The sequence below is a fragment of the Callospermophilus lateralis genome, chromosome 1, assembly GCF_048772815.1.
Source record: "Callospermophilus lateralis isolate mCalLat2 chromosome 1, mCalLat2.hap1, whole genome shotgun sequence".
Taxonomy (NCBI): domain Eukaryota; kingdom Metazoa; phylum Chordata; class Mammalia; order Rodentia; family Sciuridae; genus Callospermophilus; species Callospermophilus lateralis.
In genome coordinates, this window is record NC_135305.1 from 19,885,629 (window position 1) to 19,957,717 (window position 72,089).

The 72,089-nt window shown below is 40.4% G+C and overlaps 1 protein-coding gene and 1 pseudogene across 1 annotated transcript; both read right to left on the minus strand.

Moving 5' to 3' along the window:
• Positions 1–20,315: 20,315 nt before the first annotated feature.
• Akr1b10 (aldo-keto reductase family 1 member B10) lies at positions 20,316–32,186 on the minus strand. The gene is made up of 10 exons (XM_076860287.2): positions 32,045–32,186; positions 30,546–30,713; positions 29,218–29,334; positions 28,013–28,090; positions 24,947–25,069; positions 24,600–24,706; positions 24,101–24,182; positions 23,115–23,198; positions 22,216–22,298; positions 20,316–20,793 (listed from the first exon to the last, which is right to left on the minus strand). Exons 1-10 carry the CDS (start codon positions 32,108–32,110, stop codon positions 20,751–20,753), a joined length of 951 nt encoding a protein of 316 aa, XP_076716402.2. The 5' UTR covers positions 32,111–32,186; the 3' UTR covers positions 20,316–20,750.
• Positions 32,187–33,307: 1,121 nt separating this feature from the next.
• LOC143642218 (eukaryotic translation initiation factor 1b pseudogene) lies at positions 33,308–34,058 on the minus strand (annotated as a pseudogene).
• Positions 34,059–72,089: the final 38,031 nt, after the last annotated feature.

Below are 72,089 nucleotides of genomic sequence, written 5' to 3' on the forward strand. Positions count from 1 at the left end.
TTTTATTTTTATTTTTTTATTTTTTTTTATTGGTTATTCAAAACATTACAAAGATTGCAGAACCACATCAGTTACACATCCACATTTTTACATAATGCCATAATAGTAACTGTTGTATTCTGCTACCTTTCCTATCCTCTACTATCCCCCCTCCCCTCCCCTCCCATCTTCTCTCTCTACCCCATCTACTGTAATTCATTTCTCTCCTTATTTTTTCCCATTCCCCTCACAACCTCTTATATGTAATTTTTGAATAACAATGAGGGTCTCCTTCCGTTTCCATGCAATTTCCCTTTTCTCTCCCTTTCCCTCTGACCTCATGACTCTGTTTAATGTTAATCTTTTCCTCCTGTTCTTCCTCCCTGCTCTGTTCTTAGTTGCTCTCATTATATCAAAGAAGACATTTGGCATTTGTTTTTTAGGGATTGGCTAGCTTCACTTAGCATAATCTGCTCTAATGCCATCCATTTCCCTGCAAATTCCATGATTTTGTCATTTCTTAGTGCTGCGTAGTACTCCATTGTGTATAAATACCACATTTTTTTAATCCATTCATCTATTGAGGGGCATCGGGGTTGGTTCAACAGTCTAGCTATTGTGAATTGTGCTGCTATGAACATTGATGTGGCAGTATCCCTGTAGTACGCTCTTTTAAGGTCTTCAGGGAATAGTCCGAGAAAGGAAATAGCTGGGTCCAATGGTGGTTTCATTCCCAGCTTTCCCAGGAATCTCCATACTGCTTTCCATATTGGCCGCACCAATTTTCAGTCCCACCAGCAATGTACAAGAGTACCCTTTTCCCCACATCCTCGCCAGCACTTGTTATTGCTTGACTTCATAATGGCTGCCAATCTTACTGGAGTGAGATGGTATCTTAGGGTGGTTTTGATTTGCATTTCTCTGACTGCTAGAGATGGTGAGCATTTTTTCATGTACTTGTTGATTGATTGTATGTCCTCCTCTGAGAAGTGTCTGTTCAGGTCTTTGGCCCATTTGTTGATTGGGTTATTTGTTTTCTTATTGTTTAATTTTTTGAGTTCTTTGTATATTCTGGATATTAGGGCTCTGTCTGAAGTGTGAGGAGTAAAGATTTGTTCCCAGGATGTAGGCTCCCTATTTACCTCTCTTATTGTTTCTCTTGCTGAGAAAAAACTTTTTAGTTTAAGTAAGTCCCATTTGTTGATTCTTGTTATTAACTCTTGTGCTATGGGTGTCCTATTAAGGAATTTGGAGCCCGACCCCACAATATGTAGATCGGAGCCAACTTTTTCTTCTATCAGACGCAGAGTCTCTGATTTGATATCAAGGTCCTTGATCCATTTTGAGTTAACTTTTGTGCATGGCGAGGGGAGGGGATTCAGTTTCATTTTGTTGCATATGGATTTCCAGTTTTCCCAGCACCATTTGTTGAAGAGGCTATCCTTCCTCCATTGCATGCTTTTAGCCCCTTTATCAAATATAAGATAGTTGTAATTTTGTGGATTGGTTTCTGTGTTCTCTATTCTATACCATTGGTCCACCCGCCTGTTTTGGTACCAGTACCATGCTGTTTTTGTTACTATTGCTTTGTAGTACAGTTTGAAATCTGGTATCGCTACACCTCCTGATTCACACTTCCTGCTTAGAATTGCTTTTGATATTCTGGGTCTTTTATTTTTCCATATGAATTTCATGATTGCTTTATCTATTTCCACAAGAAATGCTGTTGGGATTTTGATTGGCATTGCATTGAACCTATAGAGAACTTTTGGTAATATCGCCATTTTGATGATGTTAGTTCTGCCTATCCATGAACAGGGTATATTTTTCCATCTTCTAAGATCTTCTTCTATTTCTCTCTTTAGGGTTCTGTAGTTTTCATTGTATAAATCTTTCACCTTGTTTAATCTCCATGTGATGTAGGATTTTTCCTTTCTCATTTTATTATTGATTTCCAATTTTATTCCATTATGATCAGATAAAATGCATGGTAGTATCTCAACTCCTTTGTAATTGCTAAGATTTGCCCTGTGACATAATATATGGTCTATTTTTGAGAAGGATTCATGTGCTGCTGAGAAGAAAGTATACGCTTGATGTTGGGTGGTATATTCTGTATATATCAATTAAGTCTAAGTTATTAATTGTATTATTGAGCTCTATGGTTTCTTTATTCAACTTTTGTTTGGAAGATCTGTCCAGTGGTGAGAGAAGTGTGTTAAAATCTCCCATGATTATTGTGTTGTGGTCTATTAGACTCTTGAACTTGAGAAGAGTTTGTTTGATGAACGTAGCTGCACCATTGTTTGGGGCATATATATTAATGATCGTCAAGTCTTGTTGGTGTATGGTTCCCTTGAGCAGTATGTAGTGTCCTTGTTTATCCCTTTTGATTAACTTTGGCTTGAAGTCTATTTTATTTGATACAAGTATGGACACCCCTGCTTGCTTCCGGGGTCCGTATGAGTGATATGATTTTTCCCAACCTTTCACCTTCAGTCTGTGTATGTCTTTTCCTATCAGATGTGTCTCCTGTAGGCAGCATATTGTTGGATCTTTTTTTTTTAATCCAGTCTATAGCCTGTGTCTTTTGATTGGTGCATTTAAGCCATTAACATTTAGGGTTACTATTGAGATATGGTTTGTATTTAAAGCCATATTTGGTTATGTACGATACTTAACATGATTTGTTTTTCCTCTATGCTTAGTTTTTCCTTTACAGTACTACCTCCCGCTGTTGGTTTTCATTGTTATTTTTCATTTCCTCTTCCTGTAATGTTTTGCCAAGGATGTTTTGAAGAGCTGGTTTTCTAGCTGCAAATTCTTTTAACTTTTGTTTATCGTGGAAGATTTTTATTTCATCTTCAATCCTGAAGCTTAATTTCACTGGATACATGATTCTTGGTGGAACCCTTTTTCTTTCAGCATTTGAAATATGTTGTTCCAGGATCTTCTAGCTTTCAGAGTCTGTGTTGAAAGATCAGCAGTTATCCTGATTGGTTTACCCCTATATGTAATCTGCTTCCTCTCTCTTGTGGCTTTTAAGATTCTCTCCTTATTCTGTATGTTGGGCATCTTCATTATTATGTGTCTTGGTGTGGATCTCTTATGATTTTGTATATTCGGTGTCCTGTAGGCTTCTAGTATTTGGATTTCTTTTTCATTCTTTAAGTCTGGGAAGTTTTCTAGTATTATTTCATTGAATAGATTGCTCATTCCCTTGGTTTGGACCTCTGTACCCTCTTGTATCCCAATAACTCTTAGGTTTTGTTTCTTGATGTTATCCCATAATTCTTGGATGTTCTGCTCATGGTTTCTTAACATTCTCGCTGAGCTGTCTATGTTCTTTTCAAGTTGAAAAACTTTGTCTTCGTTGTCTGAAGTTGTATCTTCTAAGTGTTCTACTCTGCTGCTAATACTCTCATTTGAGCTTTTAATTTGGTTTATTGTTTCCTGCATTTCCAGGATTTCTGTTTGTTTTTTATGTCCTCTATCTCCCTATAGAGTTGATCTTTTGCTTCTTGGATTTGTTTATGTAATTCATTGTCAAAGTGATTTTTCATTATCAAATACTCTTAACTCCTTAAATTTCATAAGGTAAAATGCTTAAATATTGTTGGCGTTTTCATATATTGGTAAATTAAAAAATTTAAAATTACTTTATGTTATCACGAGAACAAGGTTACTATAAATTAAAAGTTCCAACAGGTATAATTCTACATAAGGAGTCAAGAGGTTTCAACTGCATTTCAATTAAAGTACTGTAAATAACAAAATATTTTATCTTATTAAAATTGATTAATTTATCTAAATTCAGAAATTTATAAGAGTTGTTTTAAAGTACAAACCGAAAGAAGGTTCAATGGATTAAAAATTATTAAAAGGTTCTAAATATAAAAATATATTTAGTAAAAAAATATTTCCAGGTTAAAAAGTCTTTATGTGGTAAACTATAATACATCTAAGTAAATAATCAAAGGGTCTAATTAAGTAATATAAAGGTCTATAAATAAAAGATAAATATTAAAATGTTTATATGTAACTAAGTTGGTTATGTATGTAACCCAAACAGTTAAAAATATTCAAGATTGTTCCCTAAGGACAAATATTAATGTACTGATATATTTATATATTAAAATGACAAAAACTTCTAAAAATATTAATTACACTGTGTCTGTTAAGTTTTATTCTCTAGAGCAACTAATCTTGGAGAAATTAAGGTTTGTACATCTGTGGTTAAACAGCATTATTTTAAAGTATTGTCCTACATTACAGAGTCTAGATTTTTCTTTAAAAGCTAACCTTGGTTAATATAAAAACATGAATAAAAGTGTGGTACATTACTCTTCTTTACAGATTCAATGTATTCATATCTTTCAGGTATACAAGTCTTTAAGGTAAAAGATTTAAAATAACATTTTATCAAGCTGGTGTTCTCCAAACTAAAGTTGTCTGTAATTGTAATTTTAAACTTATAAGGATAATAGATGTATTGAGGATTTATTTATAATATTTGATGTTTTGTAACCAAACCGTATGTTACCTTTTACATTGGGATATAAAAATTTAAAGGTATTTTAAAAAGTAATGAGAGAGCCTGATCTATTTACAAGTTAATATTGTAAAACATTTTTTTTGCTACTTTTCCACACAAAAGGAAAGTTAAGAACTCCCAGCCTTTTCTTGATTCATGTTTCAGATATATGTCATATTGTGTTAGCTAACATTCATACAGACTCAAAAAACAATATATGTAAATTTTATAAAATGAAATCTAAAAAGAGAGATAAAGATCAGCTTCAGAACTAGAACACTTTGCCTAAGATTTGTAAAAAGCCCTGCCTGACTTGAGATAAGGCTCTGCCTCCTACCTTACAGCATGTCAGAATGACTTCAAAGTAGGCCAGACTTCAGTTGATTTAAAGTTATATTCAAAAGATTGATTTTATTATAAAGATTACTGTTTCTCAAATAGGAAATATAGTGTATAACTCAGCCAAGTTTCAAAATTATATACAAGCTAAATATGTTTTGACTATTGTTAATTTCACTTGTATTTTCATTACAACTGAAAGGAAAGTGACCACGACACTTGGAGTGACCAAGAGATCTTTATTGTGGCAGTGTCTGATTAACAGGAAAGGAGGAGAAGAAAAAAGAGAGAGAAAAAATAGAGGGGGGTCCAGCGGAAGAGAGTTTTTATAGCCAAAATCAAATGGGGTCTCTGGGTCTGCAAGCTGCCTTGTTGATATACAGTAATTGGATCATAGAGTAGTTGCTAAGGATGTCATCTTCTGCTTTCAGGCTGACCGGACAGAGGTCAGATGCAGGATTCCATTGCCCCAGACAGATGAAAGTCAAGTGTTCAACCTTGAGTAGGGTTGAGTGTTCAGCCTTGAGTGGGATTGAGTGTTCAACCTCGAGTGGGGTTGAGTGTTCAGACTTGAGGTAAACAAGCAATAAGGAACCAAACAGGTGAGGGTCAAGTGTCCAGGCTACCCTGAAGCTAACATTTGTTCAGCCTGCTCTGCAACTAACAATAACTGATGCCTGTTAATGTTTTACAGAGGTAATACTTCATAAACACACCTAAATTAATTTGAGATATTAAGCCATCATTATGTAGACAGATAATAATTAAAAGGGATTAAATTAACTGTAAAGGGGTTAAAGTTATGGCTCAGCAGTAGAGTGCTTGCCTTGCATGTGTGAGACACTGGGTTCAATCCTCAGCATTACATAAATTAATAAATAAAGATATTGTTATATAAAAAAATTAATTGTAAAGTTATAATCATTAAAGTTAAAGTCCAGCATTCTTAGTTTAAGACTGGTAAAACTGACTTGCTGGATGTTTAAGGCCAAGGTTTAACCATTTAGGTTAAAATAAAGGGGCCAAGAAAACCAATATTTGGCTCTTACCCTCTGAGTCAGCCAGAACCCAGGAAAAGGGGAAGAGCTTTGCAACTCCGGGCCACATAACCTCCCGATAAGGGAGATTAATGAGACTGTGGAGAACAGAAAGCCAATAGTGTGCATGCTGCAAAAGAGGAAGGTCATTGAAAAGGGGATACATGCCTGATGCTTCCAAGGGAAGCCACATGGTCAGCAAGACCTTGACCCATCCTAATGCAGATGACATTAACAGAGCTAAAATGCTGCTCACAAGTTTCCCAAGAATGTCCTCCAAGGAAACTCAGCTGACTCTTACAATAGATAGAAACAAGGTCAGTTTGACCAGCTTGGTCTTAAACCAAAGCACAGCAATTCCTGGGCATTTAACTTAAAATGTACACTTGTGTTAGCAGCCCTCAAAATAAGTAAGACTGGAGGCAAGAGAGATTCTTAGGCAAAAATGCCTGATAACTATCAATAAAAACTGCCAGAAGTTTTTAGTCAGCTTAATGCCTACAGATATTTCTAACCTCCTACACAGATAGATGTAATCAGTGTTTATTAATATAATCATCTAGCTCTAAGTAACAAAGGGATCTTTACATTAACTAACTTAACTAATTTTTGTGTCTACATTCCTGATAACTCTGACAATGTTAAAGATTTATGTTCCCTAAAAAAGGGCCTTATTAGGCTTTGTTAGGCCTTGTTATGGGGACAATTTCTCAGGTCTTCCACCTCCTGGTAAACAATTATTAATTTCTATCATTTTCATAATATTCATGGACAGGTTTTCAGATGCTACAAACTGCTATTTTTTATTAATCTTATTTCAGTACTCATGTCTTTTTGCTTCTCTCATAGAAGTGCCCACCCCCAGGTGAATTTACAACCTGTTCTTCCTGAACCAGATTTTTACCATGGACTCCTTAACCCACTCAGTTTCTAAAGAGGGACTCAAAACTGCTTGCCCACTGCACATAGCCCCCTCTCAGTTTGAAGCAGCAAGAACAGTCATTGTCCTTTTTTCTTACAGCAGTAGGAGGTCCCTAACATTAGAGGGGAAATTATGGTCAGTATAGATGTTTGCCAATATGTCTAGCTCAGGAAGATATACCTGGGGAACTACTCCCAAGATCACTCTGGGTGATCTCCAGCTTTCACAACCCAAATTATAAATGGGACAACTCCTTGTTCACCAAAAATTTTGCTTCTCAGGTCATACTTCAACTATGTATCACAATTCATCTATTTCTTCAAACCTACTATTTTGATGGAGTGAAAGGAAAAGAACACCTGAACTTATTAGAAGGCCAGGGCCCACTGATTTACTGACACAAATGGGCTGCCCCCATTTTAGTTCCCCTCCTGGTTGGTTTGGGAATAATTGGATCTACTGCTTTAGGAACTACAGCTCTTATTACAAGCTCTAAAAGTTTTAAGTCCCTCAGCTGCCTAATAGATATAGACTTAAAAAAAAAAAAAAACTAAAAAGGTCAATCTCCAAACTAGAGGTTTCACTAGGCTCTCTGGCAAAATGACCTGATGGGATCTAGATCTTCTCTTTCTAAAACAAGGAGGATTTTGGGCCTAGGAGAAACTTGTTTCTATGCAAACCATTCTGGGATAATAAAAGACAGTTTGGCACTAGTGTTAAACAGGTTAAAGGAAAGAGAGAAAACATGAGAAGCTTCAGGTAATTGGTTCCAAAACCTATTCTCATGATCCCCTTGGTTGAATACCATGATCTTAGCCATGGGCCCCTAGTCCTTCTCCTGATTGGGATCACTGTAGGAACCTGCCTCTTAAAAACCCTCCTAAACCATATATACGTAAGTGTAGGGAAGGTCAAACTTATGGTCTTGTGAATCCAGTATGGTCCCTTAGAAGAATGGGAAGAAACTGAGGCCTAATGATGTGGGGAATGTGATAGTCAAGCCACAGTGACTCCATTTTGTAAAACAACCATTCCAAGTAAAAGGGTCATGACCAGGGCAAGATGTTCTTTTCCTTTTGCTATAGAAACCATTAAGAACATGGGACTACCTAATGGGACATTGTTTCTGAAACTAGGGTAATGGGGCTTGTTTATGTAACTGGGGTGACTTGGCTAATTGTGATTGGCTAAGCATCCTGCTGCCTGACTCTCTGCACTCTCCTGCTTCTGTAACCTGGCTTGCTTGCATTGGCTGGACCCCCAAATGTCCCTTTTGCAGTTTTCAGGCTTATAAGGAACGCCCTTGCAATTGTTCGGGGATGATCAGGGTAATAGCTTTATGTTCTGGTCAGTTGCCACCAGTATGCTTCAATAAAGGCTTGATTCGATATTATGTGAGTGGTCTGGAAGCCAATTTATGACCCCTGGACAAAGCTTTAACTATAACAGATCTATCTCCTCAGGAGGCTACTATGTGAAACAGTCCACACACAGCCCATGGACAGCTAGTGACATCTAACTCTGAAAGTCTTTTAGGCCATAAACTCTTACTATTCTGTATTTCTTATGCCTAATTGTTTTTTTTTTTTTTTTCTTTACCACATCATGATCTCTCCAGACCTTTTGAATGCTTGATATCTAAATCTTTTGCTTTGTCCTTCCTAGCATACACGCAATGGACGAGCAAGGTGACCAAGGACCACTAGGTGGCAACAGAGCCCTAACTAAGCTGTCAGACACTTACACTGGGTCAGGTAAAATAACATTTATAATGGAAGCCTCATGTTTGAAGGGGCAAGATAAACAAGTGGAATTAAACTGAGAATTAAAAAGCCAGGTTTAGTACTGAGTGCCTGTAGTTCCAGCACTCAGGAGGCAAAAGTGGAAGACCAGCCCAGACATCATAGGAAAACCCTATCTTAAAACGAAAACAAAAAAGGTTTCAGCAGGACATGGTGGCACAGGCCTATAATCCCAGGAGGCTGAAGCAGGAGGATCACGAGTCAGAGCCAGCCTCAGCAATTTAGAGAGGCCCTAAGCAACTCAGCGAGACCCTGTCTCTAAATAAAATACAAAAAAGGGCTGGAGATGTGGCTCAGTGGTTAAGTGCACCTGGGTTCAATCCTGGAACCAAAAATATAAAACAAAGGATTCAGAATACTGGTAGATCAGTCCACCAAGGACAAGCTGAGCTTGAGCCCCATGCAAGTGTAAACCAGAGAAGTGGCTGTACCTCAGCTGTGGGGGAGATGATATGTGCTCAAGTTCATTGTCTATTACCATTTTAGACCTATTCATGAGGTTAGTCTTCCCCAAGATCCTGTCTCAAAATAAAATAAAAAGGACGGTGATATATCTCAGTGGTAGAATTCCCCCAGGTTCAATTCCCAGTACCAAAAATTTTAAAAATAATAAAATATAAAGGGATGGAGATGTAGTTCAGTGATAGAGCATCCCTGGATTCAATTCCCAGTACTAGGGACAGGGGGGTGCTGCAGGAGGAGAAGGTGCAGTTTCTTAATGGCAGCAAGCTTCCAGGAATGCTTTGTTCTTAACTCTTTACTAATACCACTGCTTAAAGTCAGTCTTCTTGTCTCCATTTTTAGGCAGCCAGGTGCCCCAGCAGAAAATTACAAAAGTCCGCACATTGACTGAGCTCTAAATTCATAATATCTTACTTCAGTGGTGACCACAAGGCTATTCAGCTTTCCTTCTTTTCATCTTTAGTTAACTCCTTGGGGTATTTCCCATAGAAAGCAGTTCTGAACTTTTCCAGTCCCTATAAACCCTTTCTCACATTTTAGCTCCCCCAACCACAGCAGATGGCCTTACATCCTCCCTTCCCTGGAGTGCTGGGACCATCCATCCAGGAGACAGAGCACACTTCTCCACTGTAGACAGAGCACAGAAACTACTCAGTCCTACATGGTACACTCTCAAAAGCTGCATGGGAAAGACATCAGAAATTCATTCCAGCTGGATAGCAAAGAGCTGCAGGCAACATGGATCTCATCATGACTCAGGGTTTTTCAGCTATCAAAATGGGCAGAATTCTCCATTGTCATATTGGTGGTACCTGTCTGTTTTCTTGCACATGCTGTGACACAGTACTAACTGCTCAGAACTCAGCTTGACTCAGTTCACAGACCTTTTGAATGCTTGATACCCAAATCTTTTTCTTTGTCCTTCCTAGCATACACGCAATTAACTAGCAAAGTGACCAAGGACCACTAGGTGGCAACAGAGTCCTAACTAAGCTTACTTACTCAACTTACTCCTCTGAAAGATAAATTACACAGGTGCTACTGCTTTTAAGTGTCTCTTTTTAATAAGGTTAACCTGAAGGACAGTGAAGTTCAAGATTTTTCATGCTCACTGGCCACCACATGGTTCAGGATGTGAGCTGCCAAAACTGCAATAGCAAACTGAGATGGATCTGTGAGTTTGCTACTAAAGACAGCGGCATTATAAGGAAGGCCATGTGATCCTGGGTGGTGCTCTAGTTCAAGAGAGTGAGGGCTTTGAGGGGCATGTGCCATCTGATAACTCTTGAGGAAAGAGATAAATCCATCTTTTCCCAGGTCTCTTTCACTGAAAACAAAATTCTACTTACATACACTGTCACCTTAGCATCAGAATCAGATTCATGTCCTGAAGAACAAGAGGTTGTGAGGATCTATGATGGAATTTTTCCTTCTTTTTAATTTTCCATCAAATAGCAGTGTGTAGAGAGAATATCAGGTCGTTGCTGTTATTTTCTTCCCTTTTTTTTTTTTTATATCTTGAAGCAGAAGAGTCTTCAGCTCTATGGTGGGCTATGTGAGAAAAAAAGTCTTGGCCATTAAAGTGAAGACTATGTTTTTTTTGTAAATTTTGAATGAAGAACAGGTCAAGAGCAGAATTTTAAAAGTATTCAAGCTTCATTTTAAAACTTAAAAAAAAAGTTATTTTGTTGCCAAAAGCTCAGTCCTTGTCCCCAATGCCATCCAATAACAAAGTCATGGTTTTGAGAAAAAGGGAAAAGAAGGTTTATTGCTTTGCAACCAAAGAAGAAACACAGGAGACTCCTGTCCAAGAGGCTGTGATTCTGCCCTTCAGCAGGAACAGGGGGCTTTTAAAGAGGCGATTCAAAGGCTATATTCCACGTGTTCCATGTTGCAGTTGTAATTCACTTGTTAATTTGGGAGATAATTTCTGAGATCTTCTAGTACCATCCGTAAAGTCTGGATTACTTTATTCCTATGGTGAGTGTGTGCTAGGATGGGGGAGAAAGGTAATCCTGTTTCCCCTGAGATTTGGGAGAGGGAGAAATTAGGAAGGAGCAAGGAGAGAGAAGAGAAAAAAAAAAAGTCCATTTTAAAAATAAGTCACAGTGGCAGAGCAGCAAGGGCTATATTCAAAGCATAGAGTGGACCACTGTTACAGTTTCACTTGATTTGCTAAGTTCAGAGAAGAGATCTGAATCTGCCCAGCACTAAAGGCTCAGTGTTAGCCTGGCTTGTGCTGGCTAGTGTGCCATATTCTGGTTGGAGATGAACCATAGAACCAGAGCCCATTCTTTTTTTTCAGTCTTGACCAAAAGATGCCACCATTCCTATTTACTTATCACCACATAACTGGTGTTAATTGGAAACTTTCTGAAATGGGGCAAAATTTTTTGGTTGCCTTTTTTCCATGTAACTTAAGCATAGAAATATAAGTAATAATAGTTGTGTGTGTGTGTGTCGGGGGGAAATTCCACCCTCTTCAATGGAAAGTAATCAAATGGATATTTGATGTCTCCGAATCAACTAACTCCTCTGAAAGATAAATTACACAGGTTAATAATTAGAGTGATTACTAATTCATGGGAATAGGTAGAGTGGTAGCCTTTAGAAACCTCATCTGGAAAGACAGTGATTTCCAACTATTCACTAAGTAATTAACAAATTAACATAAAATATACTTTAGCCCATCTATTCCTTTTAGTTTCAACTATCCAATGATATTCATTTTATCCCAGTGATTCATGATTCATTTATTCAGTCAATTATTTAATAAATACTTAACTTCCTTTAGAACCAGGACTGTGGCTACCACACATACTACCAAATACAGAAATGTGATAGTGGAGGACTCTTATGCCAGGTAACAAATATTGAAGAAAAAGAATCATTTATCCAGAATTTGTCAGAATCTTGCTCCAGGACTACTGGAAGAGAATTCACCAGCCAGCAGGCACATGCCTGTGTGCTCAGTTGGTATGATCAGTTCAGATACTAAGTGATTCAGATTAATTACTATTATCATTATTATTATAATACTTACTGTTCTGATTTTCCAATGGTTTTCAAGAGCTGGAGATTTGCTCAGTAACAAAGTGCTTGTCTAGCATGTGCCAAGCCCTGGGTTCTATTCCCAGTACCACAAAAACAAAACAAAATAACAACAAATAAGTTTCAAAAGCTTTGTTATCTATTGAACAGATAATGAATGACCGGAAAATACATATATATTCTAGTATGCTTGATGGGTTTATCTCTCTGATGATGTAAATTAGTATTCTAACATTTATCATTTTTTCTTTTTTTTTAAGGAGAGAGAGAGAGAGAGAGAGAGAGAGAGAGAGAGAATTTTTTAATATTTATCTTTCAGTTCTCGGCGGACAACATCTTTGTACGTGGTGCTGAGGATCGAACCCGTGCCGCATGCATGCCAGACGAGCACGCTACCTCTTGAGCCACATCCCCAGCCCCATTTATCATTTTTTCATAAACTAGATTATAATGGATTATCTCCAAGATCATTCCTAAGTAGCTGAACAAAAATGAATTTTTAAAAATGAACTTTAAACCAGGCACAGTGGCATACACCTGTAATTGCAGCAACTTGGGAAGCTAAGGCAGGAGGATCACAAGTTCAAAGGCAGTTCCAACAACTTAGCAAAGCCCTAAGCAACTTAGCAAGATGTTGTCTCAAATAAAAAATAAAAAGTTCTGGGGATGTGGCTCAGTGGTTAAGCCTCTCTGGATTCAATCCCTGAAAAAAAAAAGAAAGAAAAGAAAAGAAAAGGAAGAAAAAGAAAAAGAATTTTTAAGAAATTTATAATACTGTACAATGACCTCAAAACAACCCCGCCTATGTGCTGGCATGCTGTAAGATTTAAATTGAGCCTTCTGTCTCTAAAACCTAGCAATATTAACTTAAAGACACATCATCTTTAAATTGTATTGATTGAATTTAATTTACTGAATTGATTTATCAATTTAATATTAATAAGTTAGTTAAGTTTATTAATAAATTAAACCAATAAACCTGAATTTAATCAGTTGAATTAAATTGTATCCATAAACTGAAGATATTTATCCAAATACAATTAAGTACATCATGTACAACCAGAGAAATGAAAAGTTGTGCTCCATTGTGTAGAATGAATCAAAATGCATTCTGATATCATGTATACCTAGTTAGAACTAACTACCTAAATAAATAATACAATTGAGAATAAAACGACATAGAACAGGTAATATTACTATATGGTGGGCTTTCAGGAGGAATAGGATAAAACCTGTATTGTGCTGCCTCCACACACAGAATTGGGATTTACAGGTGGAGAATGCAGCAGGGCATATAAATGCAAGATTTTCCAGAGTTGGAAACTGAATTTCTGCTCACTAAAGGTGTCTGAACATTAGCCAGACCGTGACATTTAAGGTATAGAGAAACTCAGTACTCCTAAGCCCCACCACCATTGACAGTCTGTGACTCCAGTCTGTCCAGCACTGGAGTCTGAAGCTCCTAAATTAGCCATATCCTTTCTAGTGTAGCCTAAAGCCCTCAATTTATATTAGCCTCTGAGTTCTACATTACTACCATTACCTTGGCTGCCAGCCCTAGCTCACCTTGTGCACAGAAGCAGAGCAGGCCTCCAATGAGACCAAATAAACCCATCACTTGTCAGGGCTATCAGGGCTGGTAGAGCTTACAGCTCTGAATGGGCAGCTTTTTTTGCTTTTTGTTTTTGGCAGTACCAGGGGTTGAACGCAGAGCCCTGCATGTACTGGGCAAGCACTGTATCATTGAGCTAATACCCACAGCCCACACAAGCCACCTCCCCTCTAAGATTCCCCAACGCTTTCCTTGATATGAAAGAGAGTGATAAAAATGTGTCTTGTACATTCAGGAAGTGAAAGTCCAAAGACAGAATGCAAAGTCATGGTGTAGGAACTCAGCAGACAAGCACACACTTGATTAAGATTTTATCTGGAAGCGGTAGTGCAAAGTGCAGAGAACTAACTATGCAAAAGTCAATAGAGTTTAGTCCAAAAGTGGAACCAAGCTGGGCCTGGTGGTGCTTGCCTATAATCCCAGCAACTGGGAAGGCTGAGGCAGGAAGACAGCAAGATCAAGATCAGTCTGAGCAATTTAGCAAGACCCAAACTCAAAATAAAAATATTTTTTAAATGTTGGGGGCAAGTTGTAGCTCAGTAGTAGAGCACTTCTAGGTTCAATCCCCAGTACAGAAAGAAAAAAAAAGTGGAACCTCACAAATGTCTCAAATAATATATAGAGATTAAAGTTTATAATGTTAACCTACACAATAAAAAATAAACAAGTAATTGCTATATAAAGGAAGGTCATTGTCTTTCTTTTTTATCTGTACTGGGGATTGATACAGGGGTGCTTTAACACTGAGCTATATCCCCAGGACTTTTTATTTTTTTTATTTTAAGATAGGATCTCCCTAACTTGAACTTGTGATCCTCCTGCCTCAGCTTCCTGAATCCCTGGGGTTACAGGTGTGTGCCACAGGCATCAAGTTTCCCTCTGTATACTTTTGAAAACATTAGCTGTCTTCTTCTTCTTCTCCTTCTCCTTCTCCTTTTAATTTTTAGTTGTAGATGGACGCAATTTTTATTTTATTTATTTATGTGGTGCTGAAGATTGAACCCAGTGCTCCATGCAAGCGCTCTACCACTGAGTCACAACCCTAGCCCATTAACTATCTTCTTAAAGCATGAGAGAAACCAATACTCTGTTTCTCAGTCCTCTGATTTCTGCTTTGCCATTTTGATATATGAATTGTCTGAGAATCAATTCAAGTTCAGTTACATCTTTCAAATAACATTTTTCCCACTTTTAGAAACCGATAGCATAAAGGAGGAGTCTTTAAATATTTGGTGACTTTTGTTGTTGTTGTTGTTGTTGTTTGGTACTAGGAATCGAACCCTGGGCACTTAACCACTGAACTACATTGCCAGCCCTTTTTTTATATTTTATTTAGAGATAGGCTTTTGCTGAACTCAGAATTCTCTGGCCTCAGCTTCCCAAATCGCTGGGATTATAAGGTCCTTGCTTAACATCTGGACAGCCATCTTAAGTGACAACCAACATTTTAAGGATAAAGTTTCACTTCCCATCCAAAGGCCTATCTGAAAAAGGCTCACCACTCCCTCATACCAACCCAACCCTTAACTGCCAGCATTAAGACCCACTCAGCTCTGACTCCTGAGCCTCCCCCATAACTCAAGCCTGATTTGCCTCTCTCTCCTATTGAGAGATGGCCTTTATTTGTCAATTCTGACAAGTAAACGCTCAAGTGTATCACTGCCTGGTCTCCGTCTTTCATTTCTCACTTACCCGTCTCTTCCCGTGCTTTCCCTTCATTAATATTAATTGATTGCTCAATTAAGGTGGTATGGTAGACAGAATGTTAAGATGGCCCTATGACCTTGGCTAGTATGTGTTACTTCCATGATTATGTTGTTTTATAGTGAAAGGGTAATTACCCATGTGGGACAACTCTAAATAAATCAGTCATTTAAAAGCAGACAGCTGAGTGTAGCTCAGAGGTAGAGCATTTGCCTAGCATGTGCAAGGCCCTAGGTTCAATCCCCAGCACCACACACACACACACAAAAAAAAAGCAGAGAGCTTTCCCTGGTCAACAGTAGAAGAAAAGCCAGAGTGTTAAATGTGGCAGTGACAACATGCCTGTAATCCCAGGGACTTGGGCAGCTGAGGAAGGAGGATTGCAAATTCAAGTTAGTCTCATACACTTAGCTAGACTCTGAGCAACTTAGTGAGACCCTGTCTCAAAATTAAAAAAAAAAAAAAAAAAGTTAAGAAGGGCTGGAGGATGTGGCTCAAGTGGTTAAGCCCCCCAGGCTCAATCCCTGGTACCTAAATAAATAAATGCATAAATACAGTGTGCCAGGGGTTCTCCATCTTGTTGAGATGAAGACCTAAGTCAAGAAACTAATTGCTTCCAGAGTTGGAGCATATCCACCAGCTGACAGCTAGCAAAGTAATGGGCCCTGGGCCCTATAGCCACAGGGAACTGAATTCTGTTAGCCCGAAGGAGGTTGGAAGATGGATTCTTCCCCACAGCTTCCAGATAAGAATCCAGCCCAACCAGCACCTTGATTTCAGCCTTGTGAGACCCTGAGTAGAGAATACAGTTAAACCCACCTGGACTACTGACTTTGAAAACTGTTTTTGTTTGTTTGTTTTCCAGCCTTTTGTTTTTTGTTTTCTGTACTTTATTTATTTATTTATTTATTTGGGGGGGTGGTTACCAGGGATTGAACTCAGGGGCACTCAGCCACTAAGCCACATCCCCAGCCCTATTTTGTATTTTATTTAGAGACAGGGTCTCACTGAGTTGCTGCTTAGTGCCTCACTTTTGCTGATGCTGGCTTTGAATTTTTGATCCTCCTGCCTCAGCCTCCAGAGCTGCTGGGATTACAGGCATGTACCACCATGCCTGACTATATTTTATATTTTTGAGATAGGTCTTATTAAGTTATTTAGGGCCTCGCTAAGTTGCTAGGGCTAGCCTGGAACTTGCAATCCTCTTGTCTCAGCCTCCCAAATCGATAAGACTACAGACATGCACCACTGTGCCCTGTTAGAAAACTGTTTTTAATGGAATCAAATGTTCAGTACTCAGGAAGATAGGTATTGGGAAAGAATCAGGAAAATAGTGGGAAGGAATCAGTTTATTTAAGGCCAGCCCTGAAGGTGATAGAGGAGCTGACTCCTCAAGCTCTAACTTCCCAGGCTCTGGACTCAGGGTTTTTGTGGGGATTAAGGGGAGAGTGAGGCTGCAGGCTGGGACCAGTCTCAGTGAGGGTATATCTTCTCCAACACATCACAATGGATTTGGTGCTATTTACCAAGGCAGTGTCTTACAAATGCCAACTGGGATTTGTGAATAATCTAAGGGATTAAAGAATTAATGTTAATTTCTAAGTGGAACTTCTTCTAAAGGATTAGGGAAGGACAAAAGGAAAAAAGGGAACCAAGAAAAATCTTACCGGGCCCCTGCTTAACACAATGAGATCATGAATGTTTCAAGCTGCTGAGTTTGTGGTAACTTGTTATGCAGCAACAGAAAACTAATACAGTGGTTTAACTTAACTTTCTATCAAGTTTACCCATTGTTGGGTATCTCTTCCTTTTAGTAGCTAATAGGCACTTAGTAAAGACGTACTTTGGATTAAGCAAATACTCTCTTGCTCATCAAATATTTACTAGTTTAAACATCCATTAATCTTTCTTGAATAAATTGAGATTGCCAAAATGATGAATTTCTAATTCCATTAATTTTTCTAGATTTATTAATTGATTGTATACTTGAGCAAAAGTTTTCTGTTTTCCTTATGTATTTATTCATTTTAATGTGGTCTCATGAATTCCTGTTTCAGTCAGTGGGCTATTATCCACTAATGTCATTAATTTTTATGCTCTAATTCACTAATTGAGCTGGCTTCTGTGTCCTTAAGGCAGGACTGCATCATTTATTGAGCACTCCCTCACTTACTCAAGGTCATCTTTTCCTGATTTGCTTCTGTAATAGCTATTTCTCCAAGTAAACTTAGTTTCTCTTTAATGGAGAATGTACATATAAATCTAAAGTTACATGAATCTTTTTTTTTTCTTTTGGCAGTAATGGGGATTGAACCTAGGGACCCCCTACCACTGAGCTATCCCCCTAGCCTTTTTAAAAATTTGAGACGGGGTCACCCTGACTTGCCCAGGCTGGCCTCAAATTGTCTATCCTCCTGCCTCAGACTTCAAAGTCACTGCAGTTATAGGCATGCACCATTATTCCCAGTAAACATGCACTACTTTGGGCTCACTAATGAGTAAAGATGTACCAAAAGGAAAAGGAAATATATTCTGCCCTATATTTCCCTTTCTTCTGCAAACCATTTAACTATCAGTTTAAATGGTTAACTCATAAACATAAGTAACACAAGCAAGGGTTATCTCATGAACAAAGTAACACAATTAAGCCAGACCCACCAGTGATCTCCATAGTTTAAAGTTAACTGATAAGGACATTTATTACAAATATAAACTCCCACTTTTTTATAATTTTTTTTATAATTTCACATAATTGTGTGAGTACAATCTTATCATATTCACAGATTCTGTATACACTCAAGGGAAGGAGGGATGAGGACTATTGAGGTTATTAGATTTCTGCTTATGATGGGATAGAGAATGGCTAGGGATCCCATGAAGGCTGTCATGGCCCACTGGGCTTGGCTATAAAAAGTCAAATGTCTGTGTCAAATGGATAAAGTCCCGGTATACTCCTCCAGGCTTATCAGGCAATTTGGGTTCTTTCATTGGGGCAACAAATGTCAACTGTGTGACTAAACTGCATGGAGCACAAATTCCATGCCAAAGTACAAGGAGCACAGATGCAAGGTCATGGTGATGGGGAAGCTGCCAACACTGTAGACACAACTAAACACACTTCACATTGAATACAACACTTGAATCGAGGGAGCCAAAAGGAATACAGAAACAGACTACTGAGAAAAGTGGGACCTAATTATTTTCAGATAATATCAAGAAATACTATGTTAGCTACTTGGATAATAAATTCAAAAATCAAGTTCTAATTTTTAAAATGTGCATAAAGCTGGGCGCAATGGCACACACCTGTAATCCCAGCAACTCAAGAGACAGAGGCAAGAGGATCATAAGTTCAAGGCCAGCCTTAGCAACTTAATGAGACCCTCAGCAACTTAGTGAGATCCCGTCTCCTAAGAAAAACAGACAAACAAACTGGGGATGTAGCTTAGTGGTAAAGTGCTCCTGGGTACAATCTCCAGTACCAAAAACAACAACAACAAATAGGACTATCACTGGACTCTGGTTTTAAATTGCTTCATATATATAATGTTCATACATCTTTATATACCTCCAAATAATCTCATGAATTATTTGTGGGGTTGTGTGCATAAATAATAATGTGTAAAAATGTGGATGAAAAAATGCATCAGTTAAGGGTCCAGGCAGGACAGAAACTGCACTGATTTTTTTTTTTTTTTTTTTTTTTATAGTACTAGGGATGAAACCAGGCCCTCACACATGCTAGGCAAGCACTCTATCACTGACCTACACCCCAGTCCAACACTGGTTTTTGAACATTGGATATTAATTCAAATTGTCTGCACAAGGGAGGGAAGAACTGGGATGAGAGAGAGGATGAGTTAGCAATAGCAGGAAAAGACACTGCCCCTAGGGATAGAGGACATAGAAGGAAGCAGTGTTTCCTAATCTCTGAAGCTGTGTCATGCGGTAGGAGATAGAATCATGGTGGAGGCTGCCAGGCAAGAGCTGGGACCACAAGAAAAATAGAGGAGATCTGACTTCTAATGGAGAGACCTCTCAAAGAGAAAACACTGGGCCTTTCCCTTCCCCCAGCCCTCTAATCTCCTAACAGTACACCCCATTTAAGCAATCCCAGAGGAAACCATCTGACTAGGAAGTCTGGAAATCCAGGTGTTATTGACCTCCTCTCCCCACCATCCTGCAGAATGGAAGAAGGTAAGATGAGGAAGTTGATCTGTAAGTAAGTAGGCACAGAACCAACAGAGGATGAGATGACTCGGGAACCTGAGGATGGACATTAATTCTGGGGAGTCAAGGAAATGAGAAGAAGTGGTCCTCAACTTCATTAGTAACCACTTATTTCTTTATGCTTTCTTTTCATTTTTAAACTGGAGGCTTGATTCGGTAGTACAGCACTTGCTTAGCATGCATGAGGCCCTGGGTTTGGTCCCCAAAGTCTCAAAAAAAAAAAAAATTTTTTTAATTTGAAGTAAGTCAGATGCTCACTATGTTATCTTCTGTACATTGTATATAACTGGAATATTTCATAAGGAAAAATACTATAGAACCAGGCCTAGCAGCACATGCCTGAAATCCTAGGAACTTAGGAGGCTGAAGCAGGAGGAATGAAAGTTTGAGGTCAGCCTTGGCAACTTAGAGAGATTCAGTCTCAAAACAAAAAGGGCTGGAGATGTAGCTATTTGGTAGAGTGCCCCCTGAGTTCAATCCCCAGTGCTAGGGGTAAAAAGGAAACTCAGGTTCCCAGACCTCCCTGAGCCTCCATTCCCTCTTCTGAAAAACTGGAATGATGAAAGTTGAATTCAGTGAGCTCACAGAGAGGAAAAGCACTTCAAGGTGTATGGGTGCACAGTGAACTTTCAGTACACGTTGATTACTTTCATTATTTTTTTTATTATTTTTATTTTTGCATCCTCAGTGGTAGCAGAGACCCTGTTGTTTAACAAACATTTGTTCAGATCAAATAAGTGGAAGAAACAGTCATTTGCTCATCTGAGTCATACTTCCCTGTAAAAAAAGTCTTTTCCTGGTTTAACTTATGGATCTAAATAAAACCTTGCTTAGCGGGAGGGAGGAGGAGAAGGAAAGAAGGTTCTGGGAAGGAGATTGAGCAACTAATGTTGCATGCATGGACCATTATGTACAATTATAATGCACTAATAATTTTTTTTTTAATTTTGCCTAGATTCTGACAAGATCAAGCACAATATAATTTCATATAAATTTAGTTAAAATGGGCCTCAAGGAGAGCAAATTCCACTTCATGAAGAGAAAGAATTCACCAGGTGTCTCATCAGGAGATTCAGCTTCAGTAATCGGCATTGAAGGGGTAGTCCGGCAAATTAGTCTGGCTGCAGAAACAAGCAGAGAGAATGTGTTCCACAAAAGCAACAACTGTGGTCTAACAATCCATTCTTCTCTGGTGCTCCCTCAGCCACCTTCCCCCAAGACTCTGTGAGGACATAAGCGGGGAGCTCATACCTTGACCTTCCTTCAAATCAGTGGGAGAGGTATTTAAGAAAAGCAGGCAGGCAAGTAAGTAGTGACCAGGGCACCAGAATGAAATCATAATTCAATGGCTTCCACAACGCCTGGCACCTTACAAGTGTTGTCAATTCATTCTCACAACATTGAGAGTTGGGAATAACAGTGGAATTGATGCTTGACTTATCAACACAGGTAAAGGACTTAGGATCCCTGGTACATTCTGAGCCAACATTCCATAGATGTTTGCTGTAATTACTACTACCCTCCGTATTTTGTACATACAGAAGCCAACTTGATGAAGTTACCACACAGCTGGTAAGTAAATGGCGGGGCTGGGATGAGAAGCCGGGTAGGTTTACTCCTGAATCCTCCAGTCCAACTCTGTATTTGACATTCCCTCCTAGATGTCTAATGGCATCATAAACATGTGAAGTCAAATCCTGCCAGCCCTTGGTTCAAAATCCTCCAATGATTTCTCAGCTCAGAGCTAAAATGAAAGTCCCTCTCATGGTTTATGCCCTCTGTGTATGCTCTGAGCCTGGACACCTCTCTCCAGCCTCATCCCTCCTACTCTTCCTGTCATCCATTCCACTCCAGCCTCACTGCCCTCTTTATTCAAATGCTCCAAACACATTCTCACCTCACGGCCCTTGAAATTGCTGCTTTCACTGCCCAAAACGCTCTTCTTCCCAAAATCCACATGGCTTATTTTTTACTTTCTTCAGGTTTCTGCTCAACTGTCACCTTATCAGCAAAACCTTCCCTCACCTACTCAATATTAAGTACCAACCTCCCCAGGACCCACCTCTTCCTATCCCCTTTACCCTTCTTTATTTTCCTGTACAATTTGTTACTATCTGACATATATATTTTGAGTTACTTTTGTTCTCCCTAACTAGAATTTAAGACTGTGGCAGCAGGAACTTTGTACAAAGTGTGATCTCCCAAACACCTAGAAAATGCCTGGCACATTGTAGATGACCAGTAAACTGCTGAGTGAATGAATGAATGGAAACTTCTGCCTCCTACAGAGCAATGACACCTCTTCCCTTGAAATTCTACCTCTACATTCAGAAGTTCAGACAATGAGCAGCAATTAGGAATATGTCTTTCCAGAATGATTCCCCAGGACTCCAATAGTATTCAAAAACAACAAGAAAATAGTACTAAAAGACAAATATAGATGCGGCTGCTTTCCAATCTTTCCAGCTAATCCTCTACCTCTTCAAAACAAGCAACAACAAACAAAACCCCATGATCCTCCTTATTAACCCACTGACACTTACTCAGCTGGGACACAGATCCTCCAGTTTCTGTTGAAGCTGAGTAAGGTCGCCATCTCCTCATCACTCAATTTGAAGTCAAAGACCTGGAAAGGCGAGAATTCCAAAACATCCTTGGCAAGACAATTCCTGGGATTTGAGATCTTCAGTTATTTTAGCAGGGAGTAAGCTCATATCTGTAGCACAAACTGGCCACAAGAGTCCAGATGTCCTTTGTATGTCAAGTGGATATAAATTTTTCTCTAAATTGGGTCCCACACAAAGACTGTAGTATCTAGCTAGATGTGGTGGTACGTGCCATAATTCTAGCCACTTGGGAGACTGAGACAGAGGAAACCAAGTTTAAAGTCAGTTGGGCAATTTAGCAAGACCCCCCTCTTAAAAAAGTGAGGGAGGCTGGTGATATAGCTCAGTGATAAAGTGTCCTTGGCTTAGATCCCCAATATCTTTTCCTGCCCCCCCATTTCTCCCCTCCCTCCCCCACCAGACTCTGCAGTATTTATAGGGTGTAGTGTGCCCAAAGGAGGGATACCAGACTTGTAGGTATTAAACCTCAGCTTCTACAGCATCCTGTTCACATAGGTTCTTCTAGAAGGATAGTTCTTCAAGTACAGTCCATCTCTCATCTGCTGCTAGGTGGTCTCTTGTGTGGCCCATGACCTGACTGCTCAAGGGCAACTAGGAACCTTCTCAGTGGGCTCAGATCCGACAGGGCTTCTCCTGTCACTGCCCTAGCACATCCTGTGATCATTTCTCTCAGCTCTGAGGCCAGATTCCTGACCTAAGAGTGGAGAAGATGGCAGGAGCCACTAATACACAGGGATGAGATGGAAAACCTGGAGAGAGAGTCTCCCTTGCCGCCTCCTCCACTGGGGATACCAGATGATCAGATAGGATCTCACCTGAAAGTTCTCGAGGATACGTTCTGGGGTCACAGACTTGGGGATCACCACCACATTCCTCTGGATATGGAACCGGATCAGAACCTGTGAAGAAAGAGGACTTCATATTTCTATTTGTCCACAAGGACCCCCCTCTCCCAGAAAAAGGAAAAATAAAATATCTCTGTAGCTCACTGAGGCTTTAGCTACAAAAGTGAGTATTGGACCAAGTGCTTAACTATTAGAGACACTGGCCAGTTCTCCCCTTCCCTCCGTAATTAGCAGGCTATGGGAAAACCCTATGGTTTTCCTTGTTTAGAAATGAAGGTGTCCTTGGAGGTCATAAGGCTGAGATGTGGTACAGATGGCATATGCACCCCAAACCATTCTCTGTGGTTCAGCTAGACAACTTGGTAGGAAGCCAATAGACAGAGGCCACACTTGTGTTAGAATTTGGACCTGGAATACCCCCAAAGGCTCATTGAAGGCTTGGTCCCCAGGTGTGGCACTATTTGGAGGTGGTGGAAACTTCAGAGAGCTGTGAACCTAGTTGGAAGAGGTAGGTCACTGGCCTTTGTTTGAAGGGTCTCTCTCACTCCCCCCTCCCTCTCTCTCATTCCCCCCCGCACCTTTCCTCCTTGAGTGCTATGATGTAAGCACCTTTGCTCCACCACACATGGCCCATACATGGCTCACCAAGGCCCAAAGTGATGAGGCCAAATGACCACAGAACTGAAATATTGAAACCCTGAGCCAAAATAAATCTTTTCTCCTTTCCATTGATTTTCTGAACAACAGAAAGCTAACCAATAAACCTTGTTTCATTGATACCCACTGTATTGCCTGGGGGTCCTAACAAGACTTCCAAGAAGGCCCATGAGTGTACTTTACTTCCTGTTTTCCTCCCCTCTAATGAGTCAAATGAAGACAATACAAGGAATAAAACAGAAGACTGTAGAATAAATGGGTTGCTGGATAAAGACAAAAAGCAAACCCCCACATTGTACCTGGGCTGGGGATTTTTTGTGCCTTGCAGCAATCTCCTTGATCTTAGGGTCCTCCAATAGTGAAGGGTCTTCTGGTTTAGCCCTAGAGGCAGAAAGTTAGCTGTTGTGAATGATCACCATGGTTACCAAATGCATAAGCACATCACTCCAATGTCAATCTCGAGGCTGGGCATCAGAGCCTTCTCCATTTGGGACACCAACAGGAGAAACCCAGAAGCTCTGGGTCTTTCCCATGAGCTAGTCCATCCACGGGCTCTGGAGCCTCAGCATTTCACCAAGGCTGGTCTAGCACTGGAGTATTCTCAGAGGGTCAGAAGTGTTGCACTTTCTTTTTAAACTCCCATTCTTTCCCACCATAATCCCATTTGGAGGGGTTGAGCACATTGCCTTAGACACATTTTTCTTTCTGGTGACTTACAGATTCATACCAAACTCAACCAGTTATAAAGTAATATTTTTAAGAGTACTAAGACAAAGACCCACCATTCAGAAGCCTCACCAAGGTCTATCTGGAGAGCCCAGGGGGCTGTAGGCTGTGACAGTGATGCCCTTAGAATGGCAATACTGGATCAGTTTCTCCTGGGTGAGGTATGGGTGACACTCCACCTGCAAACATGAACAATCTCCATCATTAGGAAAGTTTGCTTGCATTTTGAATGGTTCACAGAAAGTTGTACACACAATATATTGACAGACTTACTAAACCAGACCCTGAGATCTGTCTCCCACCACCCTGAAAGCATCATTACCACTGATCCCTGAGACCAGACTCAGTGTATAGCATTGGACTTGCCTCCTAATATTAAGAAGTAATAGGGCAGGACCCTTTCATTGAACAGAATTTACCTGGTTAGTCACTGGTTTATATTTGAGTCCAGGCTTATTCAAGATCTTTTCAATCTGGAAGTGGTTGAAGTTGGAAACACCAAGAGCTTTCACCAACCCCTCATCCACCAGCTCCTCCATGACCTGCAATGAAAAGGAATAGTGAATATATATGACAAAGTTGACCTATCAAATTAATGCACTCAATTTAATGCAAAAACGAATGCTGAAATCTCATGCTATTTTGTGAGTCTTGCCAAAATTTTCATTTTGAGCCCATTTGCATAAACCACTATATTGTTCATTATATCATTAAACCTGAAAACTTCCTCAAACAGAATGTGTCTTGTGGCAAGGAAATAAATATGTTGATATTTTTCTAAGTTAACTAGAATTCAAATTTCTTTTTATGGCCACAATTTTGTCATTAGCAAAGAGAAAATAGTATCTATTCTTGAAGTTTCAGGCTTAATAAGTATATTTTAGTGACTATGTCAAACAAGTATTTATGTGGTTGGATAATGCCTTGAAAGGTCATTAAAGAAAAATACAACACTTATAATCCCAATGACTCCAGAAGCTGAGGCAGGAGGTTTGCAGGTTCAAGGCCAGCCTCAGCAGTTTAGCAGGATCCTGAGCAACTTAGCAAGACCCTGTCTAAAAATAAAAAAATTAAAAGGTCTGGGCATGGTGGCGCATACCTGTAATCCCAGCAGCTCAGGAAGCTGACATAGGAGTATCCCAAATTCAAAACCAGCCTTAGCAACTTAGCAAGGCCCTAGGCAACTTAGCAAGACCCTGTCTCTAAATAAAATGCAGAAAAGAGCTGGTGATGTGGCTCAGTGGTTAAACAACCCTGGGTTGAATCCCCAGTACAATCAATCAATCAATCAATCAATCAATGGCTATGGATGTAGTTAAGTAGTAAAGTGCCCCTGGGTTCCAGCTCATAGCTTGTACATTCATGGTGTTCTTCCACTTGGTACAGAGATTTATATTTAATTATAGAAGAAGGTTTGGATATTATGACAAATTGACATCTTCCTAAGATTTTCCCCAAAGTATTTGATTTACTTCTATATATAGTCTCACGCTTCTTAGATATTATTATATGTTTTTTGGTACTGGGTAAAGCTCAGGAGTACTTAATCACCGAGCAACATCCCCAGCCCTTTTTATTTTATTTGAGACAGAGTCTCACTAAGTTGCTTATGGCCTCACTAAATTGCTAAGGCTGGCTTCCAATTTGCAATCCTCCTTCCTCAACCTCCTGAGTCACGTTATTAACAGACATGTCCAGCCCTGAGATATGAGATTTTCAATAATTTGGTATGGCTCTTAATTATATAAAGCATTGCTTCTTTTATCATTTTGACTTGCAGAAATGAACTATAAATGGCATATCCCTGCTGAGAAAATCCAATGGCAATAATATAGGTGGCAACAACCAATAGTTTTGGGTTTTTTTTTTCTTTTTCTTTTCATGTACAACTTAGAGAGGTTGAGGACAGTCTTTAAAACCCACCCATGGAAATTCAGATAGTTTCGTCCCATACTTCCAAGTAACAAGCTTTCTGCTGTTAGCAGGCAAATTTAATGATTTTCTTGCCAAAGATAATTCCTTTCAAGTGTATTTACAGGATTGCCAAACTTGTCATTAGTTTTCCTGCTTTTTTTTCCTTTTCCTGATATCACATCATTTTTGCTATCTAAATTTCCTTATTGCTGGTTGCTGAGGTTCAAAGCAAGAAAGCTGTGCTCATGGGTAAACATTTCTGAACAAACTTAGTGAGACTCTGTCTCAAAATAAAATAAAAACTTTAAATTTAATTTATCACATCAATTCCAGGCTAGGACAGTTTTAATTTATTTTAAATGGTAAAAAACAACACAAACTAAGGAAATGTGTCCCACACAGATGATAGAACAATATGATCCCTGAAACCCTTTGTCACTATTCATTTATGACTTGTTCATTCACTTGTTCTCTGCTGGCATTTGCAAGAGCACATGATCGTTTTAAAAAAAAAAAAAAAAAAAACTTCAGAAAAACTTTCATGCCTTAATTCAATTTTAGATACAAATTGTGTGAATGAGGTCATTATTGGATCTAGAAAGTGGGCACTCCTTTTCCCTTGTGTTTGAATGATATGTGTTCACTTTTTACCAAGCACTCTGCTAAAGACCAATGCAGTTGAACTTCTTAGACAGACCTGAGTCCTGAATCAACCCCAGCTCTGCCACACACTTGCTCCATGACCCAACAAGTTAACAACTTTTCTAGATCTCAATCATATAATTTATAAGTGGGAAAAGTAACTCTCCCTAGTAACTCTCCCTCTTATGGTTAGATGATTAAATTGACCATGATTAAAGTTCCTAGCATGTTGGCTACCTTAATCTTTACCATATCTTGAGGACATGTATCAGTGTGTACACACACACACACAGAGATTAAACCCAGGGGTGCTTTACCACTGAGCTACATCCCCAGTCCTTTTTATTTTATTTAATTAAGGAATTTATTTATTTATTGGTACTGGGAATTGAACCCAGGGGCACTTGACCACTGATCCACATCCCAAGCTCTGTTTTATTTTTTATTTTGAAACAGGGTCTCTCTAAATTGCTTAGGGTCTTGCTAATTTTCTGAGGCTAGCCTTGAACTTGCCATCATCCTGCCTTAACCCCCTGAGTTGCAGGGATTATTTTTTAAAAATACTATAGTATTTTTAAAAAATAAGAAACTGAATATTTCAGGAGTTAAATAACTGATCCAAGATTACTCAGCTAACACCTACAAACTCAAGTCAAAATGCCTTTTTAAAATTTCCTCCCACGGCTTTGGAATAGCACGTGTAGCCCCCAAATTAGGGTACATTATATCTATAATCTCATTTAGCCTTGAAAATGTAAATCATGTCAGATGGACTCTGAGTCCAAAGGTGATAAGGAAGGAGTGAGAAAAACTGGAGGATAACAGTGGTGGAGTTAGATACAACACAGCAGGGCTCCTTCATGGAGTCTCATCCATGACCGAGGGAAAATTTTTTTCTCCCAACACACTTAGAAGAAACTGGAACCTACCTCCCAGGCATCCAAGAATGTTTCTTTACTGATGAGGTTGTTGCCTTTATCATCTTTGGGGAATAAGTCCTTCCCAGCCTGTAAAAGGAGAATAAAAAGCCTATTGTAATATGCATCTGGATATGTGGTCCTGTTGAACAAGGTTTTCAGATCCTGATTTCTACTTTTTTTGGTGGGGGTGGGGTGGGCAGGGTACTGGAGTACTCAGGGGCCCTCAATCACTGAGCCACATCCCCAGCCCTCTTTTGTATTTTATTTAGAGACAGGGTCTTACTGAGTTGCTTAGCATCTCACTTTTGTGGAGACTGACTTTGAACTCATGATCTTCCCACCTCAGACTCTTGAGCCACTGGGATTACAGGCATGCACCACTGTGCCTGGCTCTGATTCCCATTTTTACACCCACATCTGCACACTATTTTTATCAAGCTCTGGAGGACACACTTGTAGATAGTGAGTTTCAATAAAATCTCCATATCAATCTATTGTGGCATGGAAACTCTTAAATTTTATAAACTACTGGATTGATTTTACAATTCATCATTAGAATATTCTAGAAGCTATCATTATCACCATGGACATTAACTTTATATTATCAGACCCCAGATAAACTTGGAGGTAAACATTAATTTCAAGGTCAATATGCAAGGGTTGGATCTCAAGGTATGGTTTTCCTAGGGAAGATGTTAACTCACTTCTGTCCTCACAGCCTCTAGGAGCCTGGGTGGCATACCACATCATCTAGCTGACCATGAGGGAAGAGGCTGGGAATTCATGTCCCTCTCACCTCCAGGAGAAGGGCAGAAGCAGAGTCTATTTACTTAGTGAGAAATGGCTACCTTTGAGTATCACCATGATTGGGCTTTTCTCCAAGATGCCACTCCCAGGGTGTGCTTGGATTAACAGGAGTGTTGAGCCCTGAGATAATGTTATGCAAGAGTATCCCAAGAGTTCTCCTGGGAGGCACACAATCAAGACAAAGGCCACATGGCAGTTACAACTTATTTGAGTTGCCAGAAATCACTGTCTCTCAGATGCAACTGCAAGAAAACTTAAGCACATGCCTACCTCAGTGGCCACGTGTCATCTAGGCCTCTCTTCCAGACCAGCACCTTCCTGCTCTGCACAAGAACTCCTGTCCACTGGATACCCCCATCCTGGCACAGTTATTTTCTGGCATCTATCTGCTCAGGAGTAGTTCAAACCTGAAATCCCTGGGGCCAATGAATGAGATAGACATCCAGATAGTCCAGTTTCAGATCCTTGAGGGTCTTCCGACAGGCTTCCTTCACAAGCTTCCTCTCAAAGAAGGTGCACCACAACTGCAGGGGGAGACAGCAAGGCCTTAGGACTGGGGGGAGAGGCTGTACCACACTCACTCTCCCTGCTTTGTGATTTGCATGATCCATCCTGAGAACAGGTCGTTTATAACTAAGGTGGTTAAGATAGTGACCCAGCACACAAAGTCCTCAGCCAAGGCTGTATTTCCTGAGATGAGCGCAATTTATTTATTTTTGTTAGTGGGGATTGAACCCAGGGATGCTGTACCACTGAGCTTACCCAGCCCATTTTATACTTTATTTTGAGATAGGATCTGGCTAAACTGATGAGGCTGGCCTTGAATTTGCGATCCTTCTGCTTCAGCCTCCTAAGTCTCTGGAATTTCGGGCCTAGCCACTGTGATATCAGGCCAATTTATTTTTCACACTCTCAACATTCTATCTGTTTCTGACATTGGTTAAAATATCTGGCCACTAATTAAATATTTTTGTACCTGTGTTATTCTCTTCCTTGGCTCTCAGCTCTCTGAGGGTAGGAATTGTGATTAGCTTTTACATTTCTAGCATATGTTCCCTTTTTCTATATACCCGTATATCCGTATCTTCATCTATCAGGCTCCAACTGATGATTTGATAAGGACTTTTTTCAGATGGGGACCTGCCTTCAGCTAATCTATTTATCCTACCAGATGCATTTTCCAAGGACCTGGAACTACAGATTTTTTAGCAAATTGCTTCTGATATGGATCCAGCAGGTTTCAACTCCTTCATGTAACAATTATCCCTTTTTCTTCTTGGTTATACACTTTATAACACAGTTTTTACTGGATTGAAATAAAAAGAAATCTCTAAAAGATAATAAAAAATGCTCCCACCATTTTCCAAAACCCTCTAAGAATCTCAGTGCAATATCCATTGAGACCACAGTGCTGAAGGTCTGGCGTCAGGATCCATCACTGTTGCACCCTTAGCCTCTGATCGTCACTGGGCAGAGGGATCCCATTGATAGAAAACAGGGAAGACGAGGGCACTGGAGCCAGCCCCACTCAGGTGGGTGGGACTGTGGCAGTATCTTTCACATGTCAGTACTCGTGTGGATGTTTGTATTGAGGGACATACTAAAGGCCCACATGAAGAGAGCTGGGGTTAACATGGACATAGAGGAAAGGCTGGGAGGGTCTTGGCACTGACCACATCCACATACTTCTGCCTGCGTTGAAGTCCAGTCCTCCCACCAAATGGGCCATACGTACCTTGCTCACAATAAAGAGGTCCTCCCGCTTCACCACCTTCTCTTGGATCTTCTCTTGGATGGCTTCTCCCACCTCATTCTCATTCTGATAGACGTAGGCACAGTCTATGTGGCGATATCCTGCATCAATGGCCACCTTCACGGCTTCTTTGACTTTGTTGGGGGGAGACTAAAAGGCACAGAAAAGGCCATCAGTTACTTTTCCTTCAAATCTAGGTCCCATTTGCCAGGGGATAACAGGGAATAAAACACACTTTGGAAAACTTTTCAAAAGAAAAAAAAATTAATTAATTTTATGATTGTGACCTGGAGCCCTATCCTACCTAAAAGTCAATTCCTCTGTAATTCAGGTAAGTCCTGGAGTATTTCCAGTTGCTGGAAAATATGGATAGCTTCCACTTCAGTGTTCTCAAAGCCAGGCTGAAAACTAGACCTGAAGTAACTCAGGAGGTCAGGTGTGATGGCGCACACCTGTAATCCCAGTGAGCCAGGAGGTGACCCGGGAGGCAGAGGCAGGAAGATCACAAGTTCAAGGCTAGCCTCAGCAACTTAGCAAGACCTTGTCTCAAAATAAAATGTCAAAATGGCTGGGGATATAGACCAGTGGTAGAACGACCTGAGTATAAAAAAAAAAAAGAGAGAGAGACACACACAGAGGAATGACTCAGCAAGATGAGCCATGAGGAAAGAAAGGTTCCAAAAATGGATCTTGGAAACTAGCTAGGGTGTTGTCAGCATTGAGGGAAATGGTAAAAAAAAAAAAAAAAAAAAAAAAAGGGGGTGGGGTGGGGGGCAGAGTTAGAAGATGATAAAATTCCAAGAGAGGCCAGTGAATCTGCTTCCTGAGGCACTGGGATGTGCTTTTGGCATTTTGCCTGCTGACAATAACACAGCCAGAGTGGGACCTGCGCTCCTGACTCTGTGATGACCGAGGCTGTCTGTGATCCCAGTACTTCTCAGAGTTTAATGAGCATGACAACCACTGGAGATCTCAGTAAAGCAAATATTGATTCTGTAGCCTGGATTGGGTCTGAGTTGTTTTGTTTTGTTAAGTTACTGGGTACTGAACTCAGGGCGCTCTACCACTGTACTACACCCCGAGCTCCCCTTATTAGAGCTCTGGATCCTCTCAATCACTCAGCCATCACCAAACCCAAGGCCAAGAAATGCTGAGCCCCTCTCTCCATGTCCCAGAACTAAGCAGTGTTTTAGAAGAAAAAGACTGCTGAGAGTAGCTGCCCTGTTCTTTTTGTTTCTCTCTTTCTTCGGCTCTTTCTTTTTTTAGTAAGTCCAACTTGTGCTGGAAACTTGATACTTGCTAGTGAAGCACTCACCCTGCCCAGAAAAGCCAGTCTGTAACTTTCCAGCCTCCATCAGCCCAGAGAAATTCAGCTCTAGGGCTGAATTTCACCTCTTTAAGCCCCTGCCCCAACTGACTACAGAGAAAAGTATTCAGACAACCCTGGAGGGAAGCAGGCCTCCTAAAATTTGCATATTTACCTTCCAGGTGCCCAGACCCAAAATGGGCATCTTGGCTTTGGTGCTGAGCTGCACGAAGGTGGCCATGGTTGGTGCAGAAATGGCTTTGAGAGAGCAAACAGATGTCTGGCGTCCTGGTAATGAGGCTCACAGATGCTTTATATCCTGGTTAGGGAGGCTGGCTCTGGCCCAAGGGGAGGAGCCAGAGCCAAGGGCAGACACTAGAACAGGAAGTTCTTTTGTAAATTAATTGCTGGTGCTGGGGGCAAACTTCAGAGGCAGAGTGTGTGCCTGGGTTTGCATGTAGTCCTAGGGAAAAAAAGAATTCTTTTTATTTATCATTTTATTTATTTATATTGGTACTAGGGATTGAACCCAGAGGCGCTTAATCACTGAGCCACATCCCCAGTCCTTTTCATTTGAGACAGGATCTCCCTTAATTGCTTAGGAACTCGCTAAATTGCTGAGACTGGCTTTGAACTTGGGATTCTCAGCCTCCATAGTGGCTGGGATTACAGGAGAGTTCCGCGATGCCTGGCAAAAGAAAAAATTCTTGTAGTAAACCTGATTGCTGTAAATTAAAGATTAACAACTCCTGCAAAGTGTTCCTAGTTAAAAAAAAAAAAAAAGTTATGAATGACTTTGTGACTGACACTTAAGGGTTTATTAACCCTTAAGTGTCACACACAATGGAAAATTCTCCAAAGATCCATTTGGGGATGGACATAGTACTTTGAGGCAAGGGAAAGTTTCTCTCTCTCTTTCTGGTACTGAGAATTTAATCCAGGGGCACTCAACCCCCGAACCACATCCCTATCCTGTTTTTATATTTTATTTAAAGACAGGGTCTCACTGAGTTGCTTAGGGCCTCACTAAATGATTAGGCAATTTCTTTTAGAAATACATTTACATTTATCCAAGTGTAAAAAGTAACCTAAGGTTTAGGTTTGATTAAAAAACAATTAATGGTATAACTGAATCCCCAATAAAATTTGTTATCCTTATAAGTCTAAACTACCATTACAGACAACTTTAGTTTGGAGAACACCAGCTTGATAAAATGCTTCTTTAAACCTTTTTCTTTAAAGACTTGTATACCTGGAAGATATGAGCATATTTAATATGCAAAGAAGAGTAATAGTGTCATAATTATATTTATGTTTTATATTAACCAAGTCTAGATCTTAAAGAAAAATTTATTTATTTATTTATTTTTATTTTTTTTTATTGTTAAGCTGCAACATACATGGTTTATTACAACAAAAAAAATTTAATCAAGTGAAAATAAACTGAACAATAAACAAATAAACACTCAAAACAAAATATTTTCCATTGGAAACATGTTAAGATGAATACGGGGCTTTGTTACCATCTTACTGCAATTTTTTTATGTGTTACTAGCCTACATACCCCATGTTTTCTGTAATCATGCAGATGTGATTGGAAGTTTGAATGATTAAATACATGAAAAGTCCATTTACTGCAGAGAATCATTTCACAAGGCAGCCACACTGGTTTTAGAGAACAAAATCATTCAAGAAATTCTCCAAGTATTTAGGTTCATTTTAGAATCCCTGAACCTTAAGCTGCTGCTCCTCCTTGACAATGCCAACCTCCAAGAGAAACTGGCAAATGTTTTTTCTTTGGTCACCTTGAAGTTGAATAACCTCCCCGTATTCAGGATGTTCAATCACAGTACCATTACAGGCAAATTTCTTTTTGAAAGCTTTCACAAGTTTCTTTTTGTCATAATCATCTGCAATGCCCTGAACTGTAGTCAGTGTCTTCCTGCCATTCCGTTGCTGGATTCTTATATGAATGTAATCCTCAGTCCCTGCCGGGAGTAAGTCGTCACCCTTAGTTGCATCAGCAAAGGGGTCGAAAGATTGGAGGTTCTGGATAGTGGACATGCCATACTAGTGTGAGGCCGGTGAGGAGATAAAATTGCTGCGGGGCCCGCCCCGATCGCCGTGTCAGGAGGCTGCAGTGGCGAGAAGACGGAGAGAATTGAGGCAGCGCGGCGCCGGGCTGGCTGGGACTGGGGCGGGGGGGGGGGGGGGGGGGGGCGGCGGCGGGGGGTGGGGGGCGGGGGGTGGGGGGCGGCGGCCGGGAGGAGCAGGAAGCGGCGACGCGAGGACGCGAGCAGGGAGGCGGCGGCGGGGGGTGGGGGGCGGCGGGGTGGGGGGCGGCGGGGGGTGGGGGGCGGCGGGGGGGGGGCGGCGGGGGGGGCGGCGGCCGGGAGGAGCAGGAAGCGGCGACGCGAGGACGCGAGCAGGGAGGCGGCGCTGCCGTTCTCCTTAAAGAAAAATTTAGATTTTGTAATATAGTACAATACCCTAAAATATCAGTTGCTGTTTAACCAGTTGAACAAACCTTAATTTCTTAAGACTAGTTGTTCTAGAAAATAAAACTTAACAGACACAATGTTAAGAGTAAATTAATGATTTAAGAAATCCTTGTCATTTTAAATTACAGATTAAAATGATTTATATTACTACATTAATATTTGATGTACATAATTAGTACATTAATATTTGACTTTAGGGAACAAACTGAATAGTTTTAACTGATCATATTACTTATTTTTAACCGACTTAGTGTAAGGATGGCCTTAGGCCTTAGCCTAAGCAATTCCATTTTAAAAACTCCACTTTGAAACCTGCAGTCTCACCAGGCACACCTACAGAGTCCTCCAGTGTGACCCTCAGGCACAAACAAGTCACTTTTCCCCACCCTGACAAACTCTGAGTGAAGTCTCTGGCATTGCTCTTGCCCTGATAAAGAGCAAGAAGCAAGAAAATCAGGGTGTGGACCAGGAGACCAGATGATTTAAACTCAGAACGAATGATGTCACTGAGAAATCCGGTAGCAGCTGATAGGGATTGAAAAGGTAGTCAGAAGCCCCAAAATTTAGTGTAAATGATGGAGCAAATGAATAGACATTCAGCCAGCCAACACTGATGCACACAAGTCTGAGAGCCTGATGAGGACCTGGACTGACATCCCAACTCTTCTCATCTGCCTGATCTCTGTGTTATTTGCATGGCTCTCAAACTCTCTTGACCCTGGTGAGAAAAGGACTTCTCTCTTTGACCACCTCCTCAGCCAGCTGTCAGCTCCGCCCCAGGAGAAGCCTATCTTGGTTCCTGATCTGATCACCACAGTCTGAGTGTCTGTGCATCTGCTGGACCCTAAGGCTTGAGACTTTAGACCTGGCACTTGAGCTTAGCATGCAGAGGGAATGTCCGTCACGAGCCTGTCATGATTAAGCATGTTTGCAGTGCTTAGAATTAATCTGGAATTGTTTGCTGTGAATTGATCACATCTATCGCAGTGCCTAGCATTAAGGATTGTCATTTTCTTGAATCCTTAGAATGGAATTGTAATCAGTGATGTTGCAGTAATTCACTTGCAGGTCAGCATGGGAAAAGAAAGAAGAAGAAGAAGCATAGCAAGCGAAGCAGCAGCAGAAAAAAAAAAGTCCTTTATTGTGTACAAGCAATCTTTTTATAGTATTGTGAACAAAGAAGTCAGCCTTCCAACATCAATAAATCAGGTCTTTCAGCTAATTAAACATAGCATACAGAAGTTTTACTTTCTAATCAGAAGTGACCCGCTTCTCATGGCTAATCTATTCTCGGCCCGGAGTATGTTGAGCTCTGCTCTTTGTTAAGAACAGATAATAAAATTTTTTCTCAGCGCCCTCCTAGCCCACTTGGCAGAACATCCCGTTTGCAGGCAAGTCCTCCCAAGGACAGCAGACACCTTGTTTTCAAGCATGTCCACTGTTACCTATCTATACCTTGACAGAATATCCTGTTTGCAGGCAGACTCCATCAAGACAGTAATAGTAACGCAGTTATATCTGATTCTCTACAAGTGATTTGAGTGAATAAAGCATTGAAAAGGACAGAACCGTGTGAACATTCTTGATTTCTCCCCCTCCACTGCATAAATCACACTTTTTGCCCATCGCAACATTTAGTTACACACAAATCTTTTAAAACTTACTCTTTATTTATATAGATCATTTTGTCACTTAATTAGACCCTCTGTTGTTTACTTAGATGCATTATAACTTTGCCACATGAAGACTTTCTTACTCAAAAAATTTTATATTTAGAATCTTTAAACTTTTTTCCTATCATTTGACCCCCTTTTTAAAATTTACACTCTGAAGCAACCCTTGTAAATTTCTGAATTTATACAAATTACTCTATTTGAAACCTGCAGGAGAAATTCTTTATGCTATTTACAGTACTCTATTTGAAACAGTTATAGAATTATACCTTTTGGGACATTTAACTCTTAATAACCATGTTTTTAGTAATGACACAGAGCAATTTTTACCGATTTATGAAACACCAGTAATGTTTAAGTATGTTAATTTATAGAATTGAAGGAGTTAAGAGTACTTGATATTGTATTTAACAGTTAGTGCTTTCATTCTATAAACCAATTAGATATCTCTAACAAACACATCCATGATCAATCCCACATATGTCAAATCTAATTTACTTATCTTTGAAACCAATACATCAGACAAGTGTATTGAATAGCATCAGCCATCTCTTTCTTGATGAAGAAAAATCCTAGAAACAATGGATATTAGACCTTTTATAGACATTAATATTCTATTAATTGTTTGACACGTGAACCAAAGGTATTTGGATCACTTGTACACCTTTGGGCTTTACAATCAAGCACGAGACACACCCCCAGAGGAGAGCCCCTGATACACTTCCAAAGATTTACAATTAGGCGCTAGGAACCTCCACGGCTTTACAATCTTACAATCGACTCAAATGGAAAGAATAAATGAGGGACCTCCCAACGTATGCAGATCTGTCCTCCTTTAAAGCCACTGGGTTACAGATGTGCGTCATATCAGAGCTTCTATAGGTGGGCTCCAGTTGGTCACCACAGGAGGTCCAGACCCTCACAAAGCAGAGATCTCCCACAACTAGAGAGGGGAGGGCGCCTCTCTGCGTCAAAGGATCTGGGACACCTGTGTGCCAGAGAGCCACAGCCTTGACTGCGGTGATCATCTTGCTGGGGCCTCCAAAATGTTATGGCGAGATTGGGATAAATCACCAAGTCAATCTTAAAGCAGGAGACAGAACCATCTTTATTCACCAGCTGGAGGGCCAAGGAGCAGACTGCAAGTCTATACCCTTCAACCCCCTGCAAGGCTTAGAGCGCACCTTTATAGTCCCAAATCACATTAATCATAAGGGGCTGTTGCTATGATTCAAAGCCATAAACAAACATCATGAGACCTAAAATCAGAAGTAGAAGGTGAAGTGAGTCAAAACGACCTTAGTTGGGTACAAATTAAAGAACGGTTACTAGACAATCATTCTTTGACAGGATACACTGTCCAAGAAAAATGGGAACCAAAAAGAGAACAATTTTGCATTATGTAAGACAGAAACATTTGCATTTCTAAGCAGGGTGTGCTAAGCAGGATCAGGATGGCAGAGGTGGAGTTTCCTCATGGGAGAAGCATTTCTTACATGACATGGGGTCTCAGGGTAAAATGGAGTCTGTTTGGTCATTGCCCATATGGCCTATCCCATAACATCACTTAGTTGCTTAGAATCTTGATAATTTGCTGAGACTTGAATGTGTGATTCTCCTGCCTCAGTCTCCAGGATTACAGGGATGTGCCATTGCCCCTGCTTCAACTTTCACTTTGGTACCAGGGATTGAACTCAGGGATGCTTAACCACTGAGCCACATCCCCAGCGCTTTTTTTGTTTGTTTGTTTGTTTATTTTTGGAGGCAGGGTCTTGCTAAGTTGCTTTGGGCCTAGCTAATTTGCCAATGCTGACTTTGAATTAGTGATTCTCCTGCTTCGGCCTCTTGAGCTGCTAGAACCACAGGCCTGCACCACCATGCTCAGCTTCAACTTTCACTTTTTATCCTTACAAAAGCAATATATGCTCTTTGTAAAAAGGAAAATAAAAGATTATATAAGAAAATAAGAACCATCGATAATTTCATGGTAGAGATGATTAAGAACATGGGAGTACTTCTGGGGATATCCAGTTGAGTTAGGAAGTCCCAGATCACAGGAGAGCTGCACCCCGACTTCCCAGGGTGAATGTAGTCAAAGGCTTGGAGTCCTGGAGGGAAGCCCTAGACCCTAGGACAATCACAATGACAACAGGAGGCATCCAGGTGTGCAGGTCCCAGGGCAGCCTCGGGGTGCCCCATGAGCCTCTGCACATGGTAGGAAGAGAAGCTCCATGGTGCATGTGCTACTGTGGGAGCTGGATGGAAGGAAGAGAGCCAGCCAGGCCACAGAGACCTCATAGTTGGGATTGTAAAGTCTGTAAAGTACACAAACTGCTCATCACATTGAGAAGAGATGAGATTCAGGTTAGGGCAGGGGCTCTATGGCTTGGGATTTGATGGTGATATGGACATCTTGGATGCCTGTAGACAGCGATGACCACATCTAAGGGCCAGATATACAAATCACATTTCAGGGGGAGCCAACCCACAGATGGCAGCCACAGCCCAGCCCCACTTCCATCCTGCAACATTCTATGTGTCCCCCAAGCCCCACTGACACCTAGAGAGAAGAAATAATAAATGCAGTGGATTTGAATCCTGAATTAAATAGAAGTCAAAATGAAATAAAGGAGAAGGCAAGTGTCAGCAGAAAATGTAACAGAAAATTTTCCAACGTCGATGTAATCTACCAGAAGCCATTGCACCCAGCCCGCTTCTCTTCATGCCATCAATACTTAATTTTAATTTCATTTAGTTGAAAATGAAGTTTTATTTCCTTGATGAACTGAGGAATCTCCTAGCTTTGAATTTCTCTCAAGAGAAGAAGGATCTAAGCATAAAACTTACCCAGATTAAAAGAAAAAAAAGTCTTAGTAGGGTATGGTGGTACACACCTAAAATCCCAGGATTTTAAGTTCAAGTCCAGCCTGGGCAATTTAGCTAGACCCTGTCTCAAAATAAAAAAATAAAAAAATAAAAATGGCTGGCGATGTGGCGCAGTGGCAGAGCACCCCTGAGTTCAATCCCAGTATGGGGCCAGGGGAGGTGGCTTACTTAGAGGAGGAGAGGGGTGATTTGAGTTTCTGGTTGTAGGGCCCTTGATAACTCCAAGGATGCCTCATTCTTGTAAGACCCAGTCAAAACTAGAGCTGGGAAGTAATGAAAAGGGAGGCCCATGCCTGTCTGTCTAAGATAAGTACTCTTCCAAGGACTTTCTAAAGTCCCCCAAGAAAGAGATATCTTCTTGTTCTATGCCACATCCATGCTTTACAAGTCTCATGTACAGATTTTTTTTTTTACTTTTTTCACTTTTCAGTCCTGTATATTGAATTCAGAGCCTTGGAGTGCTAGGCAAGCACTCAAACACTGAACTACACTTCTAGCCTCTCCCCTACCCCTGCCACCTTTAATTTTTTTTTTCTTTTGAGGTAAGGTCTTGCTAAATTGAAGAGGCTGGCCTTGAACTTGTGATCCTCCTGCCTCAGCCTCCTAAATAGCGGTGTCATGCCCAACTGAGATAGTTTAAAATTTTTTAATAATTTCATAACTCATAAAAGCACTTTTGTTGCATTGTTTCTCTCTGGGGCTGACAGAATATGTTTCATTTACTCATATAAACGGAGAGGCATGGGATGGATATAAGTCCAGGTGACAAGTCTCTTAGAAGTGACAGAAGAAAACCAGGTGCAGTGGCGCATGCCTATAATCCAGTGACTCAGGAGGCTGAGGCAGGAGGATGGAAAGTTTGAAGCCAGTCTGGGCAATTTAGGAAGATTCTGTCTCAAAATTGAAAAAGGGTTGGGGATATAACTCAATGACATGTTTCATGGTTCAATCCCAGGAAGTACCAATAATAATAAGAAGAAGAAGAAGAAGAAGAAGAAGAAGAAGAAGAAAAAGAAGAGGAGGAGGAGGAGAAAGAAGGAGAAATGGAACATACCAAAGCTTTCTGCCAGAACTATTTTCTTCTTCTTTTTTCTTTTTTTTTTTTTAGAGAGAGAGAGAATTTTTTAAATATTTATTTTTTAGCTTTCGGTGGACACAACATCTTTATTTGTATGTGGTGCTGAGGATCGAACCCGGGCCGCACACATACCAGGCGAGCGCACTACCGCTTGAGTCACATCCCCAGTCCTTTCCTATTTCTTTTCCTACCACTGGGCTCCATGCCCAGCCCTTCCTAGGTCGTTGCAAAACAGGAACACCATAAGTGCTTTCTAAGACTGCTCAGTTTGTACTCAGCCAGAGCAGAGACTCTCCCTTTGGCATCCCTGTGCCTCAGAGAACAGAACACTTCTCTGTCTCCCTTGGCCTTGGCCTTGGCCTACAGGAATCCATCTGTGCCAGGTCTATCTGTTCCCTGAATATGGAGACCTAACTCCTCAGTTCCTCTGATCCCAGCTTTTGTTTCAAATTAGAAAATATCCTGGCTTCCCTTCAGCCTTACTCCTGCTCATCTAATTTTTACTTTTAAAAAAATTCTTCTTAGCAGTTTTGTCATCCAAACTTCCTCTGAAATGACTTGCCTTAGGCCTCCTCCTTCTTCACATGCCAGTTTTGTGTAAACAATTAGGTCCTTCCCAACTGACCCTTAGGCAGGGTGCAGGTCTGTACTCAAGTTTGCAGGGCAGTGTGTTTCACAGCTGGGTATGACATTTGTAGGCTCTAGAACTTCTTCCTTTATGGGCTCTGCTATCATTTGAATAGGGAATGTCCCCCAGAGGCCCGGGAGTTCAAGGCGTGGTCCTCAGTGTAGCACGACTGAAATGTGATGGAAACCTTTAAGAGGTAGGGCCTCGTGGGAAGCTTTGGGTCCTATGAGGGCATACCCCTGAAGGGGATGGTGGGGACCCTGGCCTCTTCTCTTTCTCTTTGCTTTGCTTTCTAGCTGCCATGAGATGATAAGCTTCATCCACCTCATGTGCCCGCCATGATGTGCTGCCTGATCATAGGCCCAAAAGCAATGGAACCAACGGTGAACTTAAGCCTCCAAAATTATGAGCCAGAAAAAGGCTTTCTTCTTTGTAAGTTGGTTATTTCAGATTTTGTTACAGTAAAACAAAGGTGACCTAACACAAGCCCCCTTTTCCATTTAAAAAATATTATGTATAGTTATTATGTATATTATGAATCTATAGGTATAAAAACTGGATTCATATTTTATGTGCATGTACAAATATGTAACAGTAAATCCTATCAATATGTACAAATATAATGCACCAATAAAAATGTAGAAAAAAACAACCTGGATTATCCATTGTTCATTATTCATTACTATTCATTATTCTTTACTGATACTATGTGCATGTTTTTCTTCTGAATTAATTAATTTGGTTTTTTATTTATTTTTGCTATTGAGGATTAAACCCAGGCACACTTTACCACTGAACCACATACCCAGCCCTTTTTACCTTTTATGTATTTATTTATTTGGTACCAGGGATTGAATCTAGGGGCACTTAATCACTGAAGCCCATCCCTAGCCCTTTTTTGTATTTTATTTTGAGACAGGATTTCGATGAGTAGGTTAGGTCCTCACTAAATTGCTTAGGCTGGCTTTGAACTCATGATCCTCCTGCTTCAGCCTTCAGAGTTACTGGGATTACAGGTGTGTGCCACCATGCCTTGCTTGGGTCTTTGTTTTGTTTAGAGACAGAGTCTCACTATGTTGCCTAGGCTTGTCTTGAATTCTCGGGCTCCATTAATCTATCCAGTTGGCCCTCCCAAGTACTGGGAGTACAGGAATGGGACGCCATACCTGGCTAGCCTTGTTCTTTCTTGTTTATTTAATAGACTTTATTTTGGGAGGCAGCTTTGTTGTTGTTGTTTTTGGTACCAGGAATTGATCTCCCAGGGTGCTTTACCACTTAGCTATATTCTCAGCCCTTTTTGTTTTGAGACAAGTTCTCACTAAATTGCTGAGACTGGCCTCAAACTCACAATCCTCCTACCTCAGCCTCCAGAGTCACTGAGATGACAGGTCTGTGCTACCACTCCTGACCGGGCGACAGTTTTAAGTTTACAGGATATATTAATACAACATTATGAAATGAAGTCCATGCATACACTAGGACTCACTTTTTTAAGTTGTGTACTCTATGGGTTTTGTTTTGTTTTTGAAAAGCATAGAAGGAACTTTAATCAGCATAGCTACAACAAGAAGACCCTATCCTTAGCCTTGTCTTCCAGGGACTGACAATGACTTTAAGGTTTTACAGAAAGAGGAATGAGGGCAAGTATTGGGGTCTGCATAGAGGATGAGATTGATCAGGTGTGGTCCATCATTATCTCAGGATTGGTCATAAGATAACTTGTAAGATAAGAAAGATAAGAAAGTTGCTGTTGTCTGGGGTGGGGGGCATAGCTTGGCTCCTTACAAGATATCAAACCTTTTTCATGGAATCCAAGGTGACTCCAAGCAAAGGAAATAAATGCAAAATGGAGGCAGAGTCTTGGATACTGGGGATTAAACCAAGGGGTGTTCTACCACTGAGCTACATCCCAGACCTTTTTTGAAAAATTTTTTGAGACAGGGTTTCAATAAGTTGCCAAGTCTGGCTTTGAACTTTTGATCCTCTTGCCTCATCCTCCAGAGTTACTGGGATTACAGGCATGTGCCACAGCACCCTGAAGAGATGCTGCAAATCTTTTATTCTTCTTTTGGCCACCTCATAGGACATTTTCAGGTGAAAGTGAAGAGTCTAAGTTCTTATTTCAGAACTTAGACTCTTCACTTAGACTCTAAAACATCTTTTGTTTCCAGGTATTAAACCCAGGGTGCTTAGGGCCTTGCTAAGTTGCTGAAACTGCCCTCAAACTTGTAATCCTCCCACATCAGCATCCCAAATCTCTGGAATTATAGGCATGCGCCCCATGCTCAGCTTTTGCTGGATCTTGAGAGAATTAGAATGTCAGCCTATCTGACATTGCAGGTTTCTTGGCCTGGAGGTATACTCATTTTTTTAAAAAAAATGGCTGAAGCATATTAGCAAAAATTTTCAGATGCTTAAGTCTGAACACAGAAGTACCATTATAAATTACAAAATAATATAAAAGGTAATCAAATTCATAAGATGTCCAACTAAACAAATCATGTAGCGGGAGTCCTGTATTCTTTTAAATAGCTTCATGTGTATAGACCACACACACAAAAAAAATTTTTGCCATGAGAAAATAAGTCATTTTCTTGTTTCTATCTAAATAGAGAGCCTTTGGTTGGTCATTGTGCCACTAGTATTATAATCTTAGTGATTTGAGAAGCTAAGGCAGGAAAATTGCAAGTTTAAGATCAGCTTGGGCAACTCAGTGGAACCCTGTCTCAAAAATAAAAATAAAAAGGACTGGGACAGTAGCTCAATGGTAGAGCATCCCTGTGTTCAATCCCCAGTACTATGAAAAATCTAAATAAAAATATGAACATAAATATAGATATAAATATAAAAGGGCCACTATCAATAGCTAAACTGGGGAACCAACGTAGATGCCCTTCAGTAGATGAACAGCTAAAGAAAATGTGGTATACATAGCCAATGGAATATTATTCAGCATGAAAGGAGAATAAAGTCATGGCATTGGCAGGTAAATGGATGGAGTCGGAGAATATAATACTAAGTGAAGTTAGCCCATCCCAAAAAACCAGATGCTAGATGTTTTCTCTGATTTAAGGATGCTGATTCATAATGTGGTTGGGGGCGTGGGATGTAGCTCAGTGGTAGAGCACCCCGGGTTCAGCCCCAGTCACACACACACACACACACACACACACACACACACACACACACACAAATATTCATGTATGACCCTCATATTAACACATTTGTCTTTGGTCATACTTCCCTACTGGGTGTCCAAGATCAAGTAGGTGACCCGTATGGTGGCCAAAAAGTTAACCTCTTTCCTTCATACTGCAAAGATCATCCAAGACTCCTCAGGAGTTAAATTAGGAACCTGTGAGGAACTGCCTCACACCTCCATTCTTTTTCCTCTACCAGTTATTCCATATGCAGGGAACAGGTCAGGGTCTTCTTGACCATGTGACTTCCCTTGGCATCTTTAGGGATGCTTCCCTCTCCAATGACCCCCCTCTTGAGAGAATTAATGATGCACACTGATTGGCTTCCTTTCTTTAAGGTCCTCATGATCAGGAGGTCAGGTGATTCACCAAAGTTGTAGGGCACTTAGGTGCGTCCCTTTGTTCCCTGTATTCTGGCTGAACTTGAAGGACAAGGGTCAAAATATTGGCTATTCATTCTTAGCCCTTTTAATTCCTTTGACTTTGGTCTCCAAGTGGGAGGTAGGTTTAATTTTTAACTTCTGGAATTTTTACAATCATGGTTTTCATTTAATTGGTGACAATACTAGTAAATAGTAGGAATCAGTGTCATATCCTATGTTTGCTGTAGGTGGTGGTTTGTTATCTCAAATTAACTCAGGGTATTCTGTTAATGTTAAGTTGTCCTTCTGCAAAACACTAACAGGCAACAGTTATAAAATTTTACATGGAAAATACAAAATAAAATTAGCAAGGCCAAATGTATAATCTGTTTGTTTAATAGTTCTAAACCAAGAAAAATAATATTTGGCTGGGCTTGATGATGCATGCTTGTAATCCCAGGTACCCAGGAGGTCAAAGCTAGAGGATGGCAAATTTAAGGTCAGCCTGGGCAGTTTAGCAAGAATCTGTCTCAAAATAAAAAATGAAAATGGCTGGTGATATAGCTCAGTGGTAGAGAGGGTTCTATCTCCAGGACTGCAAAATTAATAAACTAATTAATTAAATTCCCATCTTAGAATAAAGAATATCATAAATTCTCTATACATAACTTATCGATAACAGGTTACTTTTATCCTATTACAAAATATTAAGTGACAAAATAAATTCCCACCTAAATTGACTATTTTCATCTAAGCCTGAAAAAAGCTATCACTACTAAAATTTTAGTTCAGAGGATACCAGCTTAGTAAAGTGTTCTCCTAATCTTTGCATTTTGGTGTATTAGTATTAGTATCATTATTGTTGGTACTGGGAATTGAACCTAAGGATGCTTGGTCACTGAGCTATACCCTCAGCTTTTTAAAAAAAATTTATTTTGAAACAGGGTCTCACTAATTTGCTCAGGCTGACCTTGAACTTTTGATCCTCCTGCCTCAACCTCCCAAGTAGATAGGATTAAAGGCCTGCACCTGTAATACATATATTTAGTTTTACCTTTTGAACAAAATTCAGAATCCATGGCTCCGTAGGATAACTATAATTACAGGTCTACATAGCAGTACTGATTAAAAAAAAATCAAAGCAGAGTTTTAGACTTCTAATAAGTTTAGGAAACAATGCTAAGGAATACAAATAAATTTATTATCTGATGTATAAATGGATCTCTCATGTACAATAACAAATGCTTACTTAGTCAAAGCAAATAGATGCAGACCAAATACAAGCAGCAGAAATACCCAAAGTTTCATTGACCATTTTATGTATTTAATGTCCAGATACAGTGTGTTTTGTATAGAAGACAGCATTCCAAAAGAAGAACCAGCAGCCAGGTGCTGTGGCCCATGCCTGTAATCCCAGAGGCTTAGGAGGCTGAGACAGGACGATCATGAGTTCAAAGCCAGCCTCAGCAAATTAGTGAGGCGCTAAGCAATTTGCAAGATCCAGCCTATAAACAAACAAACAAACAAACAAACAAACAAATAAATAAATAAATAAGGGCTGGTGAGATTTACAGATGGAGACATAGTTCAGTGGTACAGTGCTTGCCTAGCAGCTAGCATGCACACGACCTTGGGTTCAATCCCCAGCACCACCAACAAAACAAAACACTGTAGCAGCACCCCCTTTCTCCACAGAAAAGTCTTACCTGGGCTTCTCCAGAGATCTTTACCATGGCTAATTTTAGAGCTGTCAGCAAAAGAGTTTCTACCAAAGAGTTCAACGTAGATAAACTTCCAATTTTCGCGTTGCCCTGTTTTATTTGGCCACTGGCCCAGAATAAAGAGGGTACTGGACACCCTCTTACTAGTTTTAAACAAACATCTATCCATGTTTATAAAAATGTGTAAACAAGGCCTCTGGCCTTGGGCTGGGCTTCACAGAGATGTCTACATTCCTAAGATAAGAGAAGTTAACAGTTGGGCTCCCTGGTAACAGCTGAAGGGGGAGGAAAGAGAGGGGAGAAGAAGCTCTCCCCTTCTCAGGTGTTGTCCTTGAAGGGTTAACTTGTCCAAAACAGTGAAAGAAAAAGCTGCTTTTATGTGAACTTCTGCAGACTGTGAACTTCTGAGCCCCTCCCCTTCCATGCTGGGTATAAAATTCGGAAACTGCCTGAACTCGGGGTTCAGGGGATTGATTGACTATAGCAAAAGCTGTGCCCTCTAAACCTGGCTGCAGCCAAATAAAACTGTATCCTGCTGTCTTCAGTGCTTTGCCTCGTTTGTCCCTACAACAACACAACCAAAAGAAGAAGAAGAAGATGAGGACGATGATGAGGACAGCACTTACTGAACCACGTTGCCTGTATTAAAACCACTTTTGCATAATAATTTTTTTTTTCAGTATTGGGGATTGAACCCAGGGAGCTCTACCACTGAGCTACATTCCCAGTACTTATTAATTTTATTTTGAAGCAGGGCCTCATTAAATTGCCCAGTCTACCCTGGAACTTGGATCCTTCAGAGTTGCTGGTATAACAGGAGTGCACCACTGCAACAGTCTTGCCTAACAAAGCTCAGATAAACATATTTATCCCTCATATTCATACATGTGTATGTCACAGATATACAGTTATATATATATATCATAATAACCTAAAATAATATTTCTTTAATTAGAGTTATAAATCAATCACTTAAAAGACTTTAAAACAGAGGTATTAAACAAACTGATTTTTTAAGACTTAGTTTCCCTAAGTAAAGAAAACCTAATAAAGACAAGAAATTATCTTGTAGCTGGGCAAAGTGGCATATACCTCTAATCCAGTGCCTTGGAAGGCTGAGACAGGAGGATTACAAGTTCAAAGCCAGCCTCAACAACTTAGTGAGAGCCTGTCTCAAATTTAAAAATAAAAAGGAGAAGGAATGTTTGGGAATGTACTTCATGGTAGAGTTCCCTGAGTTCAATCTCCAGTACTGAAAAAAAAAAAAAATCCAAACAGATCAATGTTCTAAGAAAACCTTGTTGCTTTAGTCATAGAGGATTAGATTCTTATTTTATATTCATATATTAAAATTTGACCTTAGAAAAGCCCCAGATAACCTTAACTGTCTGTATTATTTATAACCAACTTAATCACATATATGAATTTCCTAAGATTTATTTTCTACAAAGTTTCTGCAATTTACTTAAGCACTTTTTCTTTTCAATACTGGGGATTAAACCTAGAAGCCCTTTACCATTGAACTACACTGCCCTCCTCCCCTGTTCTGTCCTTTTTCGTTTTTAACTTGAGACAGGATCTCACAAAGTTGCTGAGGTTGGCCATGAACTGGTGACAAGCTATGTTGCATTTGCTGACTCATGATGAACAGGAAATTATGAGTTGTTCATAGTCACCCAAGCTTAGAAGCAACCACAAGGACCTACAATTGGCAAACAGATAAGCACACTGTGGTACAGACAGTGGAATAATGATTCAGCGTAAAAATCAAGTTATGAGAAGACATGGAGGAACTCTTTTGTGCTGGGGGAGGGTACTGAGGATTGAACCCATGGGGCTTTACCACTGAGCCCCACCCCGCCCCTCTGTCTCCCCTCACCCCTCCGCCCCCCCTCACTTCCTTCTCCCCTGTTCTGTCCTTTTTTGTTTTTATTTTGAGAAAGGATCTCATAAAGTTGCTGAGGTTGGCCATGAACTTGTGACAAGCTGCCCCCAGGACCCCCAGCACCCCCCAGCACCCGACTTCTCTTGGATTACAGGTGTGCAGCAGCACAGTCTTCAGTTAAATCTGTACAACTTGTTTGCATTTCTTTATTTCTTTTTTTTTAAAGTATTTATTTTTTTGTTGTAGTTGGATACAATATCTTTCATTAATTAATTTATTTCACGTGGTGCCTTGCCCATCGTAGGCAAGTGCTCCACCACTGAGCCACAACCTTAGCCCCTGCATTTCTCTTTTTCCCATCTTGGACTTTAGGTGCCAAAACAAACAAACAAATGCCGCAGTCTGGCTGGGCACAATTCAGGAGCCACTTGTCAAAAGAAACTAACTTTATTTTTAGAACCACACAAGCCAAACAAAACAGCTCCTCAGGAAAAAACCCCCAGAGCCCAACTGCCACCACCGGCTTCCCACAAGCCACTCCCTCAACCACCAGCCTCTCCACCTCCCACAATCCTCCTGCTCTTGAGGCCAATTGGCTGGGTCGTGTGGGCGGAGCCAAAAAAGTCCCCCAATGAGCGGCTCCGTGGCCTGAAAGGGCAGGGAAACAGTCCAATGAGCATCACCGCAGAGGAGCCAATCAGCTAGATGTTGCTGGGGCCACTGTGAGCCAATCATCAGCTGGTAGTCTGAAAGGGCGGGGAAACAGCTCAATGAGCATCTCCAATGAGCATCACCACAGAGGAGCCAATCAGCTAGTTGTTGCTGGGGCCGCTGTGAGCCAATCATCAGCTGGCAGTCTGAAAGTTTGCTGGGGCCCCTTCGGCTGTGGCTCTCAACAAACAAACAAAACAACAACAACAAAAACTACTTAACCATATAAAATTATTTTTTTAATCCAAAACCATTTTCCAAAAATATGTCCTCATACTCAACCTTCTTCTTCTTCTTTTTTTTTTTCTCCTACTTGCTGATTCTTTTCTTCCTTTAATTATAATTGAAGTCAGGATTAGTGGCACCTGTGATCCGTGACTCAAGAAAGAGAGGCTGGAGAAGCAAAAGTTCAAGGCCAGCCTCAGCACTTTAGTAAGGCCTTAAGCAATTCAGCAAGACCCTGTCTCAAAAGAAAAAAATTTTAAAAGCGGGAAACTCGGAATGTGGCTCAGTGGTAAAGCCCCATGGGTTCAATCCTCAGTATTTCCCCCGCCCCATAAAAAGGGTTCCTCCATTGTCTTTTCGTGACATGATTGATCATTTACTTTTACACTGAATCATTATTCCATTATCTGGTTATACTACAGTTTGCTTCTCTGTTTGCCAATTGTAGGTCATTGTGGTTGCTTCTAAGCCTGATGGACTCATAGTTTTCTATTCATCATGAGTCAGCAAATTCAACATAGCTGAAAGTTGAAAGCTGGACTTCTTTTGTATGAACAGGAACTCAGTTAGAAAAGGAAAGAAAGGAAGAATGAGGCCTTCCTCCCATGATTGTTTCCTCTGTGAAATGAGGTAAGAGGAGAATCGGATAGCAGTGACTGGGTTTCAAAGCTTACAAGTCCAGATTCAATTCAGCCATGGTCAAATCCTGACCTGATTACAGTTAGCTGAGATGGTCGGGTAACCAGCAATCCAAGGGACAGGACATTAACCCCTGGCATGGCAAGGCATCCATTTAAGCCTGCTGCTACTTGTTAGACTAGGATGCAAGAAAAGACCACTGACTCCAATTAAAATCAAATTAAAGCAAGCTTATTATTTCGATCTGCCAGGCTGCCTCTCCCACCCAAAACTGCGGGGAAAAAGACAGCAGCCCCATCTTTCCTGCAGCCCAGCTTTATAGCCCAGAAAGTTACACAAAGGGGGGTTACAGATAACAAAACTCTGACAAGCATAACACTAATGGTAGTTTACATTTTTGCTGGCCCGACATCAGAATTCATGAAGGTCATTAGAGCCTCAGAGAGGGTCGTTCTCTGGCCAGGGAAGGCCAAGATTTGTGAGGTGTCACTAAAGTTTCAGAGAGGGCTGCTATCCGGTCATAGAGCCTGGTATGGGTGAGTTCAAGGCCGGGGCAGGCATTCAAAGCAGGTTCAGAATTTGCAGTAATTTATAGTAAAGCTGAAATTATCTTTTCATGGCTTTGTGGAGAGATGGATCCCAATTTTAAGAAAAGATCAGGTTGGGTCTATCAGTACTGAGTTTTTCTGCTTTAATATGTTGTGACTTGTTGATTAATTGGCTTTGGTTGAATCTTGAAGAGGAATTAATCTCCAGGCTGTGGATGACACTGCTCATGAAGGTCAATTAGCATGATACTTTGTACTTTTGTAAGCAAAATCTTAACACACTTTTTTAAGTGTTATTTTTAAGTGTTCTTAGGTTATTTACTTGATTAATAATACATGCCTGTCTCATAATCATGTGGCTGCTAGGTGGGATTATTAAAAAAAATCTCACGAATCTACCCAAGGGGCATCTTATTGTCTCTGAGCATATTGGAGTGCAAGTATTATTGAAATAAGAAATCTTTTTGTGACTCACAGAATAAAGAAAGATGTATTAACCTTGATCAGATTTATTCCAGAAACACTGAAACTATGACTTGCAAGAAGGAAGTTTATTAGGCTATTGAGACTAAATGGTTAGTGTAATGAGTCAGCTCCTTAGAACAACCATCATTTATTTGCTTCTGATTTTGTGGGTTGGCAGTTTGGACAGGAACCTGTTGGCAAGCTACTCTCTACTCCTCATGGTATCCATGGGGATGGATGATATCCACACAAATGAAGAAAAAGTAAATTAGGGGTATGACCATTTTTATTTTTTACAATCTTAAATAATAATTTTATTTTTTAATTGATTAAAAAATGACATCAGAATGCATTACAATTCTTATTACACATATATATATACCACAATTTTTCATATCTCGGTATATAAAGTATGTCCATCACATTCCACCATCCTTGCTAATCCCCTGCCCACTCCCTTCCCCTCCCACCCCTCTTCCCTATCTAGAATTCATCTATTCCTCCCATGCTCCCCCTCCCTACCCCTACCTATGAATCAGCCTCCTTATACCAGAGAAAGGGGTATGCCCATTTTTTATCTTCGTCACATTCAGGCTTTCTCCCAGGTGTCTCACCACCCAAGAGGCTAACTGGACTTGTTCATAAGGCATTAGCATTCTAGCAGACCTGCTGTTGGAATATGTGCAACGGGACTTCTGCCACATTCTGTTGGTCAAAGTTAGGTACAAGACCCTTGCAAAGTCTAAGAGTAGGGAAAAAAAAATCACCTTTTTTTTTTTCTCTCTCTTTGGAACTGGGGATTCAACCCAGAGGCATTTAACCACTGAGCCACATCCCCACCCCTTTTTATTTTTATTTTTTATTTTGAGACAGAGTCTCACTAAGTTGCTTAGAGTCTTGCTAAATTGCTGAAGCTGGCCTTGAACTTGCAATCGTCCCTGGTTGCTGGCATTACAGGCATGTGCCACTGTATCTGTGTGCTTTACCACTGAGCTACATTCCCAGGCCCGCCCCCCACTCTTTTTGTTTTCTGTGTATTCTCCCCGCCCCCCATCTTTTGTTGGTGCATTATAATTGTACATAATCTTGGGCATTGTTGTTACATATTCATACATATACACAACATAGCTCTAACTTGGCTAATTTCACTCCCCAGCACTAACCCCTTCCTCCCTGCCTCAGACTTTTTTATTTTTTGTTTTGAGAAAGCATCTTGCTAGATTGATGAGGCTGGCCTTGATTGTGAGATCCTCTTGCCTCAGCCTCCTGAGTTGCAGGGATTATAGGTGTGAATCACTGTGTCCAGATAATTTGATTTATACTTCTAAGAAACTATATAATGTTCCTTTTTAAAAGTGAGATATAAGAATATCCAGGCCAGGCACAGTGGCACATGCCTGTAATCACAGCAATTTAAGAGACTGAGGCAGGAGGATCACAAGTTCGAGGCCAGCCTGGTCAACTTAGTGAGACCCTCAACAACTTAGGGAGACCCTGGCTCAAAATTTAAAAAAAATAAAAATAAAAAAAGGGCTGAGAATATACTTCAGCAGTTGAGCACCTGTGGGTTCAATCCCTAGTACCACAAACAGAAAAGAAGAAAAAGAGTAAATTAGGGACATGGCCATTTTTTATTTCCACTAACATTCCCACTTCAATTTATCCAATAGAGAAAGGAAGCAGCAACTATAGTATTTGGTGAAACAGAGGAAAAGAATCTGATTGTTTGATCTTGCATCATCATTTTTCCTTTAATCTATAAATATTCTATTAATATTATTAATAATACTAATGCAAATTCTTATATCACAATACTCTTTTGATTCCTAGTGGTTACCAGTGGAGGGTCTGGGAAGAATGAAACTTGAAGCCCTAAGAGGACACACAGTATTACATAGGGAAGAGGCAGTAGCCCTCTCAAACTGGCTGCCGAAGTAGGGAACTCCAGCCTGGGAGAAGCAAGGTAACTCTATGCCTAGACGCCTGTGGCCTGAGGCTGTTGGTGTGTTCCACAGAAAACCTGCCCCTCCGACACATGAACACAGGAACCAGGTGGTGCTGCGGGCACTGGTCAGAGGTAGCCTCAACAGGCACAGATGAGTGGCTAGAGAAATTCAGCAGGCAGAACAACAGCACAAAGAGCATTTGACTTGAAGAGTCGGTTCTGCAATAATCATGGATCCTAGTCACGCATGGTGGTACAGGGCTGTAATCCAAGCCACTGGGGAGGCAAGAGGATTTCAAGTTTGAGACCAGCCTAGGCCTCATAGCAAGACCCTGTTGCAAAATAAAATATATAAAGGACTGGGGCTGGGCACAGTGGTGCACACCTATAATCTCAGCAGCTCTGGAGTCTGAGGCAGGAGGATGGCAAGTTTGAAGACAGCCTCAGCAATTTAGCAAGGCCCTAAAAAATTAGCAAGATCCTATCTCAAAATTAAAAAAAAAAAAAATAAAAAAGTCTGTGAATAAGGCTCCGATGTAAAGTGGCCCTGGGTTCAATCATCAGTATCAACTAAAAAAAAAAAAAAATGGGTCCCAGAAAGGTAGCACCCCCTACCCCCTACATTTCTGGTAACAATCAAGCCATTCCTTTGCTAAGTATCTGAGTTCGATTAGAAAAAGTCTAATCTCAAAGTAACTAGAGCATTTAGAACAGAGACCATCCCTTGGAAGATGCCAGTCACTTTGCCCGATTTACAAATAGTTCCCACTTTATAATAATGTAGAACCATAGTGGACAGCTGACTGGAACTTTCTAGAACAATTGCTAGTCACCTGTACAAGCACTTGCTTCTGCCCCCACCTCCTCCTTCCAGCCTTCAAAGGACCTACTTTGTTTCATACTTCCACTGAACCCGGTTTGGTTGCTTTTCAGTCAGAAGACAAGTTGCTTTATCTCAGCTAGGCCCAGTTTCCCTCTGCCACCTTGACCTTTCCCTTCCAGGCTCTTACCTCCTGGTTGTTCCTGCCTAACTAGTAAAAGGTGATCAGGAGATCATCGTCATCACATCTCCCACTTTCACCCATTGTTCTATTTGACAAACCTTTGGTACCAGCCACTGTACTGCACACTGTCCCCACCTTCTAGAAGTCTAGAAGACTGGCTTAAATTAGACTTTAGATTTAATTAATTACAGATTGATGACAGCTCTTAATCATAGATCGAAGAGGCAGAAGATTTGTAAAAAAGCCAAAAATATGAGAAAGTTGTGTGGGAAGTACTGGATGATTCAGCTGAGCCCCCCTCCCTTGCTATTGAAAATGTTTGGAGTACATAGGTTCATGTTGATGCCTGATTATACAAGGCCAGGAGGCTAATAGTTGCTCTTAAATTGAGTGGTTATTTTGTTGTCAAGACTTTGACCATGGGTCTAGGGTGGCTTGTGCTATTAGAGCTAGTTCTGACAGGCCTGGGGTCAGCCTGAGCTCCTTTACTAAAAGCAGGACTGTAACTTGATGATGATATGCTTGACTTAAACCTAGTACCGGCAAGATCCCCAGAGGAATCTAGTGTGCTGCTGGTTTTGTGGCAAGAACATGTTTTCATGACCAGCAGGTCTGGGACCCCAGCTTAAACTCTGTGAGCATCTGGGAATTGACAGCCTTAATCTATTCTTTCTCCCTCATTCCCTGCAAAGTCCTGGCCAGGACCACAGTCAGGTCTCCTTTTTAAAATTTAAAAAAAAAATTGTTTTTAAATAATTAAAAAGTTTTTAGACTTTGTTTTTTATGTGGTGCTGAGAATTGAACCCACTGTCTCACATATGAGGGCAAGCCCTCTACCACTGAGCTACAACCCCAGCCCCTTAATTTTTTTTTTTTTTTTTTTTTTTAATTTTGAGACAGGATCTCAATAAATTGCCCAGGCTGGCCTCCAACTCTGGATCCTTCTGCCTCAGCCTCTTGAGTCACTGGGATTACCGGGGTACATCACCATGCATGTGTCAGGTTTCCTTTTGTAATGGGAGGGAAGCTTTATGTGGGTGTAGGACACCAAGAATGGGACTTGGGTGGAGTTGACCATGGGAGAATGAGGTGACACTTGCCTATTTTCTCTATGCATTCTATGTCTGGAAATATGCAAAGAAATCCTCAGCTAAACCAGAAAAGATAGGGCTGGCAATTTCAGGAGGAAGAATAGGTGTACAGCAGTTTTAAAGGAGGGTAGGTAGGAAAGGATAGAGTGAAAGGAGCCTATTTCCTCTTCTCCCCCCCCCCCCTTTTTTCCTTCCTTCCTTCCACAACCTTCTTCCCTTTTCGTTTTGGCCCTCCGTAGCTACTCTTTTTTTTTTTTTTTTTTTTTTTTTTTTTTTTTTTTTTTAGCTGCTCTTGAGATTTGTTTGATCCTTTTCCCCACAACCAACTAATGCGCCCCTAGTGGCCTTCTGGTGAATCTCTTTTTACTGATTCTGTACCTAAGCCTGCAAAGGTCCTAGCTGGAAGCCACTCCCTGTGGGGTGAAAACAGATGGATATTGCTTTTATTACCTACAAAGTGGGAGGGACAGCACTTTTCCATTATCCCTTCCATCCAGCCCTTTATACTGATCTTTTAAATTAATTAATTTATTTATTTTTGGTACCATGGATTGGTAGCTTTCAGGAGTGCTTAGCCACTGAATGACATCCCCAGCCCTTTTTATTTTTTTTAATTTATTTTTTAGTTGTAGTTGGACCCAATACCTTTATTTCACTTATTTATTTTTATGTGGTGCTGAGGATCGAACCCAGGTCTCGCACATGCAAGGTGAGTGCTCTCTCTACCTCTGAGCCACAACCCCAGACCCCTTTTTATTTTTGAGACAGGGTCTTGCTAAATTGTTTAGTGCCTCTCTAAATTGATGAAGTTGGCTTTGAACTTGAGAGCTTCCTGCCTTAGCCTCCGGAGTCACTGGGATTACAAGAGTACACCACCCCACGCAGTATCCATAGTGATCTTTAAGGAAGAGGTCTCGGTTTAAATGACCAAATTCTCAGATTTCTTGGTGGTCCTACCAGCATTGTCCTTGACAAACTCCACCCAGAGAAGGCCAGAGGGCCACTTTCAGAGCACTCTGAGACAAGAATTGATAGAGGCTGCCTATTCCCCTGTCTCTTCCTCCTTCTGACCAAGAAGTAACTTTGCCAAACTGAATTATCTGGCAGGAGCAGGAGGCGAGGCTCTGAAGTAACCTACCCTGGTCTTGAAGGAAATTCACACCTTCTCACACCAACTGGGAATCCTATGTTATGTGGCCTTTTGTTTAGCTTCTCTGATTGGCAACTTTTTTATATATAAAATGATGACACTGTGTAGCCAACTCTCAGCAGAGACAAGGAGATACATCTCAGAAAAGCTTAGACTACTTTTCCAGCATGCATATTATTTCCCCTCCTCCTCCTCCTCCTCCTCCTCCTCTTCCTCTTTGATACTGGTGATTGAACCCAGGGCCTCAATCACATTTGCTGGGCAAACACTCTACCATGAGTTATATCTCTATCCCTGTTTCTTGTCTCTTTGAGGGGAAGGAGAGAGAGAGAGAGAGAGAGAGAGAGAGAGAGAGAGAGAGACAGAGAGAGAGAGAGAGAGAAGAAAAATCCAAAGTAATTTTGAAATAATATTAAACAAGCACAAATGTCCTAAAAGATCTAACACATGGTTACTACTAACACATACTATTGAAGAACTCGTTCTGCACTAGGAACCTGTGGCAAAATGCAGAAAATCAAGTTTGGGGGGGCTGAGTATGTGGCTCAAGCGGTAGCGCGCTCGCCTGGCATGCGTGCGGCCCGGGTTCGATCCTCAGCACCACATACAAAACAAAGATGTTGTATCCGCCAATAACTAAAAAATAAAATTAAAAATTCTCTCTCTCTCTCACTCTCTCTCCTCTCTCACTCTCTCTTAAAAAAAAAAAAAAAAAAGTTTGGGGGCTGGGGTGTGCAGCTCAGTGCTTGCCTAGCTCTGGGCTCCATCCCAGTACCAAAAAAAAAAAAAAAAAAAAAGGAAAAAGAAAAAAGAAATAAAATAAAATTTAACAGTCAAGGATTGCTAGCATATGAGCTTCCAGGTTGGGGGAATGATTCTCATCCCCTTCCTGGTGTAGACCTGCCGGGCAGTTTCAGGTGCACTCTGAAACATCCAGCTCGGGATCCAGATGGGACCTATGGTATGCACATCATACATATATCATACAACAGAGGGCAGCACAGACCATGCACCTGGCTTTCCAGAAATGGAAAAGTTTACCCCTGAAGCCCTGTTGACTTGCTTTTAATAAAGTGTACCTGGGCATATCAAATTCAAAGCCACTTAGAACACAATCTGGGACTCAATCCCAGTCCCAGAGGGAGGATGCAGGAAAATTTTGTCTTTGAGTCTCTTATCACCTCCTGCGTTGTGTCTCTCAGGGGATCAGTATAGCACTGTTAGCATATAAAAGTGTGTCAGGAAAGAGTAACTGGGGCTGGGTGCACACAGGTAATCCCAGTGATTTGGGAGGAGGAGGCAGGAGGATCTCAAATTGGAGGCCAGTCTCAACAACTTATGAGACCCTGTCTCAAAATTTAAAAAGAGGGAGGGAATGGAGGTATAGCTCAGGGGGAAAGTGCCCCTGGCATTAACATGTACTAGAAAGAAAGAGAAAGAGAGAAAAGCAGATCATAGCCCCCACACCAGGCCCCTGAGTCAGAATCTGTATTTTCATGAGTTCTGAGAAAAGATGTTGCTAGTTTCCGGTTTTAAGAGAGGAAGGGGGACACTGAGCCCATCTGAAATTTCCTCTTCAGGTGACTCAGGGACTCACAGTGTGCTCCCGTCCACCCGTCTATATTTGTTATTTGTCTTGTGAAGGCTAAACAAGGGAACAATGGGACAAGATGTTCCGAAGAGATTAAAATGGTTTTTTCCCCCCTTCTGGTACTGGGTATTGAACCCAGGGGCATTTTACCACTGAGCTACACCCCATTTCCTTTTTATTTTTATTTTGAGACTCAGTCTTACTAAATTGCCAAAGTGGCCTCAGACTTGCTATCCTCCTACCTCAGCCTCCTGAGTGCCTCCAGAAGGCCCTTTCTTGTTTCCTGTATGTTAAGAAGCAGTTATAATGGAAGCACATCCTCTCCACAGGGCCTGCCTTCATCTTCAGCTTAGATCCCCTCTCTCTCTCTCTGCTACACACCTCCTTATTTCAGGTCTCCTAAGCCCAGACCCAGTCCCCATCCCCATGGGTTCTCTGTTCCTTTCTTCATAATCAAACCCAATGAAAACTCATTGACAAAGATTCCTCGCTTGCCCGAGATTTAGTTAGGCCAAGAACCTTCCCGTAGGCCCATCTGGGCATTTCCTTGTCAAATCCAGTTTTAGCAAAGAGGCCCCCTAGCTCACTATCTGATCACCCCTGCTATCTGATCAGGGTTCCCAATCCTCTACCACCCCTCAGGTGATGTCTGATCACCCTGGCATGTCTTCAGCAAGAATCCTACTAGGTTGGTTTAGCCAGAACCCTTCTGCCCCTGGGCATTGAACCCAGGGCCTTGTGCATGGGAGGCAAGCACTCTACCAACTGAGCCATGTCCCCAGCCCTCTTCATCATTTTCTATCCTGTGACTCCACACTGTTCCTTGGCTCTCAATTCCCACCTGCCCCTGTGGTATGCAGAGTTGAGTCCAGTCTCTCTCCCTCACTTCAGGACCATGTGGCAGTAGTCCCTGGATGAAATCTTCCTTACCACGCTTCAACAGGTCTCCCTGATCCCAGTGCACTCTGCTGTCTGTAATCCCAGCAACCTGGGAGGCTGAGGCAAGAAAATCATAAGTTCAAAGACAGCCTCAGCAACTTAGCAAGAACTGTTTTGAAATAAAAAATAAAAAGGGTCAGGAGTTTAATTCAGTGGTAAAGTACCCCTGAGTCCAATCCCTAGTACCATTAAAAAAAAAAAAAAAAACACTGAATATTGTATTTTTTTCCTAACATTTTTTTAAAATACTTTTTTTTAGTTGTAGATGGACAACTAAAAAATTTAATTAATTTATAATCATTTTTATTATTATTATTTTGGTACTGGGGATTGAACTCAGAGGTGCTTAGCCACTGAGCCATATCCCCAGCCCTTTTTAATATTTTATTTAGAAACAGGGTCTCACTGAGTTCCTTAGGACCTCACTATGATGATGGCTTTGAATTCACAATCCTCCTTCCTCCGTCTCCGGAGCTGCTGGGATTACAGGTGTGTGCCAACATGCCGGTTTATTTATTTATTTTTATGTGGTGCTGAGGATCAAATCCAGTGCCTCGAACGTGCTAGGCAAGAGCTGTATCACTGAGCTACAAATTCAGCCCCTCCTTAACGTTAATTGCAATGAATAATATGAATAATAAAGTGATACAGGACATTGGCCTTTAAAACCCTGGGCTGAGCTCTTGAGAATGAATTCCTGGGGAAAAGTTTGAGAAGTGACGAGTTTTCTGTTATTCCATGTAAGAGAAGTCTAGGTTCCAAGAAAGAGTATAATGGGAATCTCAAGGGTATTTCTCTTTCTATGCCCTCTCTTTATACTAATGTCATGACAATTGTGCTAACAAAAAAACAAGCTAAGGTCTTGAGAATTATGTTTTTGCAGTGGCAGGGGGGATGCTGGGATTGAACTCAGGGGTGGTCTACCAGAAAGCTACATCCCCAGTCCTTTTTATGTTTTATTTTGAGCCAGGGTCTATCTAAGTTGCTGAGGGTCTTGCTCAGTTGGTGAGACTGGCCTCAAACCATAGCGCCTCAGTCTCTTAAGTCTCCAGAATTATAGGAATGGACCACCACCATGACTGGCTGGTCTTGGGAAATATTATCCTTGTTGATATTATGAATAATTCCTTGCAGTAAGTATCCTGAGAAGGTGTGATGTGCACATCTGGAGACCCATAAATTCTGGTCTGTCCATCTCAGATCCTGTCCACACGTTGCATGGGGTAATGATTACCCCCCCTCACCCCCGCCCATGGACAAAACCATGATGAAACATCTTAGAAGCAACAGTCAGTCCCTGAAGCAAGACTTCAGACCTACGTGTGAAAAGAGAAGAAAAGATCACTCCTCATTTTTGTGCCGTGTGTGGGGTGGGTGGGGGAATTTTCCTTAGACTGCAGCAAGGCACACAGACTCGATTATGACCCTAAGCATGATTGAGGGGGCGGTGCTCCAGGAGAGTGGGGCCTCCCAAGTTACCTTCTACCCTCGACCCGTAAAACTGGTTCTAAGTGTTGGAAGAAAAGTGTCTAAACAGCATTGAAGGATGCACGAAGTAAATAGTTTTAAGAGGGCAAATCCAGGCGGCCGATGTCCAAATAAAAAGAATTTTAACAGTTGTAGAAAGCACACCTTGGTGAGGACAGCCCTCCAGTGACCAGGTTCACTGTGGTGATCACAACTTTGGAAGGCAGGAATGCTGGAAGGGAAGTTGGGCCCAAGCACTGGGGATCCAGCAACGTTGTGTAGAAAAGAGACACATGCAGGAGGTTAAAGTAGGTCAGGCATCAGAAATCAGCAAAGCCTGGGGGCTGGAACCAGAAGTTGCCAGCAAAGCCAGGAGGACATCAAGCATCCTAGGGCCATTAGGAGAGATGCCAAGAGGCTTGTCATAAATGAGATCTGAGTTTGAGGACATTTTTACTTGATCTTAAAGGACAAGTTGTCCTTGGCAAGCCGGAGTACTTGAGGACATATAAAGATTAGTTACTTTCATTATTATAGATACTGTTAAAGTAAGGCCTTACCACTTCTGGATTTAAGATGTACAAATTTAGTCGGGAATTTATCTCTGAGCCTCAGTTTGATTATTCTGCCTCAGTGAGATGGATGGGACATTATCTAAATTTGCTTCCAACTATTAAGGGATTATGATCCTTACAGTTTTGCAAAAGGGAAGTTCTTGGAGAAACCAGTAAGACTGGATACAATGAAGGAAAAAAAAAAAGTTTCATCCTTTCAGATCCTACTCCCGGTTTATTAGACAGGAGTGGAGATGTGTTCATTCCAGGTCTAATTCTTCTTCACCGTATAGACAAGACCCTTCTGGATACCCTACCTAGTGCCCTGTGGACTGGATCTTTCTAGTCTGGCCAGTTGGAATAGGCACCATCTCAACATTGCACGAGCATCAGGTATGGCTTTTCTCTCATATTTATGTGACATTCATTCCCCACTACCATGTAGTTTCCTCATAAATGTGTGGCCGTTGGTTCCTGCTGAGTACTTGAAGGGACCTGCTGAAGATCTCCCAAGTCCTCTTTTTGTGCATTTCCTTCCTTTCTGTTTCTCTCTCCTAAAAACCCTAAGTGCCTCAGTTTCCTCAGACTGTCAGCACCATGCCCTCAAATCAGGGAGTCCCCTAGGCTTTACCTTGGATCCCTGCCCATGCTGCAGCCTGGAAACTCCTCCCTGAGGTACACTGGGGTGACAGCATGATTCCTTTCTTTCCGGTCTCTCAGTTATCACTGTCCTTATTACCTAACAATCAGGATCTTAAAAACTGGTTTCTAATATCCTGTGTCCATTTCTTTGGCTATTTCTAGCTGTTCCCTATTATTCTATATTAGCCCAAAGCAGGTGTCCTTATGTTTTGTAATTGTTTTTGCTTTTATTTCGTGAACCTTACAATTGAAGTGCAATTTTCAGGAACAGGTGTTACACTGATTGTCGACAACATGTCCATGACTGCAATATGCTATCATCCTCAAAAGCAGCTTCTAAGCTGGGCATGGTGGTGCAGAGTACCCAAAACAATCTATAGAATCAATGTTATCCCCGTAGATGGGGAGGCTGAGGCAGGAGGATCACAAGTTCAAAGCCAGCCTCAGCAACTTAGCAAGGCCCTAAGCAACTTAGTGAGACCATATCTCTAAATAAAAAAAAAAAAAAAAAAAGCTGGGGATATGGCTCGGTGTTTTAAGTGCTTCTCCTCATATCTGTTATAATTTTATCATCTTTGTCACTTCACTTGAGGTCTTTTGATGTCCGAACTGGTATGAAGAACTGCATATGGAGTCTTTTCCTGAATGCCTCTAGCATGCTATAATTTTGCATTCTTGTCTCATCATTCCACGGTATCATGTTCAGTACGGTGGGAGACTGGCCAGTGAGCAGAAAGCTTTCTTTGACTTGTACAGGGCAAGGTTCCCTGTTAGCACCATAGTTTTCTCATCTGACTCTTTGCCCTCTGGATTTTTGCTCCCTAGGTGGCTTCCACACCTTTTCCAAAAATGTTCTATACTCCTGGGAAGCTAGTTTTCCTTTTTATGAGACTAAATATGGCTGAACCACCATGGTCTGTGGAGTATGGAGTGCTAAGAATTGCATCGGATGGGACAATTTTGGGTTGTGAGGACAAAAACTCCCCAGCATAGGTCTTATCAGGTAGTTGAAAAACTTGAAGGCCAGGAAGGTTCTTAAGATCTCTGGAAAGCACTTGGCAACAATGGAGTGACAGAATAGAAAAGGGACCTCAGGAGTAAGAAGTGGCTGGCACTAACTGCTATGAAGGAAAAAACCTCAGAGGGATTTTATTCATGATTATGAGACAACATTCAAGGAAGTCTCTAGTGGAATCTATAGGACTCTGTTCTTATTTTTTTTTAATATGTTTAGCTGTAGATGAACACAGTACCTTTATTTTGTTTATTTTTTTTTGTGGTGCTGGGGACTGAACCCAGTGCCTCACACGTGCTAGGCAAGCGCTCTAACCACTGAGCCACAACCCCAGCCCCCAGGACTCTATTCTTAACCGTACCTGTTTCACATTCTTTTTAAAATAAAGGAATAGAAAATTATAGAAGAAAGAAATTGGAAAAGACATTAAAAGATGAAAAGACCTTCCACGTTCTTCAGAATTAATATTGTTAAAATAGCCATAGTACCCAAAACAATCTATAGACTCAGTGCAATCCCTATCAAAATACCAATGATATTCTCCACAGAACCAGGATAAAACAGTTCAAAAATTCACTTAGAAGAGTAAAAGACTCAGAGTATCCAAAGTACTTTTGAGCAATAAAAGCAATACTGAAGTCATCACAGTACCTGATTTCAAATTATACTACAGAACTGCAATAACAGAAACAGCATGACACTGACATAAAAACTGGGCATGGTGAACAGTGGAATAGAAGACACAGAGACAAACCCACAACAGATACAGTTATCTGATCCTTGACAAAGGTATCAAAACATGTTGGAGAAAAGGCAGGCTTCTGAACAAATGGTGCTTGGAAAACTGGGTATTCATGTGTAGGAGAATGAAACCAGAGCTCTATTTCTCACCTTACACAGAAGAAAATAGTCCAACTGATAGGTGCAGATAAGGGTTACTCAGTAAAACTCCTAAAGCTCAAGAAATAAAACCAAGCTAGGCACAGTGGCTCACACCTATAATCCCAGGAGCTCAGGAGACAGAGAGGAAGGAGGATAGAAAGTTCAAAGCCAGCCTCAGTAATTTAGCGAGAACCAGTCTTAAAATAAAATAAAAAGGGCTGGGGCTGGGGCTCAGTGGTTAAGTGCCCCTGGGTTCAATCCCTGGTAAAAAGAAAAGAAACCATGAATTTAAAATGGGATGACATCAAATTAAGAAGCTTCCACGCAAAGGAAAGAAGAGCATGAAGAGAACCAGGTGCCATGGCACATGCCTGCAGTCCCAGCAACTCAAGAGGCTGAGGCAGGAGGATCTCCAAGCCAGCCTCAGCAACTTAGCAAGCCCCCCAGCAATGTAGTGAGATTCTGCCTCAAAATAAAAAGCAGAAAGTAAAGTGCCTGTTTGTTCAAACCCCAGTACTAAAAACAAAAGGAAGAAGAAAAAGAAGAGGAGGAGGAATACAAATAATAAACACAGGAAAGGATGTAGGGGAAAGGAACATTTAGACATGTTGATGGGAGGATAAATCAGTACAACCACTGTGGGAAATCAGTATGGAGGTTTCTTGAAAGACGGGGGATGGAACACCCACAAGACCCAGCTATACCCCTGCTTGGTATCTATCCTAACACCAAGCATACTAGAAGCCAGGCTCAGGGGTGCATCCCTGTCATCCCAGCAACTCTGGAGGCTGAGGCAGGAGGATCGCAAATTTGAATCCAGCCTTGGGAACTTGGGGAGACTTTGTTTCAAAGAAAAATAAAAAGTGCTGGAGGTTTACCTCAGTGGTAGATCACTCCTGGGCTCAATCCCCCCCCCAAACACACACACACACACACAGTGTACTAGAGCGACACACCTGTACCCATGTTTATAGCAGCACAATTCACAGCCAAGTCACAGAATCAGCCAAGGTGCTCATCAGCAGGTGACTGGATAAAGAAAATGTGTTATACACTCCATGGAGTTTTACTCCACCATGAAGAAGAATGAAGTGATGTCATTTGCAGGAAATGATAGAAGTGGAGAGAATGGTTTTGAACTTTCTATCAGTTGGAGTATTTTCTTCTGTGTAAGGTGAGAAATAGAGCTCTGGTTTCATTCTCCATCATACTAAGTGAAATAAACCAGACTCAGAAAGATAAGGACATGTTTCCTCTCATTTGTGGAGGCTTGAGAGAGAGAGAGAGAGAAATGAGAAACAAGGGGAATGGATCTTATGAAAACAGAAGGGAGACCAGTGGATCAGAGGATGGGGATCAGTGGTAGGAAGGAGTGGAGAGGAGGTACTGAGTACTGAGAACGAAAGGAACCAATGTGAGTGTTCATATATATCCCAGTGAATCTTGCTATTATGTATAATTATAACGCACCAATAAATATTTTTTTTAAAAAAAAAGAATTATCCCTTTGTGAGGTAAATTACAAAAAAATTTCCAACACCTGTCTTTTGTCTTTCAAGATTTTTCTAGTGACTTTCTTCATAGTTAAAAACAATGGATTTTTTCTTAAAAAAAAAAAACAAAGAAATCAAAGGTGATTGTTGTGCCATCTTCTGAAGATATAAAACTAGGAGTGAGATTTGTCACAGGAACAAAATTTGCAATCAACCTCCTTTGGAACATTGTAGTATCTAAAGTAAATTAAACTAACAAATGATTTTGAATCCGGTTAAATGTAAAGGTTTCCATGTTAAGTTTTTTTTTTTTTTTTTTGTGTGTGTGTGTGTGTGTATGTGTGTTTTCAGGGTCTCCTTGAGTTGCTGAGGTCCTCATTAAGTTGTTGAGGCTGGGTTTAAACCTACAATTCTCCTGCCTCAGTCTCCTGGGGCCACGGGATGATAGGGTAAGCTACTACCCTGGCCCTTCCATAATAATTTAAAGACGTTGTTCAAGAGTAGAATTAACTGGGTATGATGGCACCCACCTGTAATTCCAGGGACAGGAAGATCTCCAAGTTTGCCGCTGGGGGCTTCAGCAATTTAGTGAGACCCTCAGTAACTCAGTGAGACCCTGTTTCAAAAAGAGGGTTGGGGAGGATAGCTCAGTGGTAGCCCTTTGGTTTTATCCCAAGCACTGAAGAAAAAGAAAAGTAAAATTAGAGGGGTTTGGAAGGGACAAACATTCTGATAAAAATATTCTGGGAATGTTGGTCAATTCACAGCAGACACATCTATAATAGACATGTATTTTTTAATAGACATGTATTTCAGGTCAGGAAAATAACTGAATGGTTTCAACTACATATAATATATGATTTTCAGTTCTGGAAACAACTTTCAGAAAGAAACAAACTCAAGTGTGGCCAAACCAGAAAGAACCAATAATCAGCCAGGCAACCATGTGACAATTCTGAATCAGTTTTTAAAAGACCTATATTTGTTTAAACTGGAAAAGACTCGGGAAGATTTTAAAGTAGTTTATGAATGCTGGAGCTGCTGTGTTATGTAGAGAAGAATGTTATAATGAGGATTACTCCAAGGGAAGAATTAAGATAATGAGCCAAAGTTAAAGAGGGTAAATAAAATAAAAATATTTTATTTCATAAAAATATTCTAGCTACTGGGAGTAGGCACACCCTTATCTCTAGAAACTTCAGAGATCAAATGACTGACACAATTATGGCTTCATGGGAGAGACTCAGCTGCATGACTTAAATATTTTCATTCCTAAGAAAAAATGCCTTTCGATGCTGCAGAATAGATCTGAAAGGTCCATTCGAGGCATGGTCTCAAGTATTAAGCAATATCATTTGCCTTTCTTCAGTCCACTCTTTCTCACATCAAACGTGCAGCCTGTCTTATTCACTTGCCAAAGTCCTTCAGAAAATATGACAAAATCTATGACCACCTCCCTATGAACAGTGAAATTATGTATGTATATGTACACATACACAGATCCATGTGTTAGGACACATAAGGAACACAGGTCCCTTATCACCCTCAAACAAAGACCTCACAAAAATTAAGAATCACAATTCTCAATATTTTCATTAGTAACACTTAAACTTAGTGAACCTTAATGTGATTTTAGTTTATTCAAATTTACTAACGTCTTTAAGATTGTTCTTCAGGGCTAGGGATGTGGCTCAAGCGGTAGCGTGCTCGCCTGGCATGCACGGTGCACTGGGTTCAATCCTCAACACCACATAAAAATAAAATAAAGATATTGTGTCCACCTAAAAAACTAAAAATTAAATATTTAAAAAAAAGATTGTTCTTCAGAGAAATTTACCCACAAGTTAAGAATGTAACACTCTGGTTAGGATTTTTTAATGGCGTATAAATGTTACCATGTATGTAATGGAACAGTCATGGTTGGGTTCTCCTATCTCAAATTGCAAGACACTGAATAATTTGCTTTTTACATTTGATGGGTGAATGTAAGCAAATATGTGACTTGTCCCACATTGAAGTCACTTATACTCAATCATTAGTTCAACAATTTTATTTTATTTTATTTTTGGGATACTAGGAATTGAACCCAGGACACTTAGCCTCTTAGTCACATCCCCAGCCTTTTTTTTGTATTTTATTTAGAGACAGGGTCTCACTGAGTTGCTTAGGACCTTGCTAAGTTGCTAAAGCTGGCTTTGAACTCGTGATTCTCCTGCCTCAGTCTCATGAACTACTGAGATTACAGGCATGCACCACTGTGCCTAGCTCAAGAATTTTTGTTAGAGAAATTTGTCTGTGGGCTGGGGATGTGGCTCAAACTGGCATGCGTGCGACCCGGGTTTGAGCCTCAGCACCAAATACAAACAAAGATGTTGTGTCCACCAAATACTAAAAAATAAATATTAAAACTCTTAAAAAAAAAAGAAATTTGTCTGTGGGGTGAGATAACCATAATTACTTGGTACACTCAGTGCTGAAAATAAGTATAGGGATATTGAGAAAGGCAATATGATAATTTCTTTGGAGATAAAAGCCAGAAAAAGATATTTTTTTGTTTTTCTTTTTATACTGATGATTGATCCCAGAGGCACTTTATCACTAAGCCACACCCCCAGCCCTTTGTATGTTTTATTTTGAAACAGAGCCTCAAAATTATTATAAATTGTGTCCAAGATTCTTCTGCTTGAATGATAACTGGTGGAAAAAGAGAAGCCTCTTTCTTCTTGCACAGGCTAAATAGGAGACATCAGGTCTGAGGCTAACCAGATTTAAGTGACTTGTCCAGATCATCAGTGGGTAGTGAGGCCTTGAAAATATGGGAAGTAGAACTAGAAAGACCAGGTGAGAATCTTAGCTTGGTCACACACTGGCTTCACCACCCTCAGACAAACTCTCTGAGCCTCCACATGCTTTTACGTCAGTAAAAAGATGATAACAAGAAGCCTATTTACCTGTGGCTTTGTGAGAACTGCATGAGATGACATGTATCATGGCTCACTCTGACTTTCATTACTCAGTGATGCCACACGAAGTTGCCATTGTTTATGTTTGAAACAAAACGGAATATTTGCAAATGTATATGGTTGGGTTTTGTATTAGCTAGTAAGAAACAAAGCTGGCCTGGCCCAGGACCACCCCACTGACACAGGAGCCAAGACTCAGGCCCAGCCCAGGACTGCCCACGCCTATCAGCAGACCCATGACAGAACCCAGGCCCACCCCCTCTCCATCTTGGGACCCTGCAGCCATCACCATAGCCTTCCCCATGCTGTAGGCTCTACCTTGGGACAACAGATAGGACCTTCAGGCAGCTGCATCTCAGAACAGGCAGCCCAAAGCCATTATCAGGCCCACCCTTTCAGCACCATCTCTCAAAGTGGTTGCATTCATCTTGGGACACTCCCACTGCTATGTTGAGTTATGTACACTATTTCCACCACCACCTTTAGTTGCAGTAGCATTTATTGTGGGACACTGGCTGGGGTCTAGTAGTCCAACACCAAGGTGAGGTATAGGTAATCTGTAGGGACACTGTAAGATTATAGGATAGAAAATGTAATAACTCAGATTTGCATCACAAGAAAGGAAGACACATATACAACAAGAAAAAACAAGGGAGGAAAGTGCCCCAAACAAACCAAGATACCACAATAATAGAATCCATGGACTGTGCAGTTGATGAAATCATAGAGGAGTTCGGAATGTACACAATTAAAATGGTCCATGAATTAAAGAATGATCTAAGTGAGCAAATACAGGAAAAAATAATCACTCCAACAAAGAGATGAGGGAGCAAATAGAGGCAACTATTGATCACACCAAGAAAGGGATAAGGGAGCAAATACAGGTAGCAAAAAAACTACTTCAAGAAAGAGATAGAGATTCCGAAACAAAAAAACAAACAAAACCAATCATAAATCCTTGAAATGAAAGAAACAATAAATGAAATAAAAAAATAAATAGAAAGCATCACCAACAGACTAGATCAATTGAAAGACAGAATATCAGATAATGAAGACAAAACATACAATCTTGAAAATAAAGTTGACTGTCAAGGGCCACCCTGCACACAAGTTAAGCACACCCTCTCAGCCTTGAGTAATGAGGGTATTGAACTGGCATCGCACACTGTGCAAAGCAAGTGGCCTTACCTTCACTCAGCAAGGAAGTACCTCAGCTCTGGGCTTGGATGTCACCTAATGGGATTGGGCTATCCCCCTGTTTCTTGTAATACTATCCCTTGCCTTATTTGAGTGGAATATTCTACTGAATGTCTTTTTCCCAATAAATAAAGGGATTCCAGGTGCACTCTGTCTTGCTCTTTCCAGTGTTGTCCAGCATGGTGCTGACCCTTGGGGTCACAGAGCAGTCCCATCCTCAAAACTTATGTTTGTGTGTTTCATGGTTTCTTTGCTGTTTTGTTGCAGCCAGCTCCTTTGAACCCAGCTCATCTTGTCAGCCTGGCCAGCTGGCAGGAGTTGACCACACAGTGAAGATGGTAAGAAACCATGAACAGAACATCAAGAATTATGGGATAACATCAAAAGACCAAATCTAAGGTTTACTGCGATAGAGGAAGGAACAGAGATTCACACCAAAGGAATGCACAATCTCTTCAATGATATAATATCAGAAAATTTCCCATGCATGAAGAATGAATTGGAAAATCAAATACAAGAGGCTTACAGGACATCAAATGTATACAGCAGATCTATACCAAGACACATTATAATGGAAATGCCTAGCATACAGAATAAAGATAGAATTTTAAAAGCCACAAGAGAAAGAAATCAGATCACATATAGGGGGAAACCATTTAGGATATCTGCAGATTTTTCAACCCAGACCCTGAAAGCTAGAAGATCCTGGAACAACATACACCAAGCTCTGAAAGAAAATGGATGCCAACCAAGAATCTTATATCCAATAAATAAATAAATAAAAATTTTTAAAAAGGAATCTTATATCCAGAAAAATTAAGCTTTAGATTTAATGATGAAATAAAAACCTTCCATGATAAACAAAAGTTAAAAGAATTTACAACTAGAAAGCCTGCACTACAGAACATACTTGGCAAAATATTCCATGAGGAGGAAATGAAAAACAACAATGAAAATCAGCAAAGAGAGATATTACACTAAATTAAAAACCAATCAAAAGAGAAACCAAGTCAAGTTAAATGCCAAAAATAAACAAAAATGACCAGGAATACAAATCATGTCTTAATAATAACCCTGATATTAATGGCCTAAACTCTCCAATCGAAAAACATAGACTGGCAGATTGGATTTTAAAAAAAGACCCAACAACATGCTGCCTTCAAGAGACTCATCTCATAAGAAAAGACATCCACAAACTGAAGGTGAAAGGTTGGGAATAAACACACCACTCACATGGACTGTGGGAACAAGCAGGGGTTTCATTCCTCATATCAAATAAAGTAGACTTCAATCCAGAGTTAATCAAAAGGGATAAAGGAAATTTTATACTGCTTAAGGGAAACATACATCAACAAGACATAACAATTATAAATATATATGTCCCAAGTAATGGAGCATCTATGTTCATCAAACAAACTCTTCTCAAGTTCAAGAGTCAAGTAGACCACAACACAATAATTCTGGGTGACTTTAACACACCTCTTTCATCACTGGATAGATCTTCCAAACAAAAGCTGAACAAAGAAACTATAGAACTCAATAATACAATCAATAACTTAGACTTAACAGACATATATAGAATATTTCATCCTTCAAGTAGTGAATATATTTTCTTCTCAACAGCACATAGGTCCTTCTCTAAAATGGACTATATATTATGCCACAAAGCAACACTTAATACAAAAAAATAGAGATACTACCCTATATTCTATCAGATTATAATGGAATGAAATTAGAAATCAATGATAAAATAGAAGCTACTCCAAAACCTGGAGACAAAATAATGTGTTATTGAATGAACAGTGAGTCACAAAAGACATCAAAGAGGAGATTAAAAATTCTTAGAGGTAAATGAGAACACTGATACAACATAATGAAATCTCTGGAACACTGTGAAGGCAGCACTAAGAGGAAAGTTTGTTGCATGGAGTTCATTCCTTAAAAGAAGAAAAAGTCAACCAATAAATGACCTAATATTACATCTCAAAGCCCTAGAAAAAGAAGAACAAATCAACTCCAAAAGCAGTAGAAGACAGGAAATAATTAAAATCAGAGCTGAAATTAATGAAATTGAAACAAAAGAAATAATTGAAAAAATTGACAATACAAAAAGTTTGTTCTTTGAAAAAATAAATAAAATTGATAAATGCATAGCCATGCTAATGAAAATTGGAGAGAGAAAACTCAAATTACTAACATCTATGATGAAAAAGGAAATATCATAAATGATACTACAGAAATATAGAAGATAACTAGAAACTATTTTGAAGGTTTATACTCCAATAAAATAGAAAATATCAAAGTCATCAACAAATTTCTAGAGTCATATGATTTGGCCAAACTGAATCAGGATGATATACACAAGTTAAACAGATCATTTCAAGAATAAAATAGAAGATACCATCAGTAGCCTACCAACCAAGAAAAGCCCAGGACTAGACAGATACACAGCTGAGTTCTACCAGACCTTCAGAGAAGAACTAATACCATTACTCCTCAAATTATTTCAAGAAATAGAAAAAGAGGGAATGCTGCCAAACTCATTCTATGGGGCAATATCACCCTGATTCCAAAACTAGATAAACACACATCAAAGTAAGAAAAATTCAGACCAATAACTCTAATGAACATAGATGCAAAAATTCTTAATAAAATTCTGGCAAATCAAATACAAAAACATATTAAAAAGTGCACCACAATCAAGTGAGGTTCATCCCAAGGATGGAAGGTTGGTTCAACATATGGAAATCAATAAATGTAATTCATCACATCAATAGACTTAAAGATAAGAATCATATTATCATCTTAATAGATGCAAAAAAATCATTGGACAAAATATAGCACCTTTACATGTTCAAAACACTAGAAAAACTAGGGATAACAGGAACATATCTCAAAATTGTAAAAGCAATCTATGCTAAGCCCCAGGCCAACATCATTCTAAATAGAGAAAAATTGAAGGCATTCCCTCTAAAAACTGGAACAAGACAGGGATTTGCCCTCTTTCATCACTTCTATTTAACATAGTTCTTGAAACACTGGCCAGAGCAATTAAACAGACGAAAGAAATTAAAGGGATATGGATAGGAAATGAAGAACTCAAAATATCACTATTTGCTGATGACATAATTCTATACCTAGAGGATCCAAAAAATTCCACCAGAAAACTTCTAGAACTAATAAATGAATTCAGCAAAGTAGCAGGATATAAAATCAACACCCATAAATCAAAGGTATTTCTGTACATCAGTGACAAATCCTCTGAAAGAAAAACAAGGAAAACTACCCTGTTTACAATAGCCTCAAAAAATAAAAATAAAATAAAATACTTGGGAATCAACTTTAAAAAATAGGTGAAAGGCCTCTACAATGAAAATTACAGAATACTAAAGAAAGAAATTAAAGAAGACCTTCAAAGATGGAAAGATCTACCAAATGCTCATGTATAAGCAGAATTAGCATTGTCAAAATGGTCATTCTACCAAAAGAGTTATACAGACTTAATTTAATTCTTATTAAAATCCCAGTGATATTCTTCATAGAAATAGAAATGGCAATCATGAAATTTATTTGGAAAAATAAGAGATCCAGAATAGCTAAAGCAATCCTTAGCAAGAAGAATGAAGCAGGTAGCATCACTATACCAGACCTTAAACTATACTACAGAGCAATAGTAACAAAAATGGCATGGTACTGGCACCAAAATGGTACAGAATAGAGGACACACAGACAATCCCACATAAATACAGTTATCTCATACTAGAC

What these genes read in the sequence shown, in the direction of transcription:
- Akr1b10 (XM_076860287.2), bottom strand. Translation starts at nt 32,110, where the DNA reads ATGGCCACCTTCGTGCAGCTCAGCACCAAAGCCAAGATGCCCATTTTG. An exon ending in ACCTCTTTATTGTGAGCAAG is followed by an intron (nt 29,335 to 30,545) that starts GTACGTATGGCC and finishes CTCCCCCTGCAG; the next exon opens with TTGTGGTGCACCTTCTTTGA. An exon ending in AGGATCTGTGTCCCAGCTGA is followed by an intron (nt 20,794 to 22,215) that starts GTAAGTGTCAGT and finishes TTGTTTCTGCAG; the next exon opens with CCAGACTAATTTGCCGGACT.